This window comes from Tenrec ecaudatus, chromosome 9 (genome assembly GCF_050624435.1).
Source record: "Tenrec ecaudatus isolate mTenEca1 chromosome 9, mTenEca1.hap1, whole genome shotgun sequence".
NCBI classification, from domain to species: Eukaryota; Metazoa; Chordata; class Mammalia; order Afrosoricida; family Tenrecidae; genus Tenrec; species Tenrec ecaudatus.
The window spans coordinates 63,139,038-63,204,347 of NC_134538.1; the positions used below are offsets into that span (position 1 = coordinate 63,139,038).

At 42.6% G+C, this 65,310-nt stretch overlaps 1 protein-coding gene across 1 annotated transcript; it reads right to left on the reverse strand.

The window, feature by feature from the left end:
• Positions 1-13,839: 13,839 nt before the first annotated feature.
• STK17A (serine/threonine kinase 17a) lies at positions 13,840-58,652 on the reverse strand. The gene is made up of 7 exons (XM_075558162.1): positions 58,315-58,652; positions 49,937-50,149; positions 37,591-37,735; positions 21,803-21,929; positions 16,206-16,254; positions 15,940-16,119; positions 13,840-15,398 (listed from the first exon to the last, which is right to left on the reverse strand). The coding sequence occupies exons 1-7, from the start codon at positions 58,509-58,511 to the stop codon at positions 15,074-15,076; spliced, it is 1,236 nt and encodes a 411-aa protein (XP_075414277.1). The 5' UTR covers positions 58,512-58,652; the 3' UTR covers positions 13,840-15,073.
• Between the last annotated feature and the right edge of the window lie 6,658 nt (positions 58,653-65,310).

The following is a 65,310-nucleotide window of genomic DNA, read 5'->3' on the forward strand; positions in this document are numbered from 1 at the left end:
AGAAGAATGGCTAGCGTGTTCCTTAGAGGCAAGGACGGTGAGAGTTCGTCTTACATCCTTTGGGCATGTTGTCAGGAGAGACCGGTTCCTGGAGGACATCATGCTTCGTAAGGTAGAAGGGCAGTGCGAAGGGGAAGGCCCTCAAGGAGATGGATTGACATAGTGTCTGAGACAACGGGCTCAAGCTTAGGAGCAATTGGGAGGATGGTACAGGACTGGGCAGGGCTTCATTTTGCTGTGCTCTAGGTGGGAGCTGACTCAACGGCATCTAACAATAACAACAAACGCTGACATAGAGGCCTGGGTGTGGGGAAGAGACCGGGTAATGCTTGTCAAGACTTTGGTCAATGGGTCAGGGTTCCGGACTGAAGTTGCAGCATGCTTCGGGCGGTCATAGCCGTGTGTTGCTGGTCAGTGGGAACTCTTTGTGGAGACATGGGTCAGGGAGGGAAGCTGTGGGCAGGGAGCAGGGGCTGGGGCAACTAGAGGGGTGCCAAGGCCATCCCATAATGTGGTTCTCTCACCAGGAGGAGCCACTGCAGTATTTTGAGGAGTGGTATGACCTGACCTGTGTTTCTTTATTTTGTTAGCTGTTGAATGGGGTTCATTGGGACGACAAAAGCACTGCTCACGTATGGAATATTTGATCTAGTCTGGAAATAAGATGACGTGATGCGGCTGGTGATGTACCCGGGACTGTGTGCAGGGAGCTGCCCCCAACGGTGGCCGGGGGGAACTGGAGCTGGGTATGAGGACTTGCTGGAGGCCTGGGATGGACATGGTGACAGCTCTAAATTAGGAGGGGGTCACAATGATGCTCCAGCATTCCACGTGGGCAGAAAGGATGGCCAGGCCTTGAGTTGAGAGTGGAATAGCAGGAGCAGCAGAGGGCGAGCCATGGATACATGTGGTGCACCCACTCTGCCAGATGACTACACAGGTGTGGGCACCTCCTCCCCTCACCTGGGCCCCAGAGCTTTTCTCTGACCTCACCCCGCTCCCCCTGCTTGCACAGCACTTACCTGGCTGGATCCTCAGGAGCCAGACACTGGACCCGGCTGTTCACTGCTGTCTCTCAGCGCACGGCTCGGGGCTTCTGGTAATCTAATCGCTGTTTGCTGAGGGACCTTGAACTGAGGGCAGGTTGATGCCACATGTGTTCTGTGACCCAGGGACTTGATGACATGGTGAGGAGTGAAATTATTGAGGTAATGCTGAGGCAGCAGTTACGGGATGGTTTGGCTTTCGCTTTGGCCTGAATCTTTCCATAACCTGTCAGGTGCTCAGAGAGTCTTCTTCCTGGGCTGTCCCAGCCTCGGGGCTGCTTTCTTGCACTCTGTGCTGGGTTCAAGGCTCTGTGGTAGCCTGGTAGGTAACTCCACAGACAGGAAGTCAGAGTCCGGCTAGCCCTGAGTCACCAGTGCTAGTCCCCGCTCTTCCACTGCATGAAGTGTTCTTAACATCCCATCAAGACCACCTCTGCTGGCTTTACCTGCAGCTGTTTACGGAGATGCTGGCATCCACGTCATCTCAGGCTCAACGTTTCATTTGTAATGCTTTTACTTTTCCCAAGGTGAGAGAAGCCTCAGTCATTCATGAGTTAGTGGATCTATTGAAGAATCCTCCTTCCCTCCTCCTCCCCCATGAGTGTGTGTGTGTGAGTGTGAAATTAATACCAACTACCAATACTTGGTTTACCAGACACTCCTGCTTTATTCTTTGACATGGTCTTCTAGTGCAGAAACCAGCCTGTGCGCGCTGCCTTGCCGTCCCCCACGAACAGTTAAATGCTGGAGTATTCTCGAAAACCTAAATTTGTATATTTACCCAGGGTACACCCTCTCGTAGTCCCCAAGCACACCTTTGTAACCGCCTAGGTCAAAATATGAGAGTATGTCAAAAAGTATTGCTACAAAGCCATGGAAACTTTGATTAAACAAAATATCAAAATGTGAAGATATTGTTTCCGGACATAGCCTTTCACGAACTCTTCTGAAGGCAATGCTTGCATCTCTCTAACGATAAACATGGAGTAGGGGCAGAGTCGGGCTCCTTCTAAGAGGGACGGAGGACCAATCCCATCTGCCCAAGCCAACGGTGATTCCTCTGAGGCGGATGTCAGACACGCCTCCACCTTCCAATCGTCTTACCAATTCTGACACCAACCACACCTCTCATAGCACTTTCTACTTCCAAAGTGGGTTTGATAATTCATTATACTGGCTCATGATTATGGGGTTTACTAGGGACTTTGACAGGTTAGAATTCAAGATTTGAAATGTTTAGGATACAGTTCTTTGGCCAGGACAGCTTTTTCCCAGTCATGCCCAGTCTCTCACTAACCCTTTAACCCTTTCCCTGACCTCTGTCCTGCTCAGGTAATGTTACAAAGATCCTTTAGTGTCGCTAATAAATGCCCGAGGACACACGCCTGTGCCTTGAGCTTTGATGCAAAAATGCTAGCTCTAGCTCCTAGGGTCAGCAAACCTAGCTCCCACATTTAACAGTCTGGGGACACCCAAACTACAAGTGAGTCTCTTGCCAAAAGATTCTCAGCTTTACGAACTGTGGGCTCAGAAGGCCATTCACTGCTTGATCTCATGCTCTGCCATTCGGTTCTGGTGCTGCCACCCTCCTGGGACCCCTCCGGATCTGGGAGGCTTCCTGTACAGGGATTTCAGGCCTGTAAGACTCCCTCCATTGCTGAGTTTTCATTCTGATAGTAGTGAGATCCCCTCCCCTGGTTCTGAGATGGCTCCTTTTATATCCACCAGCATGGCAAGATTGACCAAGCCCCACATTAGCATTTCAAGATTTTACCATCACAATAAGCCTTGTTAACAACCACTCACAAGGGAATCACATAATCCTATCAACACCTCTCCCTACTTTCTTTTATCCAGACCAAAAGAGGAAATGTACTCAATGGACACGTCTCTCACTCAGTGGTATGAAGAGAGTTGGAAAGGCTGAGACCAGAAGAGCCATTATTATGTAATTCATGGCATCACCGGACTCTTCCCCCAAGGAATTCTGTGCTCTGCAATTTGCTCCAGGTCAAGATGGTCGTTTTGGCATCCTCAAGGGACTGAAACTGAGTTTCTTTGCAATGTTCCTTGAGTCTGGGGAACTGAAAGATGTCTGAAGGGAAAAGATCCAGGCTGAAAGATAGATGGGGTAAGGCTGACCAATGAAATTCTCCTAGGACAGCCCTGGATATCCTAGCAAAATGAATAGATGCATTATCATGATGGTGAGAAAAATCCTCAACACAACTTTCCTGGTGTTTTACTCGCTAATGCAGTTTTCAATTTTCATCAAACTTTCAGAATAAGCCCTCGTGAGCATCCTGTTTTCTTTGAAAAAAAAATTTATCAGAATTATTCCTTGGGAATCTCCCAAGACAGTCACCATAAGCCATCAGCTGACTTGTCTACCTTGAACCGACCTGGTCCAACATAGCCCCACAGTAACCAGCTTTGATTTGGCATTGCCCTCTGGATCATATTGGTCAATCCAAGGCTCCTCCGTAGCCATGACTCGTTCCATAAGCTCATCATCCTTTGCTTTGATCTTGCTAAAGAGACTGATGGCAAGATCAGCTCTTTGAACCAGCTGATGTTCATAAGGCGTTCTTGGCACTCACGGAGCTAAAAGCATGCCGAGATCAAGATGTTTGCTTAAAACGGAAAATGCCAAATCCTGTCAGATCTCAATAACTATGCCAAGGACTTCTTCCACTAGTTACTGATATTTCCTTAGGGCTTCCTCATTCATCAAAGTTGGGTCAGGCTTCCCTTTCTGAGTTCATCTTTGAGATTTTCTAGAACTTTCTTAAAATGCTCGACCAATCTAAAAACAATTTAATGTTGGGCAGCATCCCTGTAAACATGGTGCAAAACATCAATGATTTGGGAAGATGTCCACGAGTTCTGTTAAAAATTTTACATTGGCCCTGACCTCAAAATCATTTTCTCTATGTGGCAGAAAATATATTCATTAAAGCAACTCAACCCCCTCCAATATCATTCATTTATAGAATTCATAGAGGCTACCTGCGATCTACATGAGATCACTTGCCACCATCGCAGGAGCTCCCTCAAGCCCTTACCAGTTGTTCCCTACCACTTCCCCCAGTTCCTTCAAAGGCAATCACTCCTTGGAAACTTTTTCCCCCTAGCCTAATTTAGCCCATTATGTAATTTAACGTAGATGGAATCATGCACTATAAAACTTTTTGTGTATAGCTCTGTGGCTCGGCATTATTTTTTGATATTCATCATGTTGCTGCATCTACTAAGAGTTTGATCTCTTAAAATAGTAATTACAAATACTAAGGCATTGAGTTTGACACATATAACCTCCTCACCGAATAGCAGAACTGCCATGACCACACCAATTAAGCTAGAGAGAGCCAGAGCACTGCGGAACCCAGTGGAAATTCAAGTTGAATTCTTTGGCTGGCTAGTTAGAAAATACTTCGATTCTGTAGATAATCATGAGATTTTATAAGGAGGCAACATTTTATCATTTTTAAAATTTTTGGGGGGCTCATACACCTATCACAATCCATCCATTCATCCAATGTGTCAAGCACATTTTTACATTTGTTGCCATCATCATTTTCAAAACAATTTCTTTTTACTTGAACCTTTGGTATTGCCTCGTTATTTTTCCCTCCCTCCCTCATGAACCCTAGATAATTTATAAATTATTATTTTTTTATGTCTTACACTGACTGATGTCTCCCTTCATTGACTTTTCTGTTGTCCACACCCCTGGGAGGGGGTTATATGTAGATCATTGTGATCGGTTCCCCCTCTCTCCTTCCACCTTCCCCTTCCTCTCCTGGTATCACTACTCTCATTATTGGTCCTGAGGAGTTTATCTGTCCAAGTTCCCTGCGTTTCCAGCTCCTATCTGCACCCATGTATATACTGTGGTCTAGCTGGATTTGTAAGGTAGAATTGGTGTCATGATAGGTGGGGAGGGGGCAAATATTAAAGAACTCGAGGAAGGCTGTATGTTTCATACTGCACCCTGACTGGCTTGTCTCTACCTTGTGACCCTTCTGTAAGGAGAAGCCCAATTGTCTACAGATGGGCTTTGGGTCTCCACTCCGCACTCCTCCTCATTCACATTCATCATTTCTTGAGATGACAGTAATGCATCTAAATGCATCATCATTCCTCTCTGCTCCTTTATCCCCTCCATTGAAAATATCTGTCTCTTAGTAGGAGACTAAGGGTCGCTTTTGTGTTAGCTTGTCCAAGAGAGTGGTGGGGATCCAAGGAGAACGTATGGATTAAAACCAGTGCTGGCACCATTTTCATTAAATGATTGTGTAATAAGCACTAGCTTTTCTATGCTGAAAGCTTCATAGCCTGGGCAGTAAGCCAGTGCTCTGGCTCTTAGCTCACCCACGACATTTTACTCAGGGCAGTCCACTGGATTGTCCTCATTGATGCTGCTGAGCTTGACAGAGTTTCTGTTACAGTAGTCTCAGCAGATGACGAGTTGATGCTGTGTTACAGCTTCTAACTTTACCGCCTCAAGTTAATAAAAGCCTAGGTTCCTGCTCCAAAATTATTCATCACATTCTTTACATAAGCTCTCTACCCGGTTAATTGGCTTTTCTTGTCCGGTTGCCAGTAGCTACATCCACTCACTTCCCCCACGGGAAACTTCTCTCAGAGATGTTTGCTCTCCGGCCAGGATGTGTTTTAATTCCTGAGGACAAAAGGATTGGGTGGCCCTTCAGTAGCCCCCACCCAACTCACTCTGGGCTCACTGAGCCCCCAACCTGGGATTAGTGCAAGAGCTGGCTGCACTCCAGGCCAGGCATTGAAGACTGGTGTGGATTAGGGAATGGGAAATGAACGGCTGCTTCTTCTTGAGCCCCCCATCGGCATCCTTCCTTCATGAGTCTCCCTGTTGATATTGATTAAATCAGGAGAGTTCATACAATGATCTCGGAAGTCTGCTAAATTAGCACTACCAAAACGTAATGTTCAAAGACCCTTTAGACATCCTTCCAAACAATTACTTCTCTCCATATCTTTTGCCCAAGTGGTCTGCTGTTTACAGAGACTGTACTTCTGTTTTTGATCAGGTGGAACATTTAAAAAATCTTAGAACTCAAAGCTATGTACCAAATGTGTGTTGATGGTACTGTAATTATCACTTCACCACAAGGAACATCATTGTAGCTTTTCCATTTAATCAGAAAGAAACATTTGTTCTGAGGGTATAAGAAAATTTGTTCAAAGTGCTCTGAGTAAAAGCAAAGTGCAGAATAGAAAAGAATAATATGTTTGTTGATTCTTAATGAAGTTCTCTCTCATTTTCATTCCTTCGCCCAACCCCATTCCATAATTCTCAGGCCGTGCACTGAAGAGACATCAGCTTAGTGCACGGAAGAGGTTTCTGAGTCATTGACCTTAGAATTTGAAGCAAGCCCAGGCACTTTCGTGTTAGTCACCTTATCCTGAACTTCACATTGTGAAGCAGAGTGCGTGGGTATCCGCTCTCATTCTGGAATATTGTCTTTGCTTGTTTTTGTTTTCTGACCTCTGTTCTACTTGAGGGAAGAGGGGCAAAATAGTTGCTTTTGTTTCAAACCTTTTGGAAGCTTAAGTGTCTATGGCCGTTAATCTTAGGAAAGTTAGTTTGCATCTGCTGAATTCTTATTGCTCTTCTTTCCAGACAGCCTAACCACTTATTAGAGAATCATGCCCGTGGCTTTTATTACCCTTGTAAGGGAACAAATTTATAAAGCAAGAGATCTTTCCTCCCAGCGGCAGCGGTGGCGCCTGTAAGGCAGAAACCTGGTGTCTGAAAGGCCACTTAGTCCTCTCTCAGTGTCCTTAGGCTTAGGGCCGTCCTAATTGCCTGTAATAAAGGTCATTCATGAGCTCTTTGCCTAGGTTCTTAATATTCCCCAGTGAGAAGCCTCCCAGGAAACATAAGCTTTAACATGCAGGGTTTTCAACTGTTGGAAGCAATTTCTGTTCTGGAGCTTAGGTGTTAAAAAGATCGCATAGTATAAGGTACTTTTGCCAGAGCACTGATTAATAAATGTAAACTCTCTTTCTTGGACAAGCGGTAGCGCCTCAGATACGGGCTTGGTGGTTCTGTGTTCTTTAACCTGCACATAACTCTCCTCTTGTCTTTATCCAGTTATGTGTCGTCTCACACGGGAGTGTTCTGACAGGTTTGACTGCTTTCGGCATTGGCTAGTTATTTTTCTTTCTATGAGCACATCATAGAGAACCAGAACCTACATGGGCCACCTGTCCTGAAGGAAATGCCAGTGGACAGGTTTTATTTGTGTAGGGCTGGACTTCATGAAGAGGGTTTCACTCCCTTTTGATAGGAGATGGGAGGGCTGGTAGCACCATGGGTGCAGGGCTTGACTGTGATTTGAAAGGTCCGAGGCTGGAACCCACCAGCTGCTCCACGGGAGAAAGATGAGGCTGTCAGCTTCCCTCGTGTGGTGCAGCCTGGGAAATCCTGGGCAGGTCCGCAGTCCTACAGGGTTGCTGAGCAGCAAGCTTACCATGAAGGCAGTGGGTTTGGTTTGGTTTGGATTTTGACAGGTGGTAGTACTATGTGAAGAAAATCTCCTTGGTTTTTATCAGAAAGCTGCGACCTTTGGTGTGTATTTTTAGTTAAGGTTACCTCAATACTGAATGCCCTCCTGGCTGATTCTAAACAGGTCGGCCCTGGTCATTGTGGATGCCTCCGCTTCTGTCCATACAGCAATGATGTGTGTTTCCAGCCCACTGCTTCCTGTACCTCAGTCATCACAGTGACTCAGCCGCTGCCTCCCATTAACTAGCTGAGAGAGTACGTATTCATCAGGAGAGAAGGCAACTTTCTGCCAAGAACACAGTGCCCGCAGCACAGCTCATCATCGACACGAGAGCCCAGGGACCGCGGAAAGGCCTGTCCCGGAATTATGATGATTGCAGGAATATAAGGCCTACAGGGGGAGAACAGAATCCCAGCCCCAAGTGGCGACATTGGGCTTCGCTATACAGAGTGCTGCAGAGTTCCACCAAGAAGCTGCTTACCAGCTCATTAGGTGGTTTGGTGGACAGGGCCAGGGTAATGACAGATGACTGGAATACTATGTCCAAAGGGTGTCAAGCAATGGTCCTCAATGAAACACACAAGATTCCTCTGGTTCTTTGAGGCGTCCTCACCACACACACACACCCCTGCCCCGCCAACTATCATGACCCCAGTCCTGCCTTTCAGTCCTGGCTAGATCGGAGCATGTACACTAGTACAGAAAACAGCTCACAGCACACAGAATCCAGGTCAGATAAACCCCTCAGGACCAATAATGAAAGTCATGATACCAGGAGGGTAGGAAGGGGGAACTGATCTCCCCTACCCCACACCCGCCTCCGGCCTGGGGGATGAACAACAGAAACCATGGGTGAAGGGAGACAGCATTCAGTTAAAGTATTATTATGAAAACAATAATAATTTATAATTTATCCAGGGGCCACAAGGGGGGGCAGTTGGGAAAAAAGAGGTGATACCAAGGGCTCAAATAGTAAGTAAATGTTTAGGAAATGAAGGTGCCAACATATGTACAAATATGCTTGATACAATTGATGTTGGAATGTTATAAGAGCTGTAAGAACCGCAATAAAATGATTAAAAACCAAAAAACCAATGGTGTTAAAATGCTGCCGCCAGAACTCTGAACCAGAGCCTCTGCAATGTAGTGCAGGGGAAGGTGGGGGAGCGCTCAGTAGGCAGCAGCTTTGGAAGTGGCCTGAGGCCCCTTGGCTAGTTGGTGTTTTCAATTTGTCCATAGGAAAAAAATGAGTCAACATTGACCCGTCGCCTGCCTGACAGGTGAGGTCATGTTGATGCTGCATGTTGGGGAGCCTGGTCCAGTGTTGCGTCTACCTGTGGAGGTGAAGATCTGGAGGCTGGAGGCGGAAGGCGGATAGGAAATCTCCTGTCTCCTCCTACCAACAAATTCTTGCCTCTTTCGTAAGCCTGCTCACGGCCCGGGCTTGTCTTTGGGCCGAGTGCAGCGGAGTTCTGTAGTTGAAAGCACTGTGAGGAATGCACACAGAGAAAAAAACCCAAAGTAGCAATTTACAATCCAGTGTAGAGCAGTGGGGGATGGGAACTATGACAGACACGCCACTCAGACGTGGATGGGTGGAGGAACGTGACAGCCGACTCTTCAGGAGAGGGTACTTTTCATTCCAAAATTGTTGTCTAGGAATTTAAAAGGCTTTTCAAGCCCAGGTCAGTCAGAGGATATTGAATTAAAGACAATAAATGACTGGAGGATGATCCAATGCTGGAGTGGGTGGAATTGGTCAATTTTTGATAAAAGTTCCTCTCCTCAAACCAGTGATCTCTTTAACTGAGCTCTGCACCTAACTCCCAGTGAGAAAGACAATGGTTTTCAACCGTACAATAAAAATGCAGGCGATCTCAAACGAACGAATGGATCTGTTAGTCACTCCAATTATTTCAACAGCTTTATTGAGATATATTCACTGCGGTCTCTTTTTAAAGTACTTTGCACAATTAACTTCATCATGTAAAGGTATTTGGTTCTGAAGAAAATTTACTTCTAGAGACCTAAGAAAAAGAGACTTATTCACTTTCACACCACATACTTCCCTTCTTAACTGGTGACTGTCTCTCCTCCCACAATGCAGAATCACTTCCCCACCGCATCTTCCTTGTTACTCCGTTCAAACGGGTCTTCTTCATGGGCTTGCTCCCGCCCGCTCCTTCCCCTATAGGCAAGTCTCCTGTGAATGACTGCTCTGGGAGTGAGTTCACATACTGAGTTGTGTGGTGGACGGTAAAGCCAGCAGGAGAGAATCTGGATGAGCAATATAGCATAGAACACACTTGATCTAATTAAGATGATGTGTAGATCCTACAGAAATATCACTCACCATGACTTTAATATTTCTCATTTAGAAACAAAAGGCTTGTGCGTTTCTTTTCAGCCCTCAGTGACCCCGGGTGCAGGCTATATGGGCTACCTGGATTTAAAGTTTTGCTTTTTTGAGGTTTACAGTATTCTGCATAGACCATATCAGAAATACTTGATTTGGAAACCCTTCTAAAGGAACCAGATCTTACCGTAAACACATTCCCCTGGTGGGAGAGCAGAGAACTGCTCCCAGCGTTATGGCTTTGGGAGTCAGGGAGCTTTCACATCTCTTGCTTTGGAGGTTGCCCAATGATTGGCAACTTAAGACTACAATAACTGCGCTCTTCTCATACTGTGCTTTTTGCGACACATTTAATTCTGCAGACACAGTTTTCTCTTTGTGAATAGTGTTATTGAAATATTTGCTTTGGGACTACCTTTCATTACTTATGCAGTTTCTTAGAAACTGACATTCATTCTAAACAAGTTCTAGGAAGGAGGACAGGAAATTCTTCTACAAGAGCAGAGGCCTCAAGGAAAACCCACCGCCATCTAAGGTCAGTCTTCTTAAAAAGAGGTGCAGCACATTTATAGGCAAAATATTTTACCGTGACAAAAAACAAACAAAAAGTTTAGAGAAGATTGACATTTTTGTATTTGATGGATGTGTCAAATTTTAAAATTAGAATCACACGAATAGCTTTTAAAATTTTCCCAAATTAATTTATATTCCATTCTAAATAAATTTCTTCTATATATATACACTCATGTATAAGCTGAGTTTATAGCACATTTTTAAAGCTGAAAAAGCCCCCTCGGCTTATACTCGAATGAGGGTCCCACTTACCTGTTCTCCAGTGCAGTGCAGGTGTTCTCCGGTCTCTCCCTCTCATCTGCGGGTGCCTGCCGCCTCTGTGGGTGGTCTGATAACTGCTGATATCATGGCTCTTCTTTCCTCCTGCACGCCGGCAGCCTCTGGGTTGTACATGCTGTCCTGGGCAAGAAGCAGCCCGCTTCTGTGTGCTGGTACCTGGGCGCACCGCATCCTTGTCCCACGGTTGTCGGATGCGGCTGCTCTTCCCCCCGTTCTTCTCCAGGGCTGTGACCTATGACGTAGCTTTACAGGCTTACCTGTGCTTGGTCACGCCCCTTGCTCCGCCCAAGCGTTGCTGAATACAAGTACTGGTATATCTCTGGTCTTGGATATACAGCATGTTTATTTACAGTACTGGGTCTGCTATATTTTATTTTTTGTTTTCTTATTAACCCCTATCTGGACCCAGTGTTGCCTATGCTTGTACATACAGCAGCCTGTGTAAGGGCTCATCAACCTATACTAGCTGTGTGGTGTGCCTGTGGTAAGGCAGCCTATGTAGTCGTGCAGCACATGCAGTAACACAGCATGTAGAGTTGTTGTTGATACCTTATTGTTTTGATTGACCCTCTTTGTCCACTTACAGAGCTACTTTACTGTTTTTCTTTGAAATAAATATTCAAAAACATTTAACCTATTGATGCCTCAACTAATGTAATTTTATTGGTATCTATTTTTATTTAGAAATTTACCAGTGGCTGCTGCATTTCCCACCCTAAGCTTAAACTCGAGTCAATAAGTGTTCCCAGTATTTCGTGGTAAAATTAGGTGCCTTGGCTTATATTAGGGTCGGCTACTACTCGAGTATATACGGTAATATGATTCTTGTATTTATTAAAAAGGCAGACTTCCTTCTAGCTAGACACTTTTCAATTTGCAGTAGGCTGCACACATCCTGAGCTGCTGATGTACCTTGGATTTTGAATTGGGTGCATTTCTTAGAAGTTCTTCAGAATATACTTGAACATAGCTTGAAGTTTCTTGTCTTCTACAAGGCTAGCATAAAAAAATGTCTTCACAACAATGGACCAGAAAAATCTTTCTGCCAATGGCTTGCCAGCCAACTTCTCACGGTCTAAAGCTGTTAATGCTCATTCTATTTTATGAACAAGTTTACAAATGATTACAACAGGGTTACTGAGATTATTCATAGCTTATAAATCCAGTGTTTACTATGGTTAATGTCATAGTTTAGTGAGTAGTTATAATATGTAAAATGTTTAAGTAGTTTTAATGAATTGGGATTTTTTTTTCAAGTGGAACGTAGAACAACGTACCTTTCTGGTCGCACAGAAAGGATAGATGCTAACTGTGAGCTCTTAAGATTACCCAAACCATCTCAGTTCAGGATTAAAAAAAAGGTATTATGGAGGAGGCTATAAAGAATGCTTAGAGAATATTAGATCATTGGAGACCAAAGCATGCCAGAAGTAATGAATATTGATTTATAGACTTAATAGGGTGAAAGACTGTCAATCCCACAGAGTAGAAACCCACAGGATTTGCTTCTGTCCTAAAGGGTCACTATGTGTCAGAATTGATTTAATGGCACTGAATTTAGTTTTAATTTTAAGAAACTGTACATATAAAACCAATTAAGTGACTTTTTAATTGACGATTTGGTTTTTTCTGACAATGTCTGAACAATTTTGAGGGCTTGGCAGGCTCTTCCTGCAAGGCTGAGCATCGACATGAATAAATAACAGGTCCTTAGTTACAATACACCCATTCCTTACTCATCAACTATCTCGTTATCCGACATCTCCCATTTATGACAATAGTAAAAATCTAATCTCTTCTATACCTTAGTGACATGTCTGGTGGCAGTGAATACCTGATGGAGGCCCTGACCCATGGTCCTGTGCGTTTTAAGAACAAGTTCATACTGCCATAGTATTTCACCACTCAGCAAGGGTAGGGTGGGGCACAATCTCCTGACCTACTTGGGTGTTGGAGTAGAATGCGTGGGGCTGGTGTGGAGCCAGGAGGGAGGAGACACTGCCCAGCAGGTCCTGAGTGCCCACAGGGGACTGAGGCTGGGGCAGGAATTGTCCTGAAGGTGGGCTGTCCGGGGGGATAGGAAGTCATGCGACCCTGGAATCTGGCTTCAGTTCCCAGCTTCAGTGAGTGTCAGGGATAGGCCAGGCCATGTTCAGAAGCATCCCTGAGATGGGGCTTCCGGTGCCCAGGGCCCACCCAACCCCACATCAACCAACCGACACCTGTGCAGCCCTTCATGCTTGCTCAATGCCCCCTTCAGCAAGTACTGGTGAGGGCTGGACAGCTGCAGCTTAAGGCCAAGGGCAGAGGCTGGGCCTGGCCAGCCAGGTCTCAAAGGAAGTTCTGGATTGTCAATTCTCATGGGGGCATGGGGCAGAGGGCCATGGGGCAAGGGACTGGCAAGAGAACCCAATGAGGAGAATGTACCTCTCTGTGGCCCCAAGTCCTCCAATCCTAGGGCAGGGCCTCCTGTGCCCCTAACTAAGCCACCAAAGGAGCTTTGATGTCATTTGGCAAATGAGCAGAGTCACCTATCGTAGAAATATGGTGAGGGCAGGAGGCAGAAGGGACCCCAGGGACAACTTGGGCCAGCTGGGCTCTAGAAGATGGGGTAGTGCTCGCTGTGGACTGAGGTGGAAGCCAGGCTTTCCTGAGGGGATATGGAAGAGGGAAATGACAGGGTTAGGTGACCTCAGTAGGGGCCCAACAAGCCATTTACAGGACACATGAAGGGCAGAGGTGACCTGCTCATCATTTTCACATAACGACCTGATCCTTAGAACCTAACGCTGCTGCTAAGTGAGGAGTGGGTGTACAATGAATCACTGTGTCATTGTCATGATTGTGACATTTTAGGACTCACACTAGGAAGTGCTGTGTGATACCCCAATGAGACAAGGGGGTGCAAGTCCAAGCTGTTGGCCACGTGGAGCCTGTGCAGGGGCTGGGCTTGCATCCATGGCACACGAGTGACAAGCTGCACAGACGAGGGCATGGATGACCAGAGCCTAGTCACTGGTAAATAAGGACTCAGACATTTTTGGTTTGGGGGACAGGTATTTAGTTGCTTTAAGTTAAATATTTACATTTTTTTCCCATTTTCATTTTTTTTTAAAATAGGAATTTACTGCCCACAGTGTGATTTAGATACAATCCAAATATACAATCCCAACCAAATGAAACTCCACATAATCTTACCAGACTCCCAGGAAAAGGTACCATCTTGACAAAGAGATCAAGGTCAGTTCTCCCACTATGGGCAAAGTAAAGGTCTATAAATATTTGGGCGCACTAACTTTTCCTAGTGTGGCTTTGGGGCTGAGAGGGACTCAGCTGACGTGAAGGCTCAATGGTCATAACGCTCTCTCTGCCCCTGCTCTAAGCCTGTGACAAAAAGGTAGGGTCTTTTCACTGATCACAGCAGCCACGGCATCGATCAGGTCACACTGATGCCTACCAGTGCCTGAGATTAAGGGACAAAATCCAGGGGATGGGAACTCAGGTGGCAGGGAGAGAGCTTGTACGAGCAGATGGGCGGAAGGGGCACAGCTGGGAAATCAACACTCGTTTGATATGATTGGGTTACTGAGCCGCGGCTTTGAAAAACCAGCATTAAAAAGATCACTACTTCTCTCACTAGTGGTGAAAATTAGCAAGGGTTCTCTCCCCTGATAGGTCACTACAAACACTACACACAAACAACAGAAGCCAAATCAAGTCAACATAAAGCAGTAATAAAACACAAATTACAAAAGCAGATATTATTAAACTAAACTGGTTGTTATTTGAGGGTTCAAATATTTGTAAGACTTCTAATTAAATTAAAATCTTGTGTAAAAAAAACAAACAAAAAACCCCAAAGTGAAAAATATATCAATTTTAGTAAAAGTATCAACATATATATGCAGACACAGCTACGCATTTGAGTAATGCACAATAATTTACAAAAGTGTAATTTTGGCACTTTTACTGTTTTTTTTTTTTAAAGAGAGCGAACACAAACAACTTGGCATACAAATTGTCAATCTGGAGTAACAGGATAGAGAGTGAGAAGGTGCAAACATTTCCTTTCTCACAAACATGCCAGCAAATCACTTTCACCTGTTAAATCACCTGGTTGGCAACTTCGTGGATCTGGCTTGACTCACCTAACTCCGTAAGGTTGACAAAGTCATTTTAGTTTATACCCGTGACAGCTGCTTATGTTCACTTTCAGGTCCATCGAGAATATTAACGTTTTGGAATTTGAAAGTTCTGCAGGGAAATACTCCTCAGTAGATAAATTCTCCTGGAATTTCTTGCAGCAAAGGTTCTTCAAATTTAAATCGTTTGGAAATGGCTTTTTGCTCTGCTTGCTCCTTTTCAGACTGTCTGCACTGTCCCAGGGTGTATGAGGTGACGACAATCAGCTCCTCGGTTACAATGGCTTCCTCCGTTTCTGGCTTCTCCGCATCGGAACAGATTTCAGGTACAGAATCACCTTCTTGGAGAGCAGCTGCTTCGTCTAGTGGTCCTTTCCCTTTGAGAGAAGGACCCTGAATGCCGCTCGGTGTTAACCAGGGGTGTTTTAGACACTCCTCAGCAGTGGCTCGCTCTCTGCATAAAGACATAACAGTTATTTACATTCCAGACCAGAACACAAGTTATTATTATCATTACTGTATTTGGGGATTTTATTTATTATTGTATTATAGTATCATGTTTAAAGAGTTGGCAAAAATCTTCCTGGGATTCCAGATTGGCACACAAATGTCAAGCTGTTTTGAAGTTTGTGTGCTATTCTCCATTCATGCTGAAAAATCATATTTTAAGTAAAGTATCTCTGAGAAGCCCCCTTGAAGCTCCTAGATCAACAGATTCATCTGTTGAAGGTTAGGTGTTATTTTGTTGTCAGTTTCTAGTGCCTGTGAATGAGTCCCATCTCTATAGGACCCATCTGCAACCCATCTCCTAACTCTATTACTAAAGGTGTGAGTTTAGTTTTTCTAATAATATTTCCAATTTTGCCTTTTGTTCATCTTCAAATTTTTACCAAAGGTTTCAACTTTTCCGGCTTTCATTTGGATCTTACAGTATTTAAATACCATTGTTTCACTCAATTAAAAAGTGACATCCATCAGTGCTAACTAATACTTACTCAGGTTTTTTAACTAAAAGTGCTTTGATGAAATCAATGGCTGACTCTGACACAATGTCAAATTCTTCTTCAGAATAACTTAAATTCATCTGGGAGATGTTCAAGAACGTTTCTTGTTTGTTATCCCCTAAGAAGGGCGATATCCCTGTAAGCATGACATATGCCAACACGCCAATGCTCCTAAATTTGAAAGAAAATGTAAGACAGTTAATATCATCTAAATTTCAGGTAAGCAATTTGGTTGATTTTTCATAAATAATTCTTACCACATATCTGTTGCTATGCTGATAGGATCATAGCTAAGGATTTCCGGAGCTAGGATAAAAACAGACAAAAATCATTGCAAGAAAAAAAATCATTATTTTCTCTTAGCGATCAAAGATACTTAAAATACTAAGAAACTAAGACACATCCCATTTACAGCGGCTATGACCATTGACATAGACAAATTATTGAATTACTGTAAAATGTAAACAAATGTTTTTAACTAAGGACTTTTCACAGCTCTATCCATTGTTGAAACCTGGCATTTGAAACATATATAAATACATAAATAATTTTTGACACCTTCCTCTTCCCACGCCCCCTCTACCTAATCAAGCATGTCAAACAAATTGTCTTTTAAGCTGATGGTGCCCGGCTATCAAAAGAGATAGTGTCTGGGGTCCTAAAGGCTAGAAGGTGAACAAGCAGCCATCTAGCTCAGAAGCAACAAAGCCCACATGGAAGAAGCACACCAGCCAGTGCGATCATGAGGTGCCCAAGGGACCAGGTATAAGGCATCATGCAAAAAAAAAGAAAAAAATATATGTATATGTGTTAAGTGCCCTGGATGCTTCCTCCCCCCAACTACCATGATCCGAATTCTACCTTACAGGGCTGGATAGGACAGAGGCTGTACACTGGTGCATATGAGGGTCAGAGGCACAGGGAATCCAGGGTGGATGATACCTTCAGGACCAAGGGTGTGAGGGGCGATGCTGGGAGAGTGTAGGGTGAGTGGGTTGGAAAGGGGGAACTGATTACAAGGATCCACATGTGACCTCCTCCCTGGGAGAGGGACGGCAGAGAAGGGGGGGAAGGGAGACTCCAGATAGAGCAAGATATGACAAAATAACGATGTATAAATTACCAAGGGCACATGAGGGAGGGGGGAGCGGGGAGGGAGGGGAAAAAAAAAGAGGACCTGATGCAAAGGGCTTAAGTGGAGAGCAAATGCTTTGAGAATGATTGGGGCAGGGAATGTATGGATGTGCTTTATACAATTGATGTATGTATATGTATGGATTGTGATAAGAGTTGTATGAGTCCCTAATAAAATGTAAAAAAAGAAAAGGAAAAAAAAGAAAAAAGAAAAGAAAATGATTAGGGCAAAGAACGTACAGATGTGCTTTATGCAATTGATGTATGTATATGTATGGACTGTGATAAGAGTTGTATGAGCCCCTAATAAAACGTTTAAAAAAACAAAAACAAAGTGTCTTTTAAATACTCCTCACATCTGTTCTCCTTTCTCTCAGCCACAGCAAGTTCCCCTTGCCCCTGCCCAATGCAGAAGTAGCCTGTTCGTGGACTGACTGCCTATCATCCCACTCCTAGATCTATTCTCCATGTCACTGCTACCAGAATGCACTGCCATTGAGTCAATTCTGACTCATGGCAACTCTATGGGGGCAGGGTAACCACTAGGCCACCAGTGTTTCATATGCTGCTGCCATAGTGAACTTTTAAACCCTCCACCTATTAGCAAAGCCAGTCAACATGGTGGAAAGCCCGAGCCTCTTCAGAGGACACTGCACCACACACAGAGGCATTGATGCTGCATCCATAGGATTGTTGTGATGTCCCAGGAAGCCATGGGGGTGGCCAAATGAGTTATCAAAGTGGGCTCTGCCCTGAAAGTCAGTAGCTCAAAACCACCATCTGCTCTGTGGAAGAAAGATGAGATTTTCTATTCCCCTACAGAGTTCCAGTCTTGGAAACCCATGGAGGCATTTCTAGCCTGTTCCAGGGTTGGTATAGACTTAATGACAGTTGCTGGTGGTTTTTTTTTTTTTTGCTTGACTACTTCACTAAATCATTGTTACATATTCTTAAATAAGCAAGGGCTCAGGAGGGCCTTATGAAAACTCTCCTTGAAAAGAAAAATTTATTCACTAACAATCTGCTTAACCTAAAGATTTGTTTTTCTTCCCCTTGAAGTATACAAATAGAAAAGCTAGGGTTGATTAGTGCTGATACATTTAGAAACATTTTAGATCCTGAGGGTAGGGGGAAAGTGGGGGCGGGGGGGGGGGGAGGAAGGGGGAACTGATCACTATGATCTATATATAACCCCCTCCCTGGGGGATGGACAAAAGAAAAGTGGGTAAAGGGAGACATCGGTCAGTGTAAGGCATGAAAAAATAATAATTTATAAATTATCTAGGGTTCATGAGGGAGGGAGGGAAAAATGAGGAGCTGATAACAAGGGCTCAAGTAGAAAGAAAATGTTTTGAAAATGATGATGGCAACTAATGTGCTTGACACAATGGATGCATGTGTATATTGTGATAAGAGCTATATGAGCACCAATAAAATTATTAAAAAATAGAAACAGATCCAGACTAAAAAATTGTGGCGAGTACAGTTTAAAAACAGAATGCAGGTATTCTGATTCTAGGAAAAAGCTGAAAGACCCCAAATCCACATCTCTTAATGGTTTTAGCAAAATCCCATTGGCTATGACGAAGCAGGAAGTTGGGAAGAGAAGTATGCTAGTTTCCTTATCTTTGATTTCTGGAATTGTTGAGAAGCAGAGGCTCTTAATAGAACTTAAAAGGTTTTAAAAAGTCAGGAAATTTAAAATGAAATGAATTTTCCAAATTTACTGGAAAAAGTAAAATGGAGAGCACAGAGCAAAAAAATTGTTAAGGGAAGGAAGAGAAAATAATTCCAACCTACTGTTTGAGTGCTTATTATGTGCTGAATATTATTTTAAGAGCTTTACATAGTAAATCCATGTTCCTCCCTCTGTGGGAGGTACTTGTTAGCTCATTTTATGCACAGAGAAAACTGAAGCGTAAAGAGATATAGGTCGCCGGTCAGTATGGAGCCAGAACTCACACCCAGGCAACCGTGTGTCTACACCCAGGAAGAGGGGTTTCAAAAAATGCATAGAAAAAATCCCATTAGTTTTTATTTTTTTCCATGAGCTTTCTGAAGTTCCCTTTTATGTGTATATAAATAAAATGAATGTGGGGGCCATTAATTCATGTACTTAAAGACAGTAACTTGAAGTTTGATTAAAAGAGGGGAAAAAAAAGCCCCAACAAAAATTTTGAAGCCAGATGAATGAGAGAGAGACAGAGAGGAGCAGAGTAGAACAGTCTTCTAATGCAGTCAAATGAATACATTTCTAGGTAAAAAGTATTAAATATATAAATATTAGCTTATAATGAAGTATTTAATTACACAGCATTAAAATGTTATTAAACAAAATTCTCTTTTTAAGAAGGTAACAAAAATAGGGGACTTTTCAAATAATTCTCCTTGTGATAGGTAGGATTATTGTGCCAACCTGGCCAATAAACACATGTGGGATTAATAAAGTTGCAGTTTAATTGAAGGGCAAAGAGATAAATAACTCGACGAGCCTCGCTTTTCTGTCTCTTGCTCTCTGATGATTGGACCAGTGTTTGGGGTGTGTGGTTACCTTAGCTAGTTCTCTGCCTCAACTTGAGACCTGCCTGTGGCCGGACAGCCTATATTGCTTTAGCGAAGACTCAGCTGTCTGCTTCCTTAACTTGCACCTAGCAGCCCTCGTGAGTTGAAGGACTGTCAGTGTATTAACTGTCTCATGGATTTGAGTTGAACTAAGCCATTTGTGCTGCTCTGTGGACTAATTAGTTGTTTATTTCTTATGTTGTTTGTATCGATCTATCTAAAACTACAAGTGTCTTTGTTTTGTTTCTCTAGAGAACCCCATCTAACACACTCCTCAACTCAAATGGTTAAGTAGACAGAGCTAATATAAAGAATCTAAATAATACAATAAGGCTAATTGACATCTGAAAACTGAAACTCTGAAAACTGGAAATATTCTCTACTTCTCAAAAATTCATTAAACATTAATACACTGAACACACACACACACACACACACACACACACACACACACACACAGAGAAAATCCCTAACAGTTATGAAACAGAATAAGCTCTAACAATGCACTAAATTAGAAATAAAAACAAATGCTCAAAATCTTACACACTTCAAAATGCTCTCCTACACAACTTTGGGTCGGAGATAAAAACAAAAGTCCTCATAGTCTTAGTCAATTAAGGAAACAATGATGACAATATCAAGGCCATTCCTAAAAACTACTTAGTGGTCATAATGTGGATCAGCTATCAGATTGAAAATTACATATCCTAGTCCATAAAAAAAGCACAGGAAACTTGTGGTTGTTCTCCTGCTTGTAACGTCACTTATTTCCTAAAGCCCCACTTGTCCTCTTCTCTTCAGTGTCCCCTAGAAACCTCCTTCCTGTGGAACGAAACCCTTACTGTCCTAAAGGGTTACTATGAGTGGAAACGGATTCAACAGCAGTGGTTCGATCGTTTGCTTTAGTCTTCACACACAACTCCTTTGACCTTCTCGGCTGTGAGACCTGGCTCCTCCAAGGATCACCATGCTCGGAGGCTTCTGTAGTAAGGACTGTTGGTCTACCACCTACTTCACACTTTTACCCTCCAGCAAAAAGCCTTGGCTTTAGGCCAGTAGTTCTCAATCTGGGGGCCGCGACCCCTTAGGGGAGGCGAACGGCCCCTTCATGGAAGTTGTCTAAGACCATATTGCCGATGGTCTTAGGAACTGAGATTCCACTCTTCTATCCATCTCCAGGTAGGTCAGCCCACACACAGATACGCCCACATACGGGGTCCCCACATGTGAGCAACTGTATTAAAGGGTCGCGGCATTAGGAAGGTTGAGAACCACTGCTTTAGGCCGAGACCACAGTCTTCTTTACTGCATGTCATGGTGCTGTCATTCACTGACACAACCATCCTCCCGCCCTCCAAGGCCTGACAGCAACAGGGAACTCTCATCATCCACCACCACACCCACCCAGCTGGACATCACATGTCCTCATTGCTTGGCTTAACAGTTGCCCTTCTGGAGCTGAATCCAAAGCCTCCTTATTCGTAACAACTACTTCACCTCGGAGATGTTAAATATTAACATTCAACTCGCCAATCATGATCTCGAAATTGTTCTGCTGGTTTACTCTACTACATATGCTTTTTTTATCTCATTTAAACCATTTATCTTTCAAATTCCACAAAGTGCCTCTTACCCCCAAGTTGATTTTAAAAAGTTATAGTCATTACTTCTATGTACTCCAGGGAACTCATACTGTATCACTTTATCCACTTTTGATGGGAGAGCTCTACTTTGCATCAATCCAACGGAATGCTCTCCACACACTTGTGGAATGACTCTGCTTGCACAATGCCTTGAACAATGCTGATTACCAACTTGAACTTCTTTAGAGGTCATTCATGTTGAATCTCCTTCCATTCTCAGATACCTAATGCTGCTTTACTTTAAAAAGAAAATCCTCTCCTGTTTCTTGTAGAAGTAATCCCTTCAAATTTCTTTAGCTATACGAGATCAGCAACCTGACACCTCATATTCTTGGACATTTTCCTTTTTTTAAAAAAAAAAACTTAATCCAAAGGACTGAATCTCTAAAAGCAGACTTTCAGCCTAAGAGTCCTATTTCTGGCATCACCATTAATCATAACACATGAGAGTACACTTAATTGGGAGGTAATTCCTCATTAAAAAAACAAAGCCATTACAGTCTGATGATACTCACCCACATACTCAGGAGTTCCCATAATTTCTCTGAGCTCTTCATTGTTCTTCATTATTCTTGAAAGGCCAAAATCGACGATCTTGATGTCACCCAATGGAGATTCACTTGTCAGTAAAATATTCTGAGGCTGAAAACAAAAACAACCCAACAATTTTCATGAAAATTATGATGATGTACACCAAAGTATGCAAGCCATAAAACAAATTTCACCCACACAATCAAGACAGGAATTTAACACTGTGTCATTTACCCAACAAATGTTTTTACAGTGTATTTACTCTGCATAAGGTAAGTCTTACACGCTCTTATTTTTATTCACTTCTTCTACATTTCTGGTGTCTCCCACAACATATAAATATACAATTAAAATATATATGTACATATAATGTGTATACACATACTTATATATGTATACATACAAACCCACACCCATTTATGGCCTTATCCTAAAAACCTAATCAGACCACTTTTAGCCACATCTCTCTGCTGCGGAGTTCACTCCTTGACATTCTCTCCCAGTGTGCAGCTCCTCAAGAGCGTGGCCTCTACATCTGCTTTACTTTTTCAATCGACTGAAACCTGGGTTTTGAGCCTCTGGTGAGCTTTCCCTCTTTAGGGTCACCAACAACTATTAATACTCAATGGCCTGGAGGATGACTGTGTTAGTCTGGGTACATTAGAGAAACAAATCTACAAAAGCTCGTGTGTAAGAGAGAATTTTATATAAAGGTTAAGTGCACATCAAGAAAACATCCCAACCCAGTGCTGCCCCAGCTCACAAGTCCGACATTAACCCATATGTCCAGCTTGCTTATGCTAACTTACCTGTAATGAAAAATTTCACATGGGGTTCACACGGATGCAAGAAAATCATGTGTCAGTGTTCACTATGCGAAGTAAGCCTGTATTTAATTGTACTTGCTTACAGGGTCCTCTGTCCCTGTCAGGGAGGGTGAATTTGAAGGGGCTCTGATTATGTAGAAAAGTGCTATGGGGTTGGGAGTAGCAGTTGCCAGACATATCTAGATAGCAGAATCTCTGGTGATGTGAAAAATGTGAAATTGTTCCGTACAGATTAGTAATAAATATAAGTAAGCCTATCCTTATCTTGCTTATTGGGTAGTTCAACCCCACCAATGATGTACAAATCCAAATGGATGTCCTTCAGGCACTATTATAAATATATTGTGGTGTGTTTTTTTTTTAGCACTTCTTGGATCTGTTTATCATTGTAGTCTTGAACTTCTTCCCTGTGTTTCTTTCCTCTTTGGACTCTTCTCTATTTTCTCAGATGTTATTTTTCCCTCCAGTCTTCCTTTTTTTTTTTTTTTTTAATAATTTATTGGGGCTGATACAATTCTTTTCACAGTTCATACATATACATACATCAATTGTATAAAGCACATCTGTACAGTCTTTGCCCTAATCATTTTTTTCTCTTTTCTTCTTTTACATTTTATTAGGGACTCCAACAACTCTTACCACAATCCATACATATACATACATCAATTGTATAAAGCACATCCATACATTCCCTGCCCCAATCATTCTCAAGGCATTTGCTCTCCACTTAAGCCCCTTGCCCAGTCTTCCTTTTAAATAATAATATTACCAAGGAAATATGCTCAGGAAAAGTATAGCCTCTTCTTTTAAGACCCTGTATTCTATATTTGAACAGTTTAATCTCCCTCCCAAAGTTTCCAACGTCACTTACATGCTGCTGAAGCTTCCACCCTAAGTCACCCTCCAGTTTCCTATATCCAATTAAAATCCTCTTGTTTCACTTGACCGAGAGCAACATACTCTCAACTCCCCCCTATGTACAGAACTTCAACTGAACAAGCACTACTGGTAGGTGGTCTTTCTCCTAAACCCACCAAATAGATTCCTTGCTCCTATTTTCCCAAGTGATTGCTGGGGAATCGTTTTAAACTCCTGTATCCCTCGTATTCACCGTTTCCCTGCGTCTAAGGATGTCACCACCAAGCCACATGTCTGTAGTCCCTCCTCTGTCTCTCTTGCTTAGTTGATGTTTGCACTATTTCTTATCCAGACCACTTTAGCAGCCTCCCATATCTAGTTCTCTCCACCTTGAACCCATTCTCCATTGTACAACAGGATAGTTTCCCCATAACAGGAATCTGACTTTGATGCTCTTCCTTGTTGGCTGCTCACCACCGACAGTCAGTCAAGTAGGGGTGTGTTTGGTGGTATACAAGAGCTACTCATAGTCACATAACCAATAAGGTCTCTATATTCCTAGTCAATTTTATCCAACTGGAAATAACTTAAGGTACTTCTATACAAAAATTCATGTACATGATTCTAAACCAGAATGCAAATTTCATGAGATATTTTTCATATGAAACTTGAATGAAAAGTTTGTATTTGCTTCTCATTAACTATCTTCTGCAGCTGAGAACATTTCCACAGTTAAACTGACAGACATTGGTAATGGTAAATTAAAACTATCATATATACTCGTGGATAAGCCAAGATTTTCAGCACATTTTTAATGCAGTTTTTTGGTAGAATTAGGTATAGGCTGGTATTCGGGTTGACTTACACTGGAGTATGTACGGTACTTCGCTCCAACACCCAGAATGTTTTATGATCTGTTTCCTGGTGCCTTTTCAAAATTAATCTCCTGCCGCTGCTCTCTAGGCAATGTGTGTCAAGGAACTTGTATCCTTAAACAGGATGCACATGCTCATATGAAAGCCATTGCACGTGCATTGCCTTTGCACATAAAGTCCTGTCCTCTCTGCATCACCAGTTCATTGTCTTCTTTCACTCTGTGCGTGACGGGTCTCTCAGCAAAATACCACCTCCTTTGTGAAACCCTCCACGACTTTCGGGAGGGCACCAAGGCTGCTCCTCCTCTGCTTCACAGCACCAAGGGCATGACAAGCTCCTCCCTGACCTTCCTGTCTCCCCAGTCACATGGTGGTTCCCTCGAGGTCTGTAATCAGTGTTCCCACTTCCTTCCCTTCCACTCACTCGGTGGCTTCACCTGGCATCTACCCTTTCATTTTACTGCAGCCCCCCCACCCCAATGAGGTCAACAAAGGCCCGCCACGGCTCCAATGCAGTCATCTTTCTCTCAGGTTGCTTCGTTGGCCTCCTTTGTAGGCTCATCCTCTTCTCTCTGACCATGGACATTTGGATTCCTCACAGCTTCATCTCAAAACCCTTTTCCCACTCCACACTCTCACCTTGCACAATCTGTCCGCACCCAAGATTTAATTATCATCTGTATGTCGTGAGTCACAAAATTATGTCTCGGGCCCAGACCACTCTCCCAGTTCTAGACTCCAACCAACTGTCTACCTTTGATGGCCCCAACCAAACCCAGAGCCCACTCTGACTCACAGCCCCCTAACCCAGTCTAAGGTTTCCAAGGCTGCAAAGCTTTCCTGGAGGCAACAGCCTCATCTGTTCTCCGCCCGCGGGCTGACTGGCTGGCTTGAATGTTGACCATGCGGTTAGCAGTCAAGATCTGGATCCACATTGCTACAATTTCAAATTCAACCCAACTCCAAACAGATGCATATTTTCCTCCCAAATCAGACCCCTTTATTCTAATGACAGCCAGCTCAGATGTTCCGATCATAAACCACTAACAGTCTATCCTTCCATTCGCTCCCCTTGCTTTCCTTATGCTTAGCTGACAAGTCACCATATCCTGTTGATTTAAATTCTACATGTTAAGCATTTCTAGACTTGTCTATCTCTCTCCATCTAGACACAAACACTAATTCACACTGCCTTATTTCTTGTGCATTTGCATCACCTTCTTAAATGGCTTCCCAGGATCTATTTTGCCTATACTGCCGTCAGAAGGATCTTTTATACACCTACCTCTTCTCCCCATCTTAGTCCTTCAGTGACTTCCCATGGCTCTTATGACAGCCTCTACACACCTTAATGTGGGACACACAACCTTTAGCTCATCGTCTACCATGCTGCCAGAGCATGTCCTAAGTCAACCAAGCCTCCGTCAGCATCTTTCAGTTCCTTGCCATGCTTCACAGACGTTTTGGGCATGGTACTGTCTTTCTGCCTGGAACACGCTTCTTCTGTTCAAGACAGGCAGATCTACCTCTGCTCTGTGTGATCAGTGCTCCTGTAGCAGTGTATATGCGGTATTACGGTTTAAATAAATCTAAGGAATTAATTCAGTCCTGGAGAATTACAGAAGAGATATATGAACAGGCCTAAAAGAAGAAAAGGATTCCATCATTTGCTCCACAAATCCTTACTGATAGAGGAGGGTGTTACTCAAAATACTAGACATTCAACGTAATTTAAGTTTTAATTGGCTGTGGAGCCATACATTCCAATAGGGTTAGAGAGATTAAATGATAAATATTATCATGTCGGTTAGTTTTCAGTGCTTCAGAGACTGCAGTAGGGTAGTCGATCCGACCTGCTGAGGATGTGTCTGAGGGCAGCCAGGGCAGGCTCGCCAGAGAAGACATCACTGGAGGAGAAACCAGGGTATGAGGGAGCCAGTCATGGCAGAGCACCTTGGGGATGGGGTAGGCAAGGCGCATTCTAAGCAGGGAGAAGAGCAAGTACAAAGGCCGAGGCGGGCCAGCCATCAATGAGGCCAAGAAGCGCACAAAGAGGAAGGGGGGAGACTAACACAGGAAAGGAACCTGAAAGGAATTACTGGGGGCAGAGAAGGTAGAAATCATGGTGGTGCATAGGCCATCCTGAAGTAAGAGAGACAGGGAAGCGAGAGGGAGGGAAAGAGGCCATTCCAGGAAAAGAGAAGGGCACCTGCCCAAGTATACAGGTAGCCAATGTATCCAGGCTGTGCAATGGGTCAGCGACTATAAGAATATGGCTGGAAATCTCCTTATAAGACTGTGTCCTGATCCTGGGGAGGGATAGGGGTGTGTGTGGTGGGGGGAGGCAGAGGGGGGCGGTGGTCGTCGGCACTAAGAGGAAGTTATGATGAAGTGCAGAAAGAAAAACTAGAAAATAACTGTCATATAGCACAGTGGTAGAATGCACAGAACACTGTGATTAACTGCTTAGGGGTAGATGTCAGAGGACAGGAAGAGAAAGGAGGACGGAATCCAGTCTGGACCTCCACATGTGGTACAGATGCTCAACTAACAGTTCAAAGAAAGCCAGGCTGGAGGGAATGCAGGGCTAAGGATACAACTTTGGAGGTCAACAGACTATATGAAGGGACTTTAAAAGGTTCATGAAAAAGTGAAATTAAACAATAACAGGAGCAAGTAACAACTGAAATATCCATCAGTCAAAGAATGAAGAAAGATGCTCTGGTAGCGGCACACTATGGAATTCTACAGAGCACCAACAGTGACTGTCGGAACCATGAAGCGCCTCATGACACTGACGGTCCTGGAGAGCATTATGCTGAATAACATCAGCCAATCACAAAAGGGCAAATAGTCTATGACATCACTGACACACACACAAACAAAAAGGCAAAGACTCGAATACCTAAGGGGATGTTGACATTGGGGGAAGGGCAGGAGAGTCCATTTTTTCTTTCTGTGAATTGGCCCAGTTATTCGGATATTTTGTTTTCTTTATGCTGAAGTGGAATCCCCACGGAAGGTTATCATGTTTGATCGCCATCAGTAAGTGCTTCAAGTCCTTGTCAGTTTCAGTAAACAAGGTTCTTTCATCTGCACATGGCAGCTTATTAATGAGTCTTCCTCCAATCCTGACACTGTGTTTCACTTTACAATAGTTCAGTTTCTTGGCTCATTTGCTCAGCAAATAGCGTGAATGAAGATGGTGAATACAACCCCAAAACATGATAGTAAAACAACATTCTATCTTCTAGTTTGAAAGACGGTCTCTGACTCTGTACACCGGTTTGGCATGAGCACAGTTAAGTGTTCTGGAATTCCCCTTCTTCTCAATGTTACCCATTATTTGTTATGATCCACAGAGCTGACTGCCTTTGCACAGTCAACAAAAGTACAGACAGACAACTTTCTTGTAGTCTCTGCTTGCAGACAAGGTCCATCTGACATCAGCAATGTTATCATCTCATTCCATGCTCTCTTTTGAATGTGGGTTGAAATCCTGGCAGTTCCCCATCCATGTACTGCTGGCACCATTTTTGTATTCTCTTCGAAAGTTTACTTGTAAAGCACACTAATATTGATAGAGAGGGTTGACAGAGCTAGCCTACTAGAAATTTAACATAATTTAAGGTTTAGTTTGTTGGAAAAAGTAACGAGCCCAGTCCCTTGCAGTAAAATTCCCTGTAAGCGTCATCAGTCCCAGATGGCTAGCGGGGAAGGAGGTAGCAAGGCCACTGTGATAGTTGGCTAGGTGCAAGCATCGCACATTTAGACGGGCCGCAGGAGCGCGGTGGTTCAGGGGAGGGGAGTCCGGTTACCTGGAGAAATGTAGACGTAGCTAACTGTTTCCTGTGATCACTGCCAACCCTGCTATTCCCCACAGATGGGGGTATATGACTCGCTTGACTTTCACAGGATTGTTTTACTTTGATCTAGACATTTGTTTTTTATCGTTTTATTAGGGGATCACACAACTCATCACAATCCATACATACCTCAGTTGTGTAAAGCACATTTGTACATATGTTGCCATCATCACTCTCAAAACACCTGCTATCTACTTGAGCCCCTGGTATCAGCTCATTTTTCCCTTCCCTCCCGGACATTCCCCCTCCCCCCAGAACCCTTGATAATTTAAAAATTAATATTTTGTGATTTTTAAAGGTAATTTTCTGGTTGCAAACCACAGTTTCCATCTGAGTCATGCTTACAAAATAAACTTAGAACTTCTCAGAGCAACCTGGTCTGTCTTTGGCTGAAATAGTGACAGGCAATCCTGGACCCTTGGCCTTAGCAATAATGTGGTATTGCTCTACAATTTTCACATCGTTTGGTCACCTTTCTTTGGAATGAACTTGAATATGGCTCTCTCAGTTGGTTGGCCATGTTTCTTGGCCTACAAGAGTGAGAGCCTCCAGCTTTGCATCTGTTTGCTGGAACATTTCAGTGGGATTCCATCAATGCCTGGAACCTTCTTTGTAACCAATTCCTTTAGTGCAGCTCAACTTCTTTCAGCACCATCAGCCCTTGACCTTGATCATGTGCTACTTTCTACATTGGTTCAACATCAACCAGTTTTTTTTTTTTACAAAGTGACTATTTCATCTATCTTCTTTTGATTCCTTTTTCATTAAAAATTTTGCCCACAGAGTATGTTAATATTACAACCTGAAGTTGCAGTCCCCCCCATAACTGACAGCTGACTCGATTATAAATGAGTTGGATTAAAGTTCTACTACATCAGAAATCTAGGCCCAGTCATAGGCCCATATGGCCTACTAACATGGAAGACTTTTAAAAACTGAAGTGAAACATTTGCCAATGCACCCATTTGTCTTCAGCAATTGTATTGGGAAAGTGAATACACAATGATATGATTTTTTGTTTGTTAATGGTGCCTGGCAAGCAATAGATATAGTGTCTGGGGTCTTAAAGGCTTGACAGTAAACAAGCGGCCATCTACCTCAGAAGCAACAAAGCCCATATGGAAAAAGCACACCAGCCTGTGTGATCACGAGGTGTCGAAGGGATCAGGTATCAGGCATGAAAGAACAAAAATATCTTATCATTGTGAATGAAGGGAAGTACAGATTGGGGACCCAAAGCCCGTCTGTGGGCAACTGGATATCCCCTTACAGAAGGGTCGCAGGGAGGAGACAAGCCAGTCACGGTGCAGTGTAGCAATGATGAAACATATCATTTTCCTCTAGTTCTTAAATGCTTCCTCCCCGCCCCCCCCCCCATCATGATCCCAATTCTACCTTATAAATCCAGCTAGATCAGAGGATGTAAACTGGTACAGATAGGAACTGGAAACACAGTGAATTCAGGACAGATGAACCCCTCAGGACCAGTGGTGAGAATGGTGATACCAGGAGGGTGGAGCAAAGGTGGGGTAGAAAGGGGGAACTGATTACAAGGGTTTACATATAACCTCCTCCCTGGGGGATGGACAACAGAAAAGTGGCTGAAGGGAGATGTTGGACAGTGTAAGATATGACAAAATAGCAATAATTTATAAGTTATCAAGGGTTATTGAGGGAGTGGGGAGCAAGGAGGAAGAGAAAATATGAGGAGCTGATACCAAGGGCTCAAGTAGAAGGCAAATGTTTTGAGAATGATGATGGCAACAAATGTACAAATGTGCTTGACACAATGGATGGATGGATGGAGCGTGATAAGCGTTGTACAAGCCTCCAATAAAATGATTTTTTTTAATTTGAAAGGTTACTAGAGGAAGCACATTTTTCAAAAACTCAGTTGTTTCATGGGATTTCAGTATTAATGTTTATGAGGTAGTCTCTACCAACAGCACTGTGTTCTGAAAAGGCTTTAGTCCTCTAAATCAGTGGTGCTTCATAGGGATCGCCTGATTCATAACAGTAGCACAATTACACTGATGAAGTAGCAACGAAAATACTTTGATGGTTGGGGGTCACCACAGTATGAGGAACTGTATTAAAAGTCACGGCATGAGGAAGGCCAAGAACCACTGCTCTACATCAAAGGTCAGCATAATGATAGATTTATAGTTCTTGAATTTCTCTGAGTGACAGACTGCCTTCCAATAAGCTGAAACACATGTGTGGAAATCAAGGGATGGGCCCTGAGTGTTTATAATTCAGTTTAGACCTCTTTATGTGGAATTCTGTTCAGGAGAAAGAAGGTGGGACATGCAATTTCTCAATTCTATCTAAAATGCAAGGATCCCAGGTGATATGGGAAAGAAGTAAGGTTCATGGAAACAGTCAGGAAACTACAGATTGTCCTCAAACACGCATAGGCTGGAGTGCGGTCTTGCTGAATGCTGATGCTCCTGCTGCCTGTGGAGACCTTTTATTTGTCTTGCTATCTTTTCCCTTGGCATAAACCTATTTTACATTTACTGAACAAGCTCCTGGGTGAAGACTTACTGGCTAAAATCATTGTAAAGTTGAGGTTAATTTGCTTAATAAAGTTTAAGATCTCAGGGACATGGTTTTAAGGGACATTTTATAAGGCAAGATACATTCAAGAACATTAATTTACTCATTAGAATGCAGGGTAGAAAACATGGGTTAACAGTTTGTTAATATAGGGGAATTTGTTGAGAAATGCTCTTATGTTATCCCTATTTGCAAATAATATTTTCACGCTTCAACTATCCGCGATTCAATTGACATCTCAGATGAGAGAATCCCAGCTTCTAGTTCCTACACTCCTCCTGTACTTTTTACCATACATGTAAGAGAGCTGACACATCCATGATCAAATAAATACCAGGTCTAACCGTGCTGAAAGATCTAACTAGCAGAAGGCCACTCAAGACAAGGCAGGCCACTTGGCAAAATGACTAACTTATCAAATTAGCAAGACTACTTTGAAACTTTTCGTTTTGTTCTTTGTTTAGGTTGTTTTTCCTGATGTATTACTCCTACGATGTTTCATATGTAAGCAGATGGAGGTTCCCTTAATTATCAGTCTAGTTAGTCTTTTGTTTCTGTAGATATATCCAAACCCAAGGAAACCCACCTGCACTCAGCACATCCCCACTCCTAATGACTCTCGAGGGCAGAGAGAACTGTTTCCTTGGGTTTTCAAGTTGTAAATATTACGGGAGCAGAAGTTTCATCTCTCTAGGAGTGGTTAGTGGGTTCAAACTACTGATCTTTCGATTGGCAGCTCAATTTGTAATCCACTCTGCCACCATATAATTAAAAAAACAACACAAACCTACTGTCATCCAGGCAATTCTTACTCAGAGCAACCCAAAGCACAAAGTAGAACTGCCCAGTGGGTTTCTGAGACTGTAACTCTTTACAGGAACAGAAAGCCTTATCTATCCACCAATCAGCATCTGTCACTTCTTAAAGAATTCTCCAACCTCAACTTACAGTATTTCACTAAGAGTTTTCAATGAATCATTCTGAAAACTGATCAGTGGGCAAAAGATCATTCTGGGGCTGAATTTTAAGCCCACAAATATATTTCTCATATGTCTCAGTTATCTAGAGCTGCTGTGACAAAAATACCACAATAGATGGCTTTAACAAGCAGTCGTTTGTGTTCTCAGGTTAGGGGACTAGAAGTCCAAATTAAGAACACCTGCTCTAAGGGAAGTCTCTCTCCTCTCCTCTCTCTCCTAGAAGTCCAAATTAAGAACACACCTGCTCTAAGGGAAGTCTCTCTCTCTCTCTCTCTCTCTCCCCTAGAAGTCCAAATTAAGAACACCTGCTCTAAGGGAAGTCTCCTCCCTCTCCCTCTCCTTCTCTCTCGCTGTGTGTTCTCCCTGAAGGGAGCTGAGATCCACATGGCTGGCAGTTTGAAACCAACAGACGCTGCTTTGGACAACACTGGGCTTTCTACTTCCATAAAAGTACAGTCTCTGAAACCCACAGGGGATCGCTATGAGTCAGCACTGACTCAATGGTAGTAAGTTGGTTGCGTTTTGGTTCTCAACGAAGGAAGGTCCCTGTCTCTTTAGCTTCAGTTTTGTGGGCTCTCGGATATATCCATGTGTCTTGGCATCTACCATATCCCATCTCTCTTACTCATTTGCTAATTTAATCTTTTCTATCTCAAAAAAGACTGGTTTGAAATGCACTCTACACTCACCCTGACTCATTAACAATAACAAAGACAACCAGTTTCCAAAACTAGATTATAAGGATAGGGATGGAAGATTAGGATTTACAAAACACATTTTGCGGGACCCCAATTCATATCATAGGCTTTGCTAGAACAACGATCTGCTTTGGAAACCCAGAGGTGCAGATCTATGCAGCCCTACAGGTTCCCTGAGCCAGAATCTACGTACGGACGGCAGTGAGTGTGCTTTTGGGAGAGGATCAAAAAGCGCCAGGGGTGCAGTAGCTTGGCTGTTAACCCAGGTGCTGCTTCTGTAAAGATCCAGCCTTGGCAACTCTGTGGGGCAGATCTTTCTACTTTCTCCCAGGGCCATTATGGATTGGAATCCACTTGACAACAATGGGTTTTCTTAGAATAGTTTTAACTTTTAATTTCTGACTCCAGGTCAGGGATTCCCCATTTGAACCAGAATGGGACTTACATTGTCTATTCAGTGAAAAACTGTGATATATCGTGGAGTTATTAATTTATGCAGAACTAACATTCTTATTTTTGAACAGTGAGGGAAGAATAACGTTTGTTTTTATTTTTTTATTTCTAGTAGCTTAGTCTTTTCAAGATCTTATATAGACTAAGAGTTAACATTAATAATAAGCATACATTCTCACTGGACAGATGACTGTTAAAGGCATATGACAGTGGAATCTCTGCCCAGGTTCATAGAAGTCAGATGGAAATGTAGGTTTTTTTTAGTAGAATTTGTTCCCATTGGCCCTTCTGTTGCACCACAGCCATCTCTCAGCAAGGCCTACCCATACATAGGAATAGTGCGGGGGCAGAAGAAAGGATGAGAAGACTTCAGGCCACTTGGCTTCCTACTTCCTTTGTGTCTAGGGAACACAGAGAGTCCAGTTTCGAACATCAAAGGCTCATGACAACCATCATGATCATCACCAAGGCCTCTCATAAATCTGGAAGTCTGGGGAGAAAGGAATATGACTTATACTGAGTATATTGGGGAGAAAGGGATATAATTTCCTTGTGTAAATACACAGGTGAGCCTGGTATTCAAGAATTTAATATTCACCTTTGACTGCTTTCAAGTAACATCAAAGACCCATGACACACAGTGTTGGCAATCTGTCCGACTGACCTACTTCATTAGGTCCTGAGTTATGGCCAGAGGTTGAGCTGTCTTAAGTTGAAAGCTCACTTGTCATAGGTGGAATGCTATTTAAATTGGGGTTCTGTTCTTGGAAGTTCGTTTTACAACCTAAAACTAAAAACTAGCTAAACATCGTAAAAAATAAAGCAAATACACAGTTTTACAGAGTTAAAAGTCTGTAAAACCATACATTTCTTTGGGGAATCCTTCTGCGTAGGCAGTGCTGAGATGTCCTTCCTATTGAATACCTGGAAGTCTGACCTGAATGACCATCTTTACCTAGTACATGTTCTTGAAGCAAGACATGTGATATTTCTTGCTGTAACGACCTATGAACTTTCAATGTGAACAATACACTACAGGACAGAAGCAAAGCCCTTGTTTGGTGTTTCAACTGGGTGACCTCCAGATCACTTCCACATTCATATCCTGGGGCTACCTGGGTACACACATGTCCACATATGCCTTCAAAAAATACCACTGCTACTACATTGTAGCTACTACTTTATGACTGTTCATTTTAGCCACTGTACTAAACAGTAATTTCTTTGGAAAAAAATTATATCTGCTTATAAAGTCAATTTAACTTGACATCTTTCAGAAGAGAACAAGAGAACTTCCCCCAAAAATGAGAGAGATTTGTTTTCCCAGGAAAGAACTAGTATTTAAGGGAGTATCTGTCAATAGAGCATGATCCTTTGGAGTCCAACCTCCTGATTGCACACATTGCACATTCTTTCTTGAAAATATTCTTTCATTCAATGAGAATTAAGAACCATTATTTAAGCTCCCAAACTAACCAATCAACCAACAAACCCACCCACCCATTGCCACTTTATAAGACGGAGTAGAATGCTCTCTAGGGGACCTGAGCCCATAATCTTTATAGAAACCTACTGCTTCATCTGTCTCTCATGGAACAGCTGGTGGGATCCAGCTGTGGACCAATATCCAACGCGCTGCACCACGGGGGGCCTTGCTATTTAAACATTGAGTCTACGTAAGGTTACAGGGCATATCATAGAGCAGTAGTTCCCAAAATAAGGCTAGTGGCACTTGACGTATCAGCATCACCTAGTAACTTTATCAAAATGCAAATTCTTGGGTCTGGCCCTGAACACACACTCTGAGATGGGGGCCGCACAGTTCATTTTAACAAGCCCTTCTAAGTAACTCAGAAGAAAGCTGAAAAGCGAAGCCAGAAAGGACCTGTTTCAACTCGAGCACAGACTACAGTAGAGGTACATGGGTAGATGACGTGGAACAAGATGAAATTGCAGAAGTTCAGGATTGGAAAGCTTTTTGGCAGTCTAGGAGTTTCCGTTTTCTTAGGTTACCCTCCTTCTTAACCCTAGTCCCTCTGGCTGATAAATTAACTTGTTTGTGAAATAAATAAGAGGAACTAGAACCACTGTGATGTGTTTTTGAACTGTTTATATTTGAGGACTGTTTCATCTCACCCTCCCCTCCCCCCCCCCCCCACCACACACACACGGACTTGAAATTACACATTCAAGAGTTGATGAGAACATCTTACACTTCTACCACAGATGCCTGAAGAGATTTCTAAGAAAGAGAAACTGGTATTTACTGTTTGACTTCCAAGTTCTCACTGTCATTCAAATACAGAACTGGTTTGGGAATTCATGCTTCCCCATTCACAGAGCATGTGACAGATGGGGCCTGGGGTTCACCCCTTCGAGGTTAGACCCTAAGACCCTGACACTGGCTGACCAAAGTCCTGTACCCCTTAGTGCAGTCAGTGATCTAATCAGAGTGAAGCTCAGGACTTCTGAGCGAGCTAGTAAACAGTTGACTCTTTTCTGCTGGCCCTCTGGGCAGTTGCTAAGTTATGGCAGCTGCTTCACCTTGGGCTATGATGGCCGGAGATAAGTATTGAGAATACCAGCAAACTGCCATAATTAAGGGAGGATTCTCTCTGGACGTTTGGATCATACCATTTTTTTTTTTTTGGAGACTGATTTTTTTGGTGTTAGCTTTAGTTGGTGATTCTGATCACTTGACAAGGTCCTAACTGATATAAGAGTGATGTATACTACTTAATTCTTAATTTCTGACTGTTTCTTTACACACCGTTCTCTATTTATAACAATATAGTAAAACATCTGACTATTTTGTGCATTAACCTGGGTTCTCTCTCTTTGCTGCCCATGTCTGTCTGGTTCACAAGTGAAGCTGCCAGCGCTTCAGAAGGGGCCTTGCCACCACTGCAGCAAAAGAGGCAATGGAAACTAGTTTTGAGGGAGTCTTTTAAATCGAAGGGCCTTCACTTGGCCAGAGGGGTCTAGGAAGCGGTTGAGTTGGGAAGGTCACTGCTGCTCCCCTCTACTCAAGCACCCTGGTGGGACCTATGACTGGAGATAACCTGGAGAGCAGGGGGTAGAGCAGAGCCCAGCACTCCTTCCTTCCCCTCCTCCATGCCCCAGCTCATTTCTGTAGGGTCCTCCCCAACCATGGCGTGGTTGCAGGGAGTAGATGTATAGGTATTGGAATGAGCAACACCTGCCATCGACACCTTGATCCCTGACTCACTGGCTGCCTGAGCTGCAGAGCTACCAACTATGCCTCTAGTCCAGCCACCAGGAAGGGCCCCAAGGAAAAACTGAGAAGCCGTGCCAAGACTTGGTGGCTTCCTAGAGCATGGAGGCAGAGGTCAAGCAACCACGTGGCTGAGAAGCTAAAAACTAGAGAGACTTGGCTACTGGATGATTGGTAAATGTTCATGGTGTGGGGGAGAAAAATGCATGCATTCATACTGTGTGACTCAATCACCTAAAATTGTATGCTCAGTCATTTATATACATGCATAGGGTATAAAAAGACATGTCAATGAGAATGATTGGGGCAGGGAATGTATGGATGTGCTTTATACAATTGATGTATGTATATGTATGGATGGTGATAAGAGTTGTATGGGTCCCTAATAAAATGTAAAAAAAGAAAAGAGGAGAAAAAATGATTAGGGCAGGGACTGTACAGATGTGCTTTACACAATTGATGTATGTATATGTATAAACTGTGATAAGAATTGTATGAGCCCCTAATAAATTGTTAAAATTAAAAAAAAAAAAAGACATGTCAAACCGTATGAAATCACCAAAATGATTCTGGATGCCTTTTGTGTTCTCTGCTTTTTGCTCGTTGCTTTTCAGTTTTTTATAATGCACAAAAAGCTTGAAGTGAAAAAGAGTGATTTTAAAAACTTGCATGAAGTCCCCATTGCCTGTAGTGTTGCTGTGGACCCAGGTCTGTATCCTTTCTGTTCATTGATCCTGTCTTGTGATGACCTGTTAACGTCCCCTAATTACCCCCTTAATTGTGAATATTCTCTATGAGTTCTGTGTGGCCATTGGAACAAATTATGGAGTAGAAGTAGTGTGCCGTCGGAGTACTGGTCGATTTCTGAATAAAGAAAGATGAAGGCAGAAAGAGGCGTGCTTGACCTGCCTGATGGGAACAGGGAAGCCAGAGGTCAGAGAGAGCCACCTCCCACCATTTACTGCAATAACTAAATTAAGTTCAAACACTTTACATGAGATTTGAAACTCCTGTGAACTTAACATTTTCTCAATTTTTCATATCCTTTTCTTGCCTCTCAATCCCACCAGTTCCCCACCCTCTCCCAACATACTCAAAGAAGCTTACATTTTGTGAAGACAATTTTCTCTTCTACCTATCTAAATTTCTTTTAAAGGTCTGAACTCAACTCATCTTCTCCAGGAAGCCTTCACCTACCTCGCTCATGCCAATATTCTCTGAGTTCTAGTTTGGGGCAGTACATTATTATTTACTCTTTTTTGTACTCACATGCATTTTACCTCCCCGGGCAAACTCATTGGGAAGAGGAGGAGTCTTCTATCCTTGTTATCAAATGAGCCACCTTGACAAATATAAAATTCTATATCTGGAGTGACACAAGTTCTAACAACTGTCAACTCGTAAAGTAAACCACATCTTACCTTGAGATCAAGATGAACTACATCATGAGTGTGTAAAAAGCGAACACCTTCTAAAATTTGTCGCATGAGTCTTTGCACGTCTTTTTCTTTAAAAGCGTCATCCCGGTCTGCAACACACTGGTCAAAGATTTCACCTCCAGCAGCACTAGAGGACAGAGCACATTTGGTTTACAGAGGAGGATGCTAACACAACAATAAAATGTACCTTTTTGGTGGTCAACGTTAAGTATGTCAGTCTCTTTACATAGCGTCTGGGTGTATGTCAAACGTTTTAGTCTATCAATAATGCTTAAATACATTTTTTCATAAAAATATGCAATTTCTAACATAGACTGAGCACTTCTAAAGATGAATAAAGCATCAATTTAACAATTCAAAGAATTAAACTTTCATACCACTGGCATACTTTCCAAAAATTCTCAAGAAATCACAGACTAGACAAAATATTATTTTTGAAAAAAATGAAAATAATTAAAAATATACAAAAACCTTCCACGGAGACCCTACTTCCAATCCAAGTGCCCCCTTTAGAAGTAAGCCCTGTTATTACTTGGCAGTTTAAAAACAAAAACATTTTATTATGATTTAGTTTAAAGTTTAACATGAAACTGGTTTTCTAGTAAATAATTCAGACATTGTTTTGTGACATTCTAATGTGTGCAAACCTTCATAGAGTTATTGATCACATTATAGGCCTGTCGAGGGTCTAACTGAAGGTTGAGCCACAGCGGGGTAAGGTGAGTTCGGTTTCGAGCCTGAAGGATGGTTAAGAGCCACAGTCTTGGGAGTTCCACTCATTCCCCTCTTAAGCAGACCAGTCAACATGGTCTTTTTTTTTTTTAATTATTACGTTGAGTTTTGGTCCACATTTTGCTCCCATGCTAACTAGGACCTCCTTTCAGAGGACTGGCAGTGAGAGCCAGACATCTAGTTCTTTTGGTTTAGGGGTTGTGGAGGATGGGGTTCTGTGGTCCATTACAACATTAATTGTTCCCATGTGTCTTTGCTTTTCTCAGCCCTTCTTTATTTGTTCTACTTGGAAAAGGCCAATCGTTGACTCTACTGTTACTTTGGTGTACTACACCCTTCCAGAGCTTTCTGTTTCAAATATTAATTTTCTGGATTAAGGGGGTGGAAAAATGTAATATGTGATTTGTGCTAGTCTACAACTTTCTTCTGAATATTCCTAGGGAGCCCTGGTGGGACAAGGAGTAAGCCCTTGGCTTTTAACAAAAGGTCGATGGTTTGAACTCACCAGAGGCTCCATGGGAGAAAAGATGTGAGGACCTGTTCTATAAGGTTACAGTCTGTTCAACAAGGTCCTATGTCAGAATCGACTTGCTGCCCACAACACCTCTTAGAGCAGCAGTTCTCAACCAGTGGGTGAGGACCCCTTTGGAGGTCAAATGACCCTTTCACAGGGATCGCCTGATTCACAACAGTAGCAACATTAGTTATGAGGTAGCAACAAAAATACTTAAAAAATCATTTTTTAGGGGCTCATACAACTCTTATCACAATCCATACATCAATTGTGTAAAGCATATTTGTACATTCATTGCCCTCATCATTCTCAAAACATTTGCTTTCCACTTAAGCCCCTGGCATCAGCTCCTCATTTTTTCCCCAACAAAAATAATTTTATGGTTGGGGGGTCACCACAACATGAGCAACTGTACTAAAGGGGCGTGGCATTAGGAAGGTTTTCAACTGTCTTAGAGTCTTTCCATGAAAGTTTTATACATCTATCTATTTACTTCATTAATTCTAACTCCTGCCGTCGTTCAGTGAACAAATATATCACAATTATTTAATTATTCCCCGTTGGGGGACATTATGTTTGGTCTAATTATTCACTATTATGAACAATGCTGTGAAGGAGGCACATTCGTGTGTGTTAGCCCAGGGACCAAGAGTTCTCACAGGTGGATACCTGGAATGGAACTGCTAGAAGGAAGAATACATTTAATATATTAACAAAACCAAACCCCACTGCCATCAAGTCTATTGCAACTCAAAGGGCCCTTACATAGGGTTTCTGAGGCTGTCTATCTTCATGGAAGCAGATGACCTCATCTTTGTTCCAAGGGGTAACTGGTGAATTTGAACCACTGACCTTACAGTTTTGTGGTTACCAGCCCAATTCTTACCCGACAGAGCCACTAATAGATACAACTAAATTGTTTACCAAAAGAGCAGTATTTAATTTTCTTTCACTCTCTGGCCAAATCCTCTCAGTTTAGTTTGTCTATTGTTGTTGCCTCCCCCACCCCACCCCCCGACTTAAATCATACCAACAAGAGAAAAATTATCTTTTCAATTTGTATTTCCCTTCAGTCAAAATTATACATTTAAAACAAATCACAAAGGGAATATCTTAAAAGTTTGTGTTTTTGAAAGTACTGGCTTGCCTCCATTAAGTTGATATTAAAATTCAACAAACACTGATCAAATGTGTTAGACATTGTACTTCGGGTAGAAAGAAGAATTACAAAAAGTGGCATTAAGTAAAAAGGTTCTAGTATTAGGACTCAATTCATACACACATGGGCTTATTTTTTAAAAAGTGTTTAAACATGTCTCTGAGATCAGTACGTGGCTCAGACACAGTCTCTCAGTAATGCATTTGTCTCGGTCTCACTAGGATACTTAAAAAAATACATCTCCCGTGCCATGGAGAAAAGCACACCATTGTGAGGTCAGGGTTACTATCAAATTTGTAATACCCCATAACACAACAGTTTCAAAGGATCAATTACTTGAAGGAAGGGTGAGAAGACCGCAAATGTGAGCAAAGAAAAGAAGACCGCCAACCTCAAAAGACTGATGAAACAACAGCTAAAGTTCACGAGCTGGGAGAAGGTGACCATGGAATTACCACTGACCTCAGAGCGAATGAAGTTGGGATTGCACATGATTTGGCATTTTCAATTCTAAGTGAACATCTTGACCAATCTGTCCATCAGCCTTTTAAGTAAGATTGATGCTAATGAAGATGATGTTATGGAATGGATCATAATTAAAGACAAGCCTTCGATGAACAAATCTGATTGAGAGCATGGTCCAATCAAAACTGTAGGGGATCTGCCAGGCCAGTTACATACAAGGCAAGAGAGGTCAGCTCAGCAGGTTTGGGTGACTGCTTTTGGGGACTTCTTGAGATAGAGTTTCTTAAATGACAAAGGATGATCATGAAGGCTTAGGAGGATGAAGTTTTTTTTTTTTTTAACAATTTATTGGGGCTGATACAATTCTTTTCACAGTTCATACATATACATACATCAATTGTATAAAGCACATCTGTACAGTCTTTGCCCTAATCATTTTTTTCTCTTTTCTTCTTTTACATTTTATTAGGGACTCAAACAACTCTTACCACAATCCATACATATACATACATCAATTGTATAAAGCACATCCATACATTCCCTGCCCCAATCATTCTCAAGGCATTTGCTCTCCACTTAAGCCCCTTGCATCAGGTCCTCTTTCCCCCCCCCTCCCTCCCCATTCCCCCCTCCCTCATGTGCCCTTGGTAATTTATACATCGTTATTTTGTCATATCTTGCCCTATCCGGAGTCTCCCTTCCCCCTTTCCCTGCTGTCCCTCTCCCAAGGAAGAGGTCACATGTGGATCCTTATAATCAGTTCCCCCTTTCCAACCCACTCACCCTCCACTCTCCCCGCATCGTCCCTCACACCCTTGGTCCTGAAGGTATCATCCACCCTGGATTCCCTGTACCTCCAGCCCTCATATGTACCAGTGTACAGCCTCTGTCCTATCCAGCCCTGCAAGGTAGAATTCGGATCATGGTAGTTGGGGGGAGGAAGCATCCAGGATCTGGGTAAAAGCTGTGTTCTTCATCGATACTACCTCACACCCTAATTAACCCATCTCCTCTCCTAAACCCCTCTATGAGGGGATCTCCATTGGCCGACACTTGGGCCTTGGGTCTCCACTCTGCACTTCCCCCTTCATTTAATATGATATATATACATATATACACATACATATATACATATACACATACATACACACACTTATATCTTTTTTTTTTTTTGCATGATGCCTTATACCTGGTCCCTTGGGCACCTCGTGATCACACTGGCCAGTCAAATGGGTGCATAAGCAAATGTGGTGAAGAAAGCTGATGGTGCCCGGCTATCAAAAGAGATAGTGTCTGGGGTCTTAAAGGCTTGAAGGTGAACAAGCGGCCATCTAGCTCAGAAGCAAATAAGCCCACATGGAAGAAGCACACCGGCCAGGAGGATGAAGTTTTAAGAGAGTGGAAAATCACGTTGGTGAGAAAAAGGCCAGGAATGCTTTGCCCAGGATTTTTTTTCCCCCACCACGGCGATGCAAGTGAGCTATCAGCAGCATTTGGCAGCCTTGTGAGAGTGAGTTGACCACTTGGGATGAGCAAGGCTAAAGCAGCTGAGGTTTGTAGGAAGAGTACAGGGCCGTTTGGAGCCACACACACACACACAGCAAGAGCGGTGCAGAGATCCTGGAGGCTTAGGCGGAAACACTAACATGGGCATATTCTGTGAACCTTTATTAAGTCAGGCCAAGAATAACTGCAAGGGCAATATGAACTGAGCAATTCCCAGAAGACACATTTAAATTCTGTTCACCCAAAGTAGAGAAACTATGCCGAACATCTACAGCTATCAGTAGACCCCACCCACCCCTACCCCACCTTTAATGGTCAGGCCTGTAGAATTAAAGTGAGACTAGTTTTAGCCTGTCCTAACTCCGCTTATCCACAGGTGCCAAAATAAATGTTGCCACTCTTTAACACTCACTGCCATCAAGTTGATTCTAACTAATAGTGACCCCACAGGACCGGGGTGGGTCCAGAACAGCGATTGGTTTCAAACTCTGACCTTGCCATTAGCAGCCCAATGTGTAACTACTCATGGTGGTTAATTTTATGTCAACGTGGCTAAGAGATGGCATCTAGCTGATGTTCGATCAAACACTTCCAGAAATTGCTGAGGTCTTTCCCAGATTACTCTTGATGAGGTGCATGGGCCTCATCCAATTATTTGAAGCCACAAGTGCAAGAAAGGTATGTACATATGCAAATGCATTTATATATAACGAGAGGGGAATATATCTATGTACTCATATCTATATGTTAAGAATTAAGGTTGTAGATGGACACTGGGCCTTGACTCAAGCACTCCCTCAACACAAGAATACTTTGTTCTAATAAACCAGCATTCTGTGATGCTCACCTTCCCGACATGATCACTGAAGACAAAATGGATATATAAGCAAATGTGGTGAAGAAAGCTGATGGTGCCCAGCTATCAAAAGATATAATGTCTGGGATCTTAAAGGGTTGAAGATAAAAAATGTGGCCATCTAGCTGAGAAGCAACAAAGCCCACATGGAAGAAGCACACCAGCCCATGTGATCATGAGGTGTTGATGGGATCAGGTATCAGGCATCTAAGACCCATAACAAAATCATACCCAATCTAAATGTGGGGGAGTGGGCATGGAGTGGAGACCCAAAGACCATCTGTAGACTATTGAACATCCCCTCACAGAGGGGTCACAAGGAAGAGACGAGCCAGTCAGGGTACAGTATAGCACGGATGAAACACACAACTCTCCTATAGTTCTTTAATGCTTCCTTCCCCCAACTATCATGACCTCAAATCTACCTTACAAATCAGATTAGACTAGAGTATGCACACTGTTACAGATAAGAGGCAGCAACACAGGGAATCCAGGATAGATAAACCCCTCAGGGTCAACAATGAGAACAGAGATACCAGGAGAATTACGGGAGGTGGTGGGGAGAAAGGGGTAACCGATCACAAGGATCGACATAAAACCCCCTCCCTGGGGGACAAACAACAGAAAAGTGAGTGAAAAGTGACAGAGGACAATGTAAGATATGAAAATAATAATCTATAACTTATCAAGATTTCATGAGGGAGGAAGGGTGGGGGAGGGAGGGGAAATGAAGAGCTGATAGCAAGGGCTCAAGTAGAAAGAAAATGCTTTGAAAATGATGGCAGCATATGTGCAAATGTGTATGACACAATGGATGAATGTAGCGATTGTGATAAGAGATGTAAGGGCCCCCAATAAAGGTATTTAATTAAAAAAAAGAAAAGACAGGGAAGGATATCCAGAAGAAGCAATATTGCCTCAAAAGAGTAACAGAGAAATCCTGTTTGCTGTTCCAGCCTGCTGGCCGCCCTATGAGAATGCAGCCTCTGCTCGCGCCCATTTCCAGGAGCTGGCTTGACCGATACATTTCAGACCTAACAGTCCCCAGAACTGTGAGCCAATTCCTTTATAATAATGCAGTCTCCCACTCCCCTACCCTCTTCTATTGGTTCTGTTTCTCTGAAGCACCCTGTTCTACACAAAACTGTTGCATTCAAAATGTTTGCCAACCTATCAAAATGACTCATCACCTGAAATGCCACAAATTGTAAGCCCAAACCAATAGGAAGATCATTCATAGTACCAGAGATGATCGACGTGACTGGCAAATACTGATGTTAAAACAGCTATTAGAAATCTGCTCTAGGATTTAAAGTAAAATGTGAATAGAATGAGAAGAGAAATGGAGAGTCTGGATAGACTAAGTGGAATACATTCATTAGTTGGACAGGAAAATCCATTAACTGCAACAGGAAACAGAGAAACCGTCCACTCTGAAATAGAGAAGAACAGAAAAGACTAAGCCAAAGAGACAGACCTTGTCAACGTGAGGGACAGCACCAAGCAGTTTAAAAGACGGCAACTGGAGTAAGGAGAGAAGAAAAGCAGAGCAGAGGAGAGCAAACGTTGGAAAAATTATATCCAGATCTGATAAAAACTCTAAGCTTAAAGATGTAAGAAGCTCAGTGAATCCAAAATAGACTAAGCAAAAAAACAAACAAAAACTACAAAAGGTACATAAAAATCTAACTGCTGAAAACCAGTGATAAGACACATTGACAGGGAAACCAAAGTTCGAATGATAATAGACATCTTGTCATGAACAGTGTGAGGTGGAAGACAACAAAAGATCTTTAAGTGCTGGAGAAGAATGTCCTGAATACAGGATTTGCAGTTGGACAAACACTAGGTAAAATAGAAGTCACACAGACAGCATAGCATAATATCAAAACAAAGGGAAACTCCCCAGTGAAGCCCTGACAAGCTATGAACTAGTACGTCTCCTCTTCCTAGGAAGCATGCCCAAGCCTGCTAGCAAGGGGCAAACAGCACAGCGTTTATATAAAAGCAGAGGCTTGAGAATCATACACTCCTGAATTGAATCCTGGCTCAGCTACTTGCTGTGTAATCTGAGGTTGATAGTTTCTCTGAGCTTTTTTTCATATAAAAAATCTTGTTCTAAAATTTACAAGGAGTCTCAATGAACATCAAGGTTAAATGTCAACTATTCTGGTGTTTGTCGGTTCTGAAGTATAAATACCATTTTTTTCTTTTAAATTTTCATTCCTATGCCTGCTGTTGTTATCAATATCTTTAACAAGTGAGGTCTTCAAAGATCTGAGAAAGATAAACACCAGCAAAGTTTGTGCTGCAACCCAGTGTGCACAACCGGCCTAAGCACAGATGGGTGTGTGGTTCCCCATAACACAAGAACATCCCAAATCGGGAACTACCTGCACGCACCTAGCACGCAGTAGATGCTTACTACTCTGTGCCTTTTACTGCTCTCCGCCCACAGCAGCTAATGAGACTTTCTCGTAAGAAGTAAAACACCGCTGCAGCCACGTATATTACGCAGTACTAGCATTAGACTTAACACCTGGAAGGCAGAGACTAGGTTATTTTCGCTTTTATATTACCTGCACGCATTTGCATTCACTGCACATGGCAAGTGCTTAATGTATGTGGAACAAGTAACTGATATAGTGATCATACGCTGCCAGTTTCCATAACAACAATCTACAGATGTACCTGAGAATTTTGATAGCTGAGTGTCTGAAGTATATCTCTAAGACTTCCTCCTCAAACTAAAAAGAGAACAATTTCTACTGCCAAATCATACTGATACTGGGGATGGGGGGTGGCAACACAAGCATCAAAGCGACAGATGCCATTTAAGGTTTTAAGCAAGGGAATCAGAGAATCGCATCTATAAGCTAGCTTTGGAACAGAGCCTGAGGCTGACTGGTGAGGAAGCTGCTGGGAGAGAGCGAATGAAGCCCAATACAGAAGAGAAACAGCAAGTACCAAAATGTGTGTTGAGGTGGGAAAGAAGTGTTAGAGGCACAGTATATAAAAGACTGGCTAACGTGCTATCCATGCGCTTTGAGGACATGAAGAGAGTCAAAGCTTCCAGCTTGAGTCACTACATGGGATTCCACTGGTAATGGGAAACAAAAGAAGAGCAGGCACTCCAAGAGCAACGGGACTTCACACATGTGATGCGGAAGCATGCGTCGTGCATGCAGGTTCATGGAGCAGACAGCCGAACTAACAACTGGAGCTTAGGTGAGGAGCTGGGGTTGGAGACAAAAATTTGGGATCAGCATGTAAATAATAGCTTAAGCTGTAAAAGTAGATTGTTATCATCCAAAGTAAATGTAAAATGATCATAGAAATGCTAAGGGAACTCTAGAACACTTAGTTATACAATAGAAGAACAGAGAAATTGGGAGAAAATATTTTGAATGTCGAAGAACATATTTTTTCCCTGATTTATTTATTTAAATGTTTTATTAGGGGCTCATACACCTCTTATCACAATCCATACATACATCAATTATGTAAAGCACATCTGTACATTCATTGCCCTCATCATTTTCAAAGCATTTCCTCTCCACTTAAGCCCTTGGCATCAGGTCCTCTTTTTATCCCCTCCCTCCCTGCCCCCCCCTCCCCTCATGAGCCATTGATAATTTATAAATTATTATTTTTGTCTTATCTTTCCCTGGGGGGCGGACAACAGGAAAGGGGTTAAAGGGAGATGTCAACGGGGGAAGAACATATTTTTAAGGAGGAGGTGTAATTTTAAGTGCATATAGATAGTTAAGAAGTAGAGTGACTATTAAAATGAGATTACTGATTTTGGTTAGTAGGCCAATGGCCTCTTAAAAATTTCAGAGAACAAATGGTGGTCAATTGAAAAGGGAATGAACAGATGATTGGATCCATGGAGTAGTCCTCAATTGACTGGAAGTTGAGGAAAGCTATAAAGTCAGACTATTCTTTTAGGGATATAACAGGAAAGGAAAGAGAAAGACAAGGCAATGGTTTAAGACCCAGAACTGAGAAAAAGGAATTTTAGGATATTACCCAAAAAACCAAACCCATTGTCAACAACAGTCCTAAAAACCATTTTGAGAGGGGTTGAAACTCTGAGAGAGTATCGATACTGGGGGACAAAAAAAAAAAAAGGCAGAGCACATGTTCTGAAAGAAGAAAGTTAAGGAGCAAAATAAAAGATCTTTGCTTTGGAAATGAGTAGGGAACGTCTTCCTCTAGGACAGAAGGGAAGCTGATGAGCAGTGAAGAGGGAAGGACATAAGACGGGGTAGTGGGTATAATGGCTCAAAGGGGAGAAAAGGACCTAACGGTTGGGAAGCAGGCAACAGGATGTGGGAGAAGTTTCCATGAGCTTCTAGTGCAGAGGGGGAGGTGTCAAAAGGAAGTGGTGAGAGATTAAATAATTACTATGCTGAGAGTAGAGCACTTACTGTTATTAAGAAGTTGATCAAAAATTGTAAATCCTTTCAAGAATGTGCAGTAGTAGGAATATACTACATGCATTTTAGGGTTCCGATAGCAAAAGGAGCTGCAGAGGCAGGCCAAAAGGAGGATTGAAATACTGGGAGCTGCTGGCAGGAGAAGTTTTAAAATGGCTACTAAAGAATAAAGAAAAAGATAGAAATAAAGTGGGGAGCTGGCTGGAAGACCAGAAGAATGGAGAAGAGTCCAGTGTTGAAGGCTGGAGAGCAGGTTTTGTGAGAACGGACAAGGAAGAGCTTTTGGTCAGAGGAACATGTCAGAGGGCCTGTCTAGATCAAGGTCTAAACCCACCTTAAACCTCTACAAAACAAACTAGTCAGTTGGCTATATAGGAGATTGTTAAACCAACTAAAAAAAAGGCTTTATTGAAGTATCAATCACCTATATTAGTATTGCTTAACCATACTACTATTTTGGGGGGGTATTTCTCTATTAAAAATATTTGAAACTGTAGCAAACACTTTTGTCCATAGCACTGTTCACATTTTATAATTTTTATAAGGAATCTCTATAAATGAAGTTACTGAATTAAAATGTATGAACACCACGCTCTTGGATATTATCTACAGTGCCTTTTGATAACATTATCACATGGAAGACAGAATATTAGTCATCTAGACTTTTACTGCTTTAACTCTACATTACATTAAGTTTTAAGTAAAAATAAGAGAATACTATGTTTTTAACATGCTCTCTTATTTAATGGAATTAAAAAACATATTTCTATGTCAATATATATTTATCGACCTTATTTTTTAGTAATTACATAGTAATCCACTAAATATTTAACTATTTCTACTTTCTTACTATACAAAAACTGCTACAATGAACATCTTTGTAACACATTGTTACACAACTGCCTGATTATTTACTTGTGAAACATTTTATCTGAGGGAAATGGCTGGTTAAAGAGGTTTTTAAACAAAGTCTTTTGAATTGCAAAATCTTTTGAATTGGCACAAAAGCTTAGGAAAGGTTGGTGATTTGAACCCACCTAGAAAGGCCAATGGGGCACACTGGGGCCACTGCAAGTCAGAATCAGCCCAGTGGCCGCTAACAGCAACCACAACTGAACTGCTGCACAGAAAAGGGAAAGCAATTAATATTCCCAACTGTAGACTAAATGAGATGGTTTGACCAATACATATCACCTTTGTAAGGTTCACCATCATACAAAGGGAAATGGCACCTTAGTTTTTATTTGTATTACAAAAATGGTAAGACTCTAGTCATTTACATTTATGTATGTGCCTGTAAAAATTTTTATTCATATTTATGACCATTTTGAAAAATCTTTTGTCTAGATCTGAAAGTCAAAAAGTATTACTACAAATACAGAAACATTTTATTCAACGAAAATATCAAGAAATGAAGCGATGCACCATCAAGGTCTACTGACTTCCAAGAGCGGTGCTCCCATCTGTCTCCCCCTTCCCTGCAGACCCCACTGCTCTGTCATTTGGGACACCACATCAAAGTGGTAGCTTAGATTCCCCAGCGACTCAGATTGGGATCCTTTTCAACATTCTTTGAGTGCTGTGAACGAAATGTCCAAAGACATTCTCATAAGGCGGTTCTCGCTACCCTTAAAGATGAGCAGGAGCATTGTTGTGATGGGAAAATTTCTTGGACAGTTTTCCTAGCCTTTTCCTCACCACCGCAGCTTTCCGTTTTCTTAAAACTTCTTCATAATAAGCTCCGTTCCTGTGGTCACCCTGTGCCCTTTGAGAAAATCTATCCAACTTATGACCCCCTTGGGGTCCCAAAAGACAGTCTCCATATCCTCTGAGCTGACCATTCTACCTTGACTTTACCTGGTCAAGACTTGGAAGGCACTGTTTTATGGGACCCTAACGAGACTAGAACAAGTGTTACTCAGAACTTGTCTGTAGCTATTCACTGATCATGCAGACATGTTTAAACATGTTTCGTTTGGAATAAATCTGTGCTATGTCTGAACCAGAACCCTAGAAACAATGCCTCTTGACTTACTCCAAAGGTATTAAAGACACTTTAATCATTTTTGACTGAATGTATATTAGGTGTGTTTTTATTTGAGTTTATCTTTTCATTTTGTTTTATGTACTAGGATTTTTAACAATCAAATCTATCCATCTTTTCCCCTGGTAGTGGAAGTATGGATGGAAAAAAAATGTTCTTAATGCAAAAGGATGGTCTGTATTCTGTGCTCTACATTTTGTCAGTTACTGTTGAGTCAGTCTATGACTCAAGGGCGATGAAGCAGTTCTACCAGGAACATCTGGGTTTGAACTGACTCAACGACAACACCCTTGAGAGAGGCAGTTTGTCGTGTCTGTGGAGTGTCACTGGTTGGGTTCCAAACGACAACCTTTGGGGGAAAGCTGATGGCAAACCACTTCCCCGAGGTTCTGCTACAGATATTGGCTGTTTGATAGCTACTTACTTCGCAACCTGTGAAGGGACTAAGCTGTTGTTAGGGGCATCACGTCAGTTCTGACGCACAGGGACTCTATGGACAACAGAACAAGACCCTGCCTGGTTCTGTACCGTCTGCACAGTTGCTGCTCAATTTGAGCCTACGGCTGCTCACAGACTGTCAAAGTTGAACTGAGTTGAAAAGTATACTTACTATTCCAGAACTAAGATCATTTCTGATGGCGTTTCATAGACTTCATGTAAATTAATGACCCAAGGATTGTCCTGTGCTAGTTCAAGAACAGCAATCTCATGAATTATTTCCATCCGACAATCTTGGCCTTTTCTTCTTTTTCTCATGAACTTTGCAGCAAATTCTTTTCCAGAGTCTTTCTTTATACATTTCCTCACCACTGCAAATTTCCCCCTAGAATAAAATAAAAATATTCATTGTTAAATTTCATGGCTTTCCAGAGAGGGTAAATCTTAATAAAATGTCTGACTGCCCATTGGTGGAGATTTATATTTAGATCACATTTCATCACAAAAGTAGAAAAACCACGTAGAAGGTTATATAGGAGCCACCTGCTATTTAGAAATCGAAATGTTTACTCTTCTGAAATAGAAAAATAACTATATTAAAGTTAATATAGTTTGTAGTTCTGCATAAATACATGACAACCCTAGTGCTGTAGTAAGTTCAACGTGGGGCTGCTAACTGTGCAGTGCCTCTTACAGGACACAAGCCCACCTCCGTCTTAAGTTCCAGACCCTCGATCAATGCACTACCTGACTCCTTTGTTTCACTTGCTGGTGCTCAGTGTTCAGTAGTGGTCATGCACTGGGCTGCTAACAGCAAGGTTAGCAGTTTGAATCTACCAGCCCCTTCATGGGAGAAAGTCAGGCTTTCTTCTGGAAAGGAGTTTCAAAGTCAGAAACCCATAGGGCAGGCAGTTCTACCCTGTCCTATCGAGTGGCTATGAGTTGGAACTGACTCAATAGTAGTGAATTTGGAGATATATTTTAAAATGTATAAAAACCATTTTGCATTTATAAAATTCATTTGGCTTCTTACTAGAAAATAGGTTAACAGAGTTCCTAATATAATGAATTTTATTATTATTCATTTACTTGAAAAAACAAGATTATCTTCCAAAAAAGATAAAAGTTGTTCTCATTTATGATCCCATTTCAACAATAAAATCAACTATGAATCTCTAATTTTCTTATAGATATATTATTATATACTGTATTATTTTAATACAAATTCCGAATGCACTGCTACAGAGTTGATTCTGACGCATATTGATCTGTTAGGACAGGGAAGAACTGAAGCTTTTGGGTTTCCCAGATGTTACCTCTTCACAAGAGTAGAAAATCTCATCCTTCACCCACGGAGCAGCTGGTGACTTCAAATTGCTGATCTTGTGGTTGGCAGCCCCATTAGGCTCCCAACGAGGGAAACACAGGAATCAGTATAGTGTATTGATCAAGGGTTGAATTTGAAATTAAGCTGAACAAATTAAATTGGGCTCTGAAATCATGACAGATGTGGACCTGAATCCTGTAAGTGGCTCTTTGGCTTACTTGACACGTAGCCTTGGGCAATTTATTAACCACATTAAGCTTTACTATCCTTATCTGTAAAATAACACAAACGGCGTCTACTCGGGGTTATTGGGAGAATTAATGTGCATGGTACACGGCAATTGCTAAGTCAGCCACTTGCCACATGGCTTGTGCTCAATACAGTGTTATTCAGACATACCATTAAGTTGTGACAGTGATCACTCACAAAAGACCCACTGAGTCCTTAAGTTGGAAGACAGCTTAGAGGTCCTATCGTTTTTTAACCTAATGCCAAATGCCCAAATGTCTTCTAATTGTAAGGTAGTCTTTTCTATTACTAGAGGCATATTTTCATTACATGCCTAAGCCTATAAATTCAATGTGTTGGGTCACATTCTGTGCCATTCACTAAGGGGTACTGAGCAGACCCATTTACTTCCACATTCAGTCTGTCAGATAACTGATAGACAGATAACTGTCACTGTGGTCTGTTTCAGGTGCCCTGGCGCCACAGTGGTTACATATTGAAGCCACCAACTGCTCCGGGGAAGAAAGACAAAGCTTGCTACCTGCATAGAATTGGAGTCTATAGACTGCGGGGCAGCTCTACCTGGTCCTATAGACTTGCTATGAGTCAGAATCAACTCCATGGCAGTGAGTTTGGTTTGGTATCATGGTGTGTTAAGGAAACCTGGTATGATAGGTTATGCAGTTAGGCAGCTAACCACAAGGTTAGCAGTTCAAATCTGCCAGCCCAGTTCCACAGGAGAAAGTTGAGGCTTTCTGCTCCCATAAAGATTTATAGCCTCAGTAATCCTATATGGGATCACTATGGGTTGGAATCGACTCTATGCCAGTGGAGTTTCAAACATCATGATCTATTAAGTGTCACTGCCTCTTCCTTTTCCTAATTATTGTTCCTCAGACTCTTAAGTTTTCTCAACCCCTTTTTGTATGGCTCACCAGAACCACACCGGAAATCCGCCAGTCAAATCTGAAGCACATGTACTGGCATTGGTATTTTTTTCAATAAAATTTTATGGTAACTTAACCTTTCCTCATAAATTTAGTATTTTAGCCACCCTGGGTGACTTTGTTATTCTCTCACTGAATTTTCTTCTAACCTCTGCGTCTCGTTTGCTTTACTGCCAATGGCTGGGCAACTGTCTTCAATCACCACTACTGAAATTCCATCCATTCTTTTTTTTTTTTCTAATCCCAGTCCCCCCCATCCATTCTTAAAGACTCTGCTCAAATGCAATTTTCCCCGTAATATCTTTCCCTGTTATATTAGTCTTTACCTGCAGCATGCCATTTTGCCTATAATAGGAACAGTGACTGACTTTGTTACATTTGGGAATAACTTCCACAATCTAACATAATTCTTCATGAGTGTAAACATTTCCTTAATAACACTGGGGGAATGCCTTGAATGAAAAGTTCCATTCAATGGGACCTAGAATGGCTTCTGTCTGCCTTCAAGGTAAGCAAGAGCAAATATACTTGTTGACCCCAAGTGTGAAAAGCCGTGAACCTATTGAAATCAGACATCAGAATGCATGATAGGAGCAGGTAGGGTTTCAAATGTTAGGCCTGGCTTCAAATGACACTTTAGACCATTTAAAATGGACTTTTCTGAGGGTTGGATTCCTATCTCCAAAATGAGGCTGAGATCAAACAAAATTGCTCAAATACATGGTGCTTTCAGTAGCTGATGAGTTATGAGTAAATAGTAGTTACTTTTACTGGTTTTATCCCACTAGAGAGTGATGATATAATCAAATCATAAGGATTTGTGCCCATGAATCATAGAACAGAGGAACAGAAGGGATCTAACTTAAACTCCACTGGATGTATAGGGGCCTGGTGGGAAGACATGCTGACAGGGAAAGGCCCTGAGGACTGGCTCCCATAGAGATCCCGCCTAGGAACCCTGGGGTGGGGGGGCAGCCCTGCCCTGTTCCATAAGAGGACTATCAGAGTCACCTGAAGGCACACAAGAACTTGATGTATATGGTTCCTTCTTACATATCTCAACAGGCAGAGCAATGACTCTAGCTACTTTGCTTCCTATGGCACTTGGTTTGCTAGTCGGGTATTAAACTTTATTTATAGTTTTACAACAAGGCTGAAATGTTTTAAATTCTTAACTGTACATATTTTGAACTAAGGTTTTAATATAATCTTAGATGCCCCTACTTTTCAAAATTAAAACAATGAAGTGTCTACTTTGGAGTAGAAGCCATGTTTCCAATGCGAACTGCTGCTGCTAAACCACCTGCATGGCCAATGGCCAATTTTCTCCTTATCCCTCCCCAAATGACAGGCTATTTGAAACTGTTTGTAAATATAATTCTTCAAACTAAACACTTGCTGCCAAAAAACTCACAGCCGCTGAGCTGATGCTGATTCATAGTGATCCTATAGGACAGGGTAGATCTGACCCATGAGCTTCTGAAACTGTAATTCTTTATGGGAGTAGAAAGCCCCGTATTTCTCCTGCAAAGAGCTGCCAAGAAATCTTAAATAGGCTTTGTCCTCAAAAATCATATTATTTAACAAAGGATCTTTATTTCTTTTTTAAAAATTATTTTATTAAGGGCTCATACAACTCTTATTACAATCCATACATACATCTCAATTGTGAAAAGCACATTTGTATATTCATTGCCCTCATCATTCTCAAAACATTTGCTCGACACTTAAGCCCCTGACATCAGATCCTCATTTTTCCCCTCCCTCCCCACTCTACAACTTAGTGTATGATATATACCTAAGGAGTTGTAAGGTACAAAGCTTGAAAGCTATTACCTGAAGGCATCAGTCTCGGTAAAGGACACAAAGTTATCGAAACATGACTATTTCTGAGGCCCTGTCAACTTGAACTTTCTAGTATTCTGATAATATCCTGTCTCCTCCCTGATAAACCCAATTGCTCTGAGGAGAAAAAAAAACAGGGCCTTACTCTTTGGATGAGACTGAAGCTTGGTCGGCTAGGATTTGTTTTCATTTGGAAGCCATTAACGTATGTCTCAAAAGGATAAGGGCAACTGGCTTTATTTCCAGATTATTCTGTGTGAACCACCTGTGACATAATGGGAGTGCTCGCCAAGTCCGAAGTCCCTCTTCGTGTTGGTTTTCTCATCTGAAAAATGGGGCTGTCCCGCAGCGTTGGCTGAGACTTACGTAATCCATGTAAAAGCACGGGTGAAACTGGAAACCCACGGCCATGCAGGCCCTCTGACTCACTGCCATGCTATACGGGGTTTCTAGACTGTACATCTCTGTGGGAGCAGAGTTTTCTTGGGGAGAGGCTGGTAGGTTTGAACTGCCAACCTTGCAGTTAGTAGTGTACTGCCTAGACTACAGGGGAACCAGGGATCATGGTAACATGATAAAGTATTATTCTAGCAGGGAACACATATTTCTCTCATTTTCTGCCCCCAAAGGAACATTCAACTATGTTATAATATAAAATGCTCTTACAAGGGCTGAAGAATTTTTTTCCACACTGAACTGTACATATGAAAACGGTTGAGATAGCAAATGTCTTGTTACCTTAGTATTTACCACAATAAAAGTATTAATACATGAAGCAACTCCTAATATGATTGAACTATTGAATTACATGATATGTGTGCCAATAAAACTGTTTTAAGAAGTGAAAAAAAATCTTTTTTTCTTCCTTATAATTATAAATATGCCAAAATGTTTAAGTTGAGAGCCAGCTAATAAAAATACATGCCAGGCAACTTTTTCAAGTGAAATTTATTATAGTTTTCAGTTTCTAAAAACACTTTTCTGTTGCTAATTTATCAATAAGTTAGCTCAAGGGAACACAACACCCTGAACAATTCTCAAACCCAAGGTCATTCTCCAGTGCCTCTGTAATGCAATCATTAGTGCAGTTTACATTGGCAGACGTCCTGACTCAGAAAGGCGACCGGCCTGAGAAATAACAAGCCACAAGTTTTCAGCAATAAAGAATGTTTTACATCATATATTTACCCACATTTAGGTCACTATGGACTCTACTAGCAAAATGCAAAGAACCTGACTTTTCTTAAAATGATCACATCCTGCCGTAACTCTGGATTCGATACTAACCATTTAAAAATTTTCCTGAATGTTTTATTTTCCTGATAAGGTAAAATAATGGTTGCTCAGGAGAGAAATCAATCTGTATTTGAACAGCTAGCTCTTTACCGCCTTCCACGTTACTGCATAAGAAAGAAAATGAATAACTCTTCTGTTTTCCTTCTTGCATCAGAAAAATAGAATACGAGTTTTGTAAGTTCTCTATCAGTACGCGATTAATTCATTATGTCAGAAATGCAGCCAGAGTTAACAGGTGTAGAGTCAGGCAAGTTTTCTTACCAGAGAAGGAACTGTGCATAAAACACTCAGTGAGGTCAACACCATAACAAATGTGGAACTCTTAAACAGTGACTGCTTGTAACACAAAACAGAGCGTCTACCCCTGAGATGGCTAAATCATTCCTGCGTCTTTTCATGAGGTGCCACTGTCTTGTTTCTTTTTTTGCTTTTTGGTTCCATGTAAAATAACATTTACTGAGTTACACAATGAATTACATGTATTGAGTATTCTCCTGCACCAAGCAAACCCTTAATCTATAGAGGTATGTTTATTTAATTCTCTCAACAATTCTACAAGGCAATCAGTGGTTAGGTAATGTCCTCAAATCCACCTAAGTAGTAAATAAAGAGCCGAGACTCAATCTCAGACTCTCTGACTCCAAAGCCCAGGTTCTTAAACACTGCATTAAAATCCCATGAGGGGCGGGCGGGGGAAGGAGGGCCAAAAATACATTAACTTTACTTTTTACACATTGGAATTCTTATATCAAGTAATCATCTAATTTGCATTGGTTTGATGCTTCGGGATTTATTCTTTTTGTAAAGAAATATATGTATTAAAATGACCTCACAATCATAAAAAGCAAAACAAAGACCCTTATAAGCAAATGACTGTTTTAATGGAGTTTCAAACAAAAATTAAAAGGAACATTCCGGGAGGAATTAGAACCATAACACCCGGTAGAGGGCAAATCAATTTTTCAGATGAAATCATTTGTTATAAAGTCTATGAGGCAGTGCTTACTACCTGAAATCATTTCGGCTTTGTATTACCAGTTTTCCTTTATATGGAGGAATCTAAACAATCCAAGCAAATAATGTAGTCTTAGTTTTCCTTTATCAGGGGATCAGGGTTACTTCAAAATGTCTTCAGTGTCCACAAATTGGACCATCTTGCTGGGCCAGTAGACTGCCCCACACTGGAGCTTTTCCAGCTATATTTCAAAAACGTGTGCATAGAATGCAATAATCAGTGCCTTGCTTATTGAAGAAAATCTTGTTCCTGAAAGGAGTTTTCGCTTTCACTAACATTTTTGGGGGGAAGGGGGGTAAATTCGATACTTTAAGGTGATGTCCCTATAAAACACGATTTCATTTTATTTCTTTAAAAGCTATAAAGCAGCTGCCCTTTAACCATTATTTTTAACCAGTGCCTTCTCCAAGACTCAAGCTGAACTCTTGTCAAAATTATCCGGCCCATTTCTTTGGTGGCGCTGGCAGTTTATGCGTTGTACAAGGTGGGCAGTTCGAACCCACTGCTGCTTCTCGGACAAGACGGGGCTATCTGCTCTTCTAAAGAGCCACAGGCTCAGAAACCCAGACATGCGGTTGCAGTCTGAGCTACTGGGTTGGCATCGATGACAGTGGCCCCTCCCCCGTGACATGTGCAACCCTGCCAGATGTTTACAAAGACTGCTAACGTTTACTGAACGCTAAAGTCCAGTGGTACAAGCTGTACCGGCATGACATCTTCCGAACAGGGCAGGGGACTCGGGGGCTGTCACCGCACGGACTCCGTAGAGAAGACAAGTGAGGCGGGAGATCCCCTTCCAAAGGTACAAGGAGCAAGTGTGAGGTTATGTCAGAAGCAACGCTGGTGTTTTTGACCACTTCTCCAAACTGTTCTGGCAGAGGGCTGGAGCCCCCAAGCACCATACGAATCACAGGGTCTGCAGCGTCCGCCATGCCAAATGATCAAATAGCCTTTGATAATTTTCAACTTGTAAACCCGGGTGGGGGTGAGGGAGAAGGCAAGCGCAGGGTCCCCTACTCACTGCCCCCCACAGTCCACTCTGGTTCATAAACAGAGGAACAGGGTGGAACTGCCCCTCTGGGTTTCCCAGACTGTAAATCTTTAGAGTAAAAGCCTCATCATTCTCCCGAGGTGAGGCTGCTGGTTTCAAACTGCTGACCTTAAGGTGAGCAGCTACCGCCCAGCTGGGTAGAAAAGGGAGGGAGAAAGGCGCCCTTAATGATGCCAATTGGAACATCGGGCTCAGGGACCGAAACCTTTTAGAATTAAAATAGCACAGCACTCGCAAAACCAAAATGATGAGGCCAGCAGAAGGCGGTTCACAAGTTAACACAGCTCCAGCGCCAAGGAAGCTGTCGCGACGGGTGTGAAGATTGTATTAAAGTCACAGACGGCGGCCGTAAATCTCACGTTTAAGGGTCAAAAAACCAACTAAAAAGCTGACTCCAGCCTTCTGCGCCCCCACGCCCCACCCGGAGATTTGCTACTCGGGATCCACAGAAGCAGGGTGGTTTGCACAGCCATTTATTTGCTCGGCTCGATGGATCCCCATTTAAAACCCGGCGGTCCAGGAAGGTGCCGGGGTTCCCGGGAACCCGCGGACACGAATCCTTCCTCTTTGGGGCCGGTCCGTGGGGGACCTGCTCGCCCTCCGTCGCAGCAGCCGCGCGCCCCGGGAAGCAGCGGCGCCGACTTTGCGGGCTCGTCCCGGGCCGGCGCGGTGCGCGCCCCAGAGACCGGCAGCCCCCGAGTTTGTGCGCAGTCACCGCACGGCGTTATCGGCGCCGACACCGCAGACGGCTCCAGCAACTTATCGGCCCCGTCCCCGCCCGGCCCGCGTCGCCAGCGGGGAGGCGCCGCCGGGGGCTCCGGGCCCGCTCGCCCGCTCTCACCTGCCCAGCTCCCGGCCGGGGCTGAGGCTGTAGGCGTCGTGAAAGGGCTCGGTGCGCACCGTGGCGCAGATCTCCCTCAGCAGCCCGCGGGCCTGCGGCGGCGGCGGCCGGCGCAACGCGCTCCGAGCCCGGACGGCCGTGCCCGACGCAGCGGCTGGGGGAGAGTCGCCGCTTCCTGGCTTCTCCAGAGGGATCATGGTGCTCCGGCGCGCTGGTTTTCCTGACGCCTGCCTCGTCCCGGGCTGCCGGCGGGTAACGGTCCGGCCCGGCTGGCTCGTGCGGGTCCGAGCAGCCGCCGAGCGCCTTCAGTCTCCAGCTCGGTTCTCAGACTGTGGTCGGCGGGCTCCCAGCCGTCCCGCCCTTCGGCTCGGCCCCGCCCCTATCTCGGCCCCGCCCCTATCTCGGCCCCGCCCCGCATTCCCGTCCGGCTCCGCAACTCCGTCTGGCCCCGCCCCTTCTTATCGGACCTCGCCCCTACGCTGGCTGGGCTTCTCCTCGGGGCTCTGCCCTCTCTCACGGAGCTCCGCCTACTGTGGCTCTCCCGGCGCCTCACGTGCGCCCTCTGGAGCCGAGAGGGAGGAGGTGCAATCCAGAGAGCCCAGGAAAGTCACTGCGTGGGCCGCGGTGCTGAGAACCTGTTGAGCACGCTCCAGTTCCAGAATCTGGAACTGCAAGGTTGCTCGGTTACTACAAGGGATACGAGCTGAGAGTCGCACCTTCACGATCCGCTGGCCCTGGTGTTGATACCATGACGGGCGCTGTGAAGCAGAGCTTTGGGTTGGGAAGTTGTCCCAGGCAGCTCTTTCCTTCTGACACTGGATTTGGGAAAGCCTGGTTTGGAGGCAGGACTGCAAATCTCCGGGGAAACCGTAAAGAAAGAACGTGTACTTTGGAAAACTTATTCCTTGAAGTTTTATAGAAAAGATACCAGAGGCGAAGGGCGAAGGAATACCCGTTCACCCCGCCTTCCTGCCGTTAACACCTTGTCTTACAGTTAATTGATCATCTTTTTCTGACTCCTATACTGCAGCCTCCAGATAAAGTCTGGAAAGATTTGTTTTCATAAAAGCCTAGCCAAGAGATGAGATTCAGTTGCCCAGGCCTGGGCACCATACGACCAGCATTCTAGAGCCTGTACAAAGAAGTTATGGGAAAAAACGTTCTTCTGAAATGTTCGTTCTCATCAAATATTTTGTGGGAAACGTGGAAGGTGTTTTGAACATATGTTGGTCACTTGAGACTTCTAATTAGCCACCAAACCCTCCTTTTACATAGAGAACTCATTTATTCAAATATAGAGACCGCCTTAACTAAAGTAAATTTGTTGATGTCCTTATAATTCACATAGACTTTCCGATGGGAAGTACGAACCAGCGTTTCTAAACAGCCACAGCCAATAATCAAAGATAGCATTGACTATATGCTAATTTGATCATTCTTAAAATTTAAACACTCCCTTTGTGCAGTTGCTTGAAAGTCCACAAGTCCTAGTGAAATTACCAAATAAGGTGGAAGTCAATAAAACCTATCTACTACTTTTCTAGACTCCTAAATTAATTATAAGGATCCCTACACTTTGTAGGAAAATCTGAAGACTGCACATTAAGCCAAGAGCCACTGAACTAAAGCCTAGGGCTAGTTCATGTGTCTACTTCTAATATGCATACAAATTTCAACTTCACACTAAATGCTCCAGGAAACTATTAGAATATGTTTTATTTGCAAAGTTTGAATCAACCTGGTCGGTATAGGGCACATTTCCCATGACACTCACTCACTGCCTTCAAGTTGATTCAGACTGATAATGACCTTATTGAGCAGAACTGGCCCTGTGGGTTCCCAGGGCTGTAAAACTTTACAGCTGAAAGCCTCCTCTTTCTCCTGCAGAGCAGCTGATTGGTTAGAACTGCACACATTGTGGTTAGCAGCCCAATGTGTAACCCACTGCACCACCAGGGCTAGCTCTTCTGGCCCTCAAACCGGAAGCCAGACTCATTGCCACTGCGTCCATTCTGACTCATATGACCCTATCAGGCAGCACTGAATTGCCCCTGTGGATTTCTGAGACCGAAACTCTTTACCAGAGTAAAAAGTCTCACCTCTCCCTTGGAGAGGCTGGGGTTTCCAAATTGCTGACTTTGCAATTAGCAGTCTAACTCAACCACTTCCACCAGGGGGCTGGCCTGTGACACTAAGATGACCTGATTCTGCAGGATGAGAGATGTTTAAGGGGAATTAACAATTAAGTACTCACATTTGGATGCTGGCCTTGTGGATTAAGGAGGAAGTTTTATTGATGATGGTTTGCCCAGTCTGTCAGGTGTCAGAGGATCTCTTATACCTGATAAGATTGTCTAATAAAAATTTGAACTGAGACTCTCATTGGGTGTTGTTGCTCATTAAATAACTTTTACTGTATCAATGACAGAAATTCCTTATCAACTCGAAAGTGCCTAATGGGACTGGACTCCTGGAGCGATCATATCCGAGAATCAAGCAGAAAGAGATGGTGGGGAATATGTGCCTGTATGCTTGCTTGCTTCATTTCTTCCTCTCTTTCTTGTTCTTTCTTCCTTTCTTCCTTTCTTTCGTCACTTGTACTCTCTTCCTTTCTGTGGCTTTCTTAAATGTCAGTCACTCAGTAACCAGTTTCTCTGTTACTTTGTGCTTTCTCCATGTTTTATTGCACAAATATTTGTTGAGCACTTACTATGTGTCAGGCACCAGGTGCCTGGTGAGTCAGAAGTCAACAACACAGAAACACTTCTTGGCAGGAGGGGAAACCTTCATTGGCCATATAACTATACAAATACATTGATGACAAGCATCGTAAATCAAAGTAATGGCTTCCGTGAGTTGTTGTAGCACCGCTCCAGATGTGGAGTTAGGAAAACGTTCTCTGAAGAGGTGGCATGTAAGCCAAGACCCAAAGGAGGACAAGCAATCATTAAAGAAGAGATTGTAAGAAGTTCCTTACAGAGAAAACAGCATTTTCCAAGGGGCTGAGAAAAGGAACTGCGTGGGTTTAAAGGGCATTGGATGAAGTAGCTGTTAACATTCTGACTATATGCCTGTCTTGTTAGAATTAAAATATATATTTTTAAGAATTTTGATTAAGGTTTAATGACCCATTCCTTCATTCATTCCCCCAGTCATTTAACAAGCACCCCAGACATTGCATTAGTAATTAAGAGTTCAAAGGCAAGTGAAAGGGATGAAGTCCACATTGTGAGGGAGCCTATACTCTACTGGGGGAGGCAGATAGCAGTCCAAGAATTACACAAACATGCAGCTAGAAAGATTGGTGATTTCTAGAAAGAAAGAGCACAGAATGTGAAGAGAATATATTAAGGGGTCCTTTAGAACCTTTGTGGGACTGAGGGAGCAAAATATTGAAGTTTAGAACCTATTATGGAAACACCATAGGCTTCATCTGGGAGCCTGAAAGTTTCCAGGAACATAAGGAAAGGGGAAACAGGACAACCTTAATGAGAACTGAAGGCCTGTTTCTGCCTTCAAATCGGTGCTGACTCGCAGTGTCCCTGTTGGAAAGGTTAGAACTGCCACTGTGGGTTTCCAGCCTGGTCTTTCTTCTGTAGAGCCACTGGTGGTCTCAAACTGCTGACGTTCAGGTTAGCAGCCCAACCTCTAAACCACTAGCCCAACAAGGCTCCTGCCAGTTTCAAAAGGCACAGGCATATCCCTTTTTGGATGAAAACAACATCATCCAGAGCCACAGCTTTTTAGAAACAAAAATCTCTGGCACTTATTTTTTTTAAAGGTTTGTCTTAAAAATAATATAATAAAAAGAAAACAATAAAATGAAAGATCCAGCTATTAAAGTTTGAATTTAGATTTAAAATAATGATGTTTAATATTTTTATAAAATCAAATAACAGGATGGAAAATTTCACCAGACAGCTGTAAACTCCAAAGAAAGATAAAATGAGATGTGGGCATTAAACAGAACAAAAAGCTAATTACCAAATAGATGTATTAACAGATTGGATACTGTTTAAGAAAGAATTAAGGTCCCTGGGTGACACAAGTGGTGTGTAATCAGCCGCTAACCTAAAGGCTGGTGGTTGGAACTCCCCTGGCAATGCCACAGCATAAAGGCCTGGCAATATGCTTCATGAGCATTACAGCCCAGAACCCAGCATAGGACAGATGTACTCTGCCACATGATGGGGGTAACCATGAGTTAGAATCAATTCAACAGTAATGAGCTTTGTTTTATTTTTTAAAGGAAGAGTAAGTGAACCTGATTTGTTAACCTAAAAAGTCAAACAAAAATGAAAAAGAAGTTAACGGGGTGGGAATTTAAAAAAAGAGAATGGAACACATGTGGGACTTGATAACAAGCTGTAACTGACATGTAATTGGAGTCCCAGAAGGCAAGGAAAGAGAGAGAGAGAGAAAAGACCAGAAGCAGTATGGAAGAAGATAATATTTAAGAATTTTAAAAACTAAGGAAAGCCAATTCACAGAATTAAAAATATTACAAATTTTAAGCAAATAAATCCTAACTCAGAAAATAACAGTAAAATGTGGATAAGCAAATATAAAGAAAAATCTTTAAAATAGGCAAAGAAAGTCAATATATAAAGTGGCTTCCAAAAGTTCATGAAAACATTTCATTGTCTTTTATTTCCCCTTTTTGAAGCTTTCTCTTTCATCTTCAAAGAGCAGCAATAAGATAAAAAAATTACTGAGAAAGAAACAATGAAAGCTTAAAGACTTCAATTATCTTCAAAGTGCTGAGAGAAATTAGCTGACCATTTTGACAATGTACCCAAGAAAACATATTCTTCAAAATTGAAAGCAAAACTTCTGGCAAGACGGTGGACTAGACAGACAGGTTCCCCAGAGCCTCCACAGTAAAGAGATGAAGGATCAAACGAAGCAGATAGAAATATAATCCTGAAACCCTGAGCTCGAGAAGAAAGGGTAGAAGGTGGTGTTCCTGCCACATATGGAGGCCACAGGAGATGTGGACTCTGTCCTGGACTGAGTTTCTGCGAGCCTACAAGATGGCCAGGGGCTGGGTGCTGATCCTCTAAGACAGTGGTTCTCAACCTTCCTAATGCAGTGACCCTTTAATACAGTTCCTCATGTTGTGTTCACCCCCAAAATTAAAATTATTTTCATTGCTACTTCATAACTGTAATTTTGCTACTGTTATGAACCATCATGTAAATATCTGATATGCAGGTTACAAATTTTCATTGTTACAAATTGAACATCATTTAAAGCATAGGGATGAATCACAAAAACAATATGTAATTACATATTGTGAAATATTTGTTTCTAATGACAAACAAATGAAATTTTGTCTCGAAGCATGGTGTAGCATGGGTAACAATCTCATATGCGGGCATATCTGCCTGAGGACAGACCCAGAGAGAAGAGCAGAGTCTTGGTTCCAAGACCATCGGAAATATGTGTTTTCTGATGGTCTTATTTCGATCCACAAAGGGGTTGCGACTCCCAGGTTGAGAAACAATGCTCTAAGGAGTTCTTGCCAGCTTAGAGTACTGCTGGAGTCAGGATGCCTAGTTCAGAAAGGAGTTCCTGGAAACCCAAGGAATGGCTAAGGCCAAGGCGCCATCAGGCATAGCTTGTTGTGTTGACTGAGAAGGAGGAAGAACAACTGCCTCCAGACTTGAGGGTTTTGTGCACCCTGCCCTCCATATACAAGGCCACAATTCCAACCTCAAGCAGAGCACCAGTCAATTTGTCTTCAATTGCTCTATATGAATAATGATCAATGAACTGTACACCCACTCCATCTTATATTACATCCACCAGGAGACAAGTGGTGAGTGCATAATCCTGCCATGCCAACAAGAAGAGTAGCAAGCTGCGGTAGTGTGAGTCCAGGTAGACTAGAGAAACAAATGTAGGGAGATACTCATATGTGTATAAAATACTTTTATATAAAAGAGTAATTGTATATTAAGAAAACAGCCCAGCTCTGTCCAGTTAAAGTCCATAAGTCTGATGTTAGCCCATATGTCCATTACCACTCTATGAATTCCTTTACAGACTCACACAACACATACAAGAACTCTGAATGCATGAAAATCACAGGCCAGTGGGTGGAAAGTCTTGTGGATCCAGTGGTGGTGGAAGCATCTCAAAGCTGGCATGAGTCTCCACCAGCTCCTCCAGCTCCAAGGCTCTGGCCCCATCAGCGTAGCTCCATGTGACTTGTCAACAGGAATGTCTTGCAGGGAGACAAGCAGAAAGTGTATCTGGCCTCCAGTGAGCTATTTATCTCCTACGTGCCTCCAAATGAGGTCATCAACCTGGCTGACCTGATTGACAGGCTAGACTCCAACCCTTCGCAAGTTAACAGGAGAATATGTAACTGCCACAGGTAGTTACATAATCTCATGTCAATTTAACGATATTAAGAGTGAAGAAGTAGAGTGTAGCCTGTCAATTAGGTCATAGTCTGATGATGCCTCCTTGTGGGCGTGGCCTTCTCATGAAGATTCTGGGAACTTCTCATCTCCCTCGAGGCAGGACACACTGTTTTTCTGCTTCACGTTCCTGTTGACAAGATACTTGAAACCACAATGATGGCAGCAGAGCCCCGGAGATGCTTCCACCACCACTGAATCTACAACTTTCCATCCACCAGGCTGTGATCTTGTATTCAGCATCATTGCATGCGCTTCATGAGTCTAAAGAGGAACTTATGAAGTAGTGTTGGCCATATATGCTAATATTGGAATTATTATGGACTTGATCTCGACACGGATGGGATGTTTTCTCAATACAGAATTGCTCTTGGATATAAAGCTCTCTCTTACACACATATGAGTGTCTCAGGATTTGCTTCACTAGTCAACCTGATCTAACACACATGCCCATTCCACTCAGTCAGATATAGCGAAATAAAGCAGAACATAAATGGAAGTGTTGGCAAAACACTCCAACGTATTATCATCAATAATACCCAAATATAAAAACACCACAATGTCTCAG

Bases quoted from the DNA above. Each gene is read 5' to 3' on its own strand.
- STK17A (XM_075558162.1), bottom strand. From the start codon at position 58,511: ATGATCCCTCTGGAGAAGCCAGGAAGCGGCGACTCTCCCCCAGCCGCT. The intron at 21,930-37,590 runs GTAAGATGTGGT...TTTTGTTTTCAG, and splicing joins TAGTTCATCTTGATCTCAAG to CCTCAGAATATTTTACTGAC. The intron at 16,255-21,802 runs GTGAGTATCATC...TTTTTATCCTAG, and splicing joins GGGAACTCCTGAGTATGTGG to CTCCGGAAATCCTTAGCTAT.